Source organism: Aphis gossypii, chromosome 3 (genome assembly GCF_020184175.1).
Source record: "Aphis gossypii isolate Hap1 chromosome 3, ASM2018417v2, whole genome shotgun sequence".
Taxonomy (NCBI): domain Eukaryota; kingdom Metazoa; phylum Arthropoda; class Insecta; order Hemiptera; family Aphididae; genus Aphis; species Aphis gossypii.
Window position 1 is genome coordinate 51,058,616 of NC_065532.1, and position 69,149 is coordinate 51,127,764.

The window sequence follows — 69,149 nt, forward strand, 5'->3', positions numbered from 1 at the left end:
TTATAATATATAAAGTAACTTTTTATACTCGGCTTCTTTGTCTTTATTATCAACATCAAACGTCCTGATATAATAATACAAATAATATAATAGATAGATTTCTTTGCCACGAACAATAGTGTCTGATGGACATGCTGTAGAATTGTTTAACATAATATTATAAATTATAAGTACAATAAATTAATCATAACTTTAAAAAATGTAATTTGATAAATTTTAACAATGATAATGAAATAGATAATAGAATTTAAGAAGTAATAGGATGATCGATTTCAAGTAGACTTCATAAGTCAAGACAAATCACAGTTCGCAGAATATATAATAATAATAATATTGTACTTATATTATGTATATTATATTTCTTATACTAAGAAGATGAAATCGTTTATTTTAAGAAAGAGATTTTTCATAGATGTGAAGACCTGCAGCCTGCGAGTATAAAAAAATCGATCAATGGTGATACTTATAATCGCTTAAACCGATTGGACTGCGAAGTTGGTATTGTAGGCAAATAATTTTATTTGTGTAATATAGATGGATATTTTCATTTCTAAGAATTAAGGTGAGGTTTATAATTTAGACTCGTTTATTTCCACTTCCTATTCCATGTACTATTTTTCGAAAACAGAGATATTATGTTCTTAAATGTACGAGGAAGCCACAGTTGGGTCACAAGCATTAGCTATAGGATCTTTTTCGTCGACAAAGTCACCTTATTAGTGAATAATATATAGTCTTATTGTCTATAATAGTCAGAGTGGTAGTGCACCAGCGAGTGTTGGTTAGGTATAAAATTATTGAAGAAAAGAAAAACAGTAACTGCACCTTGAAGAACTTTTTCGTTTATTAGTTTGTGTGAAAAACTGAATAAATCGTAGTTCGTAAAGTATAATTAAATTTTATATAGTATACTTCATAATTATAGTTCAATTTATTTGTATTTTGTGTTAAGTATAAATAAAAGAAAAAAAGTATAAATCATTGATTAAATATACAAATAAATAATTATATTTAATATATTTAATAGTATATTTAATCAATGTATAAATTTTATAAAGAAACAGTTTTATATTGCAATATCACAAATAACTTATTCTTTAATATTTTTATATAAATATTTCTGGTGCATTGTTTAATGGTTAATTATAAGTATCAATGACTAATAACTTAATATATTAAATTTAATACATACATTTAATATTGAAATTATTGTAGCCTGTGTCCTGTGGAGTACAGTAGTAGAAATAATTCAGGGATAAGCAAATATTTCACGTCCTCGGCTCCTCCATTAAATCTGTCTAAGTTAGAATTGATAACTTTAAACTTAGTCCTAACTGCTAAGTATTAAGTAAATACGTATATTAACCGTATACGCGGTATATACATGTTTATAAGTTTGAAAAATGTATACATGGTTTAATGGTTATGGTATTGATTATCAATTTTTTGTTTGGTTGGTTACTGGTTATAGCAGTATATACTGACATTGGTACTATTTATTTTGCACTTTATTTTGCACAAGTTTATTAACAATTGAAAGTTAAATTCGATGTATTATACTGTTGAAAATTATAATAATATATATCAGCTGTCAGGTAATGTCACTAATTTATTTATTAAAGTCAAATAAGGTAATGACCTATTGCTTATAAAATATTAATATTTGTACGTAATATGAATAAAAAACATTGACTATAACTTATAAGTGCCTAATAGCCCTAATATGTACCCACTATACATCATATTATATTGTTTATATTGGATTTAACTGATTTAAGCTATTATATTATAATCTGATGATAAATGAAAATCAAGTACCTATACCTAATCTATATAATACTATATAATACTATATAGTATTATAATATATAGTGTATATTCTATATGTATACAATACTGGAGTAGGTAGTTGTTTTTTTTTTATATACCTACGTCCTACATATATGATTATAAATTATTCATTGTTTATTACTTCCTATAAATCAATTATATCAAGTAAAAAATTAATGCAGCTAGTATTATAAAAAAGTTCAATTTATAACTAAATGTAATTTTTTGTAATTGTACATGTTTATAGATATTTACATAGGTATTACTGAATGTCCAAATAGTAAATATTTAAAAATATATATTTTATTATGACTATGTCGTATGTATACTGTATAGTATCTATAGCATGTATATTAGTAAACTATATGGTAATATGGTAGTAGTAAATACTAAATACCATATTCGTGTCCTATAGCTATACATAAACCTAATTCGTGTTTGTATAGTCATAGCCGCATAGTCCGCATAACTCATGCATACTATACATTATTGTTGCATAAATTGTCATGTTACCAATGAAGTAGTTAAAATGAAGTAGGTAATAAGTGAAAATTGTATTTTACATATTTACTTACACATATTGTCATATAGTGTTATATTGCAACACAGTGACGTGTCGTTGGGTGGTGCAGAGGAGAGAGGGAGCGTGTTACCGATTAAACGTGTTTATACGTCTTTATATTTTGTGTAATACATTTTATTATTCATAAGTATAATAAATATTAAGTGAACTTAAATTTTTTTCTAAACAGACGTGTTTTTTGATGACCCTATTTAGGTCGCTGTTTCCTATATTGGAATTGGGATTGAAAGGAGGCGGTCGGGAGTTTTACACCAATATTATTGAATCTCAAGTCTGCGAACATCCCTGCAGGGTGCTATAACACTGCTGGTTTAAAGCAAGGCACTCGTACATGGTACGTAATATTGCACCGACCGAGTGGCCTACTAACTGCAGCCAGTTATGTGAATGGGCGATCGGGATTTGAGTTATAAGTAGGATTGTGGTATGTACTCTATCGGAGGTATGCGCTCGGACGTTTCTAAATTTTTCGAATTGGCCCACATCGGACTGGGGACGCAGAGGTAGGATAATATAAATACGCGCGCGCATCATCGATTGCATCCGCGACAAGTACGACGTCGACAACTGAAACATAGATTTATGGTACGGTTTAAGCGTATATCATGTTATATTGTATATACGTTTGAAGTCGGGTCGACCTGCGTGCGCCTCGCACTCCCGACTCGCGAGACCCGCGAAAGCCCACTCGGTGGTGTGGGAGGCTGGGGGCTACACGATCCTCCGTGCTCCTGTGCGCGGACGACGACAATATAATATCATAACCTTGGCCCATTTCGCACGGCCGAGACCGTGTGTGCAGTTGTGTACGACGGACAGAGCTGCAGTCGACCGAGGGGGAAATTCGGTCGTCGGTGAGACTGCGGGTCGTGTACCCGTTCGACGGCTGACCGCTACGCGGCGCTCCGGTCGTGCGTATCGATCTGGGGGGGCCCTCCTCATCCCTACCAAACGGCCGCCGACAACCTGTTCCGCAGCGGCGGCGTCGGGCGTACCGCGTACGGGTAACACGGGGGACACGGTCCGGTGCTATAGTGCAGCCTGCTATAGGCCTTATTGTCGTTCGATTGCTTGACGCTTCCGCCGTCGCCGTACAGTACAGTTGTGCACGGTACGCGATTCGCCGCCGCCGCCGTAGTGCCCCGTACAGCGTGCCACTGTGCCAGCGTACGCCGCCGAGAACGCCATCGGGACGACGGCCGCCGCGCGCCATTGCCGATTGTACCGATCCGATCGTGTCCGAATACGACCGGCAACACGTTATTTTTAAAACACGACGTCTATCGTTTTCCGTCTACGACACGGACGGTTTCTAAGCGATATTTTTGATATCGATACTAGGCGGCGTTGTTTGTTGTTGTTGTTGTTGTTATTGTTCGCGTTGCCGTCGGCGAACGAATACGAAAAATTAAACAAAAATCCGTCTGCTAGAGTCCGCTAGAGTGCGTGTAATATAATTCCTTTGTTTACCTGTTCGCTATCCCCTGCGCCGACCCTTCAGGCCGGAGCACTCACCAGCTGATTTCCCTGGAGTTTGTATCAATATTTTGCTAATACCCAATAATAATATCCAAAAATATAATTTAAGACGTTAAAGCACGCACGGCCGTGGTCTCCTCTCTTCTGACCCCCACGCCGTTCGTTTTACTCCTCGCGGGTCGTAAGCCGACAGAGACAACTCGAACTCGACGTCGGTCCGACATGTGTCCGCGAGTGTGACGACTGACGGGCATACCCGCTAATATATCGTCGTAGCGCGAGTGTCTGTCGTGTGTACTTCGGCCATGTCCACGATGTCCGTTGGCGGCCGGTGGGTGGTGTGCTTGGCCCTGCTGTTGCAGTTGGCCGCGCGGTCCGAGGGCAACTGGCTCAAGAACTTTGCCAAACCAAAGCCGCAGCTCAGGCTCATGGAAGGTGTCCCCGAACACTTGCACAACGTCATGCCTTACGAACAAGTGCAGTTCAGCAGCCCGAACGTGTCCACGGCGTACGTCAGCACCACCAAGTTCCAAGCGGCCGGCATGGGACATTTGTACTTCATCACCAACAAGTTTATCCAGTACATACTCAGCGACCAAGCTTTTCCCGAAGGTACGGTTTTTACTTACTTTTCACATAACAACCGCTTTAATATAAGTCCCGGTTCATCACATTGCGCCACGTCCGTTGTGTTGTGTAAAGTTAAATGATCTATTCGACTTGCAGGAGGGTAACTCGATACCGACATTGTGTTGCTTGCCTATGCATCTGTCTATGTATCTAATAAAACAGAACATGACACAACTCGACTCTTGTATTAACCTGATTCAACCGTTCGTCTGTTCTGTCCTTTGACCGAATTTATTTAACCATATTTAAAACGTTTTCAAAAAGTTAAATGATGCTTATATTGTTTATGAATGTATGCTCACAGTCAATCAATCTGTACAAACTGTGCAGTACCTACACACTTTTTTGTACTACAATCTTTAAACTTTTACAAGTGAGAGAGAGGGGGTACAATTAAGTCTGCCAAAAATAACTATCCAATGGTCAATGAAAACCTACAATATTACCAACGGAATAACAATTTTGGATTTATTATACTAAATGTTATAAATGTAGACAGTAATAATATTAATAATATTTTATTCTATTAGTTTGGATTAGTATTCGAGAGGTCCTATAGTTAAAAGTCATTACTTAAATGGTTTATTTTTATATGTAAGTAGTTGTGAGAACTGTTAAAAGGTCTCTTATTATAAATATTATCAACAAATTAAAAAGTACCAATAATATATTCATTACATTATTTGACAAATGACAGTAGTATTTCATAAGCTACATTAAATATGATTTATTAGATTTTATTTAAGTACCTATCTAGTAATTGAACTTTTGATAATACAATCTTAGAAGGCATAATATTTTATTAAAGTCATTATAATTTACAAATTGATAATTTATCCTAATATGTTAACTACTATACAGACATATCAAGAGAAATATGTAATTAAATACCTAAATTCAAATAATTAAAAATAATACCTATAAAATGTATAATATTATCATTTTCATTAACTCTTCAGAACAGAAATAATAATTGCAATATGATACCATATCAGTTTACATAACATTCATTTTATGGTTGAGAAGTTACTATGGTTGTCTGAACCAGACCTTGGCAATTCTTCTTTTTTTAATAACATCTAGGTACAAATCAAAATCTTCATTATAATTATTACTTATACTTTATATTAAAATATGTAGTAAATATGTCATATTAATAATTCTAATTGTAAAAAAAAATATTCTAATATGTACCTTTTTTTAATATCTACTTCATGATGAATCATAGTAAAAGTAGGTTAGGTAGGTTTAATGTTTATTTATTATATTATTTAGATATGTAGTTGTTTTTTTTTTTTTTACCATCAACTCATAATAAGTATGTTTTAAAATTAAGGATCTTTTAATAAAATAAATTCAAAGTATACCTACTTATTAATAAATGTAGGTAATTAAAAATAATTAGATTAGGTTCTTAAACCTATTTTTTAGATATTTTGATATCTGATTAATAATTTTTTTGTTTTGTATTAGTTAAAAATCTTAAAAATAATAGGTATTATACACAACATTTAGCAGTTACCTACTTATATTTTTATACTTACAAATTCTATGCACCTGAAAGACCAATAATAGAGGTAGGTAAATAATATACTTTCTGAGTTTCCATATCATTATTTGACAATTAAATAAAACACTAGCTTGAACAATATAAGTTATTAAATATAAAGACATAGCTACTTAATAATTAAATATATATTAATTAGATTGATCATATCTAAATTCTTTCCCTCATCAATATAAGTACCTACCAGTTTATTTTGTTTAACAAAAGTATACATTCTTTATTGTGTGGAACTATGTAAAACTCATTCCTTACTTATATACTTACTATAATTAATCATCCAATTTTTATTATTAATTAAGAAAAATGATTAAGTTACTTGTTTTTAAAAACTGTTCCTAGTGTATTATTTGTTGGTTATTATCAGTATTAATATGCTACGGCCAACGTATACTTTGATTGATTCAATCTTTAACAATAGTTAATGTAAATCAGCCAGTTATTTATCCATTTTCAAATAATCAAGCAATTATGGCATAGGTAACTGTTATGTAACTAGTTTAATACTATTTATTAATAGTATATCAAAATTCGTTATATTATTTCAGTGTCTACTGTCCAGTAATTCATTATTAATGTGTCAATATAAATAAATTATTAAACTTATTACTGAAAAGTAGATATTGAAATTAAATAAAGATTATTCAAATAATCAAATGTGATTGTGGTATTTTTATTCTACGGAGAAAAAAAATAAATATTTTTTTTCAATCTTCTAAATAAATTACATATATTATACATTATTTACAATTAACAATTTTTTTTTTTTATCATACATTTTACAAACTAATAGTATTAATTTTTTTTACAATATTACATTGACTTTTTTATTATAAGCCTTTAAATTTAAATAACAACTAATAAATAATAAAAAATAATTTACTTTAATGTAATTTGTGTACTTCCACCTACATTTAACATAAATATTCTTATCTACATTACTTAATTTTCTACGATAGGTTTATACTTTGTTTTTTTTATATACTAAAAAATATCTTAAAACAATTCATAAGCTAAATAAGTACATAATATTAACAAAATTTAATCTATTTTAATCTACTTAAAGTATTCATAAAATTATAATAGTTTTAATACAATAGTTTACATTTAGGTAACTTTATTTGTTTTTATATCAACAATCACATATTATTTCTTTTAAATAAACATTTTAATTCTTATCAGAAAAAACCATCATACCCATCATAGCCATTAAGTATGCCGTGGATAAAAAGTGTGTACTAAAATTATTATTATCAGCAATTGTTTGATTTGGTTGTGGTTTTGTTATTCCAGTACTGCGTCTTATAGCTTTTAACCATTTTGAATACCGATTTTTTTGTTCTTCTTCTGTTGTCATTGGTTTTGAGATTTTAAGTGACCACTCATGACTCCCAAGTTCAATATTTATTACTTTTGCTGCCGCTTTAGCTGAGCCATATATAGCCATGTCGTCAGTCATTTCTGAGCTTATTACATCTATTCCTAAAATATCAGCTTGATAACCTAATATGTTATTGTAAATAGAATATAGACCATCTACAAACAACTGAGATGGAACTATATTTGTATCCTTTTCAAATGCAACACATACATCTTTGGTATGAAAGCAAAATGCTTCTAACGCAGCTCGAAGTATATGTTTTTTGTTAGTAAAATGAGTCATACCACATATTATACCCTTGGCGTCTGGTTTCCAATGTGGTGCTGCTAATCCATTAAAAGCAGGGACAAAATATACATCACTTGCATCTATGTTTAATAATTCTATTTCTTCATCACTGTCTAAAATTTTCATATTATTCTTCAGCCATTCTATTGCTTTTCCACCAACTGATGTCCAACCTTCAAAAGCATAAACTGCTGGTTCTTTATCGATTTTGTATGCTACAGTTGTGATTAATCCATTATTTGATCTTTTAAATTCTGTTCCTATTATACAAGACACTGCACAACTATCACCATAATTACTCATTATTTGACCAGGTTTATCGAAATGTAATCCATACAATGCAGCTTGATGATCAGCAAATATTGATCCAATTGATATACCTTTTAAAAGTGTTTCTTCTATAGTTCCATAATATTCCGAGGAACTTTTAATTGTTGGCAATAATGAAATTGGAACATCAAAAAATTGACAAGCATCTGGAGACCACTCCAAAGTTTTTAAATTCATTAATAAAGTCCGAGAAGCATTGGTAATGTCTGTCACGTATAAATTACCATTAGTAAGCTTCCAAACTATCCAAGTATCTAATGTTCCAAATTTAATACTTTCCATAGAAGCAGGTTGTTTTATAATGTATTTATTATTAATTATCCATTTTAATTTAATTCCACTGAACATTGACGTTACTTTTGAGCCAGTTGCATCTTCGATAGCATCAAGTGCTTTTGGACAATTTAATATACAGTCTCGAATGATGGTATCTGTACGAGTATCATTGTAATGAATTGCATTACAGAGTGGTTTACTTGATTCTGAATCCCATGCTAATACAGTATCTCTTTCATTTATAATACCAATTATCTTAATGTCATCTTTAGATAAATTTTTTAATTCTAGTTTAACTATTACCTCATTAATAGTTGTACATACCGCATTCCAAATATTTTCAGCATCTACTTCAACCCAACCAGGGTATGGTTTTATGAGTTCGATAGTCCTGGATGAATCCACCAAAATATGTCCACTGTGATTGAGTACAGAAAATTTGACTATTTTAGATTCAACATCAATTACTCCAATTAATTGTTCGTTCGTCATTTTGGCTGTATGAGATGAGTTAGATGATGTCTTGATCAAAGCTAAAACGTTGACTGCACTCCACAAATTTTTGTTACAATATTATATAGGTACACTTTTCTACTGATTATACGGATACAGCTGATATCTATTCTAATTAATGGGTTGAATAGGTCGAATTGTGCAATATTATTTATATATTTCTTTTATAGTTATATACTTATATATCTTTATAAAGTTGTTTGGTTAAAATATTTTGTTAATTAACAATACTGTATCTTATTTGTTTGATTCATATGTATTGAAAGTTTTTTATTATTCGTATTTATGAACTTCAGACTTTCATTACCACAGAAATTAAGAATAAAAATTGCTTAAAATAACTCGAATAAAGTTCACAGTACTATGAAATACACTACTACGTTGATACTGTAATTCTGTGATATTAGTAATACTTAAGATTTTATCTGTTCTGAAGTCTGAACTGTATTGGTGATTTATAAAATACAATACAATTATCTACATTTACTGACCTCTTACGGATATTATATTTTATATTATTAAATCAATAAAGGCGCAGGCGGGGTTGAAAAAGTATTGCGAATATTGCGATTTAGTTTATATGTTGATAAGAATTTCACACATAAATTACGTAATAGATACACAAAATTAAAAACAATTTTAATATAAAAACTTATTATCAGACGGCGGATAAATTATATCAGTGATAAATAATGATAATGATCCACTGGAATTATAATTTTTAAAACGTTGCCACGTCGGAACTACCGGAATGAAATAATATTATGAATGACGACCGTACGTCATCAGTTTCATACGAATGTGTGTTTACAATATATTCTTACTGGTAACACTGTGAGGAAAATAATCCACAACGCACCATAGAATATAGATGCCGACCTTTGCAGTTTGATTTTGTCTACAAAGATTTTATAAATATGTTGTATGACCGTTTTGTTGTTCATCCGAAGTTGATAAAGGTCAAAGGATAACCGAATAATGTATAAATTTCGATATTGTTTGAAATTAAAAAATAAACCTTGGAATCAACATCGGCTATTGCCTTTATGATTTATAATTAAAATATTTAAATGACCATCCATATATTTTAAAATGCTGATTTTAATTTGATCGTTATATCATTCTAAATTTAATTTAATATTTCTACGTATATGAGAATAGTACATATTTAAATTTCTTATGGAATACTTGCGTCCTGTATAATATACAATTCTAAAGGAAAAAGCCGGACAGGATAATATAGTGAACGGGTTTTGGGCACTGGTCCCGCTTCGCTCACCTCACCACAGTATTGTGCATTCGTGATGTATTATAATCATTGAAAAAAATGAAATCAATGATGCAAATCACCGAGTTCAGAAAACGGTTCCAAATAGAGCTAGCTAATTCGTTAACATTTTATTCCGCGCTTGTTATTGACATTTAAAACAATATTATACTGAAAATGGTATAATTTCAGGTGTTTTAAATTTGAATTGATTTCTCAATCACGGAAAAAAATCTGAATTATTAAAACTGAATAATCATAATTTAATAATTATTTTTAATTATTTTTAGGTACACTTTACAATATGTAATACAATCAAATATATTTTTAAAACAAAATTTAGTACACAATATATTACTCTTGTTTCAAATAACTACTAATAATAACTTGGGTAAGACTTCCTAACACTTAAAAAATTTTAAAAGAAAAACAGCATAGTAATAATTATAGTTAATTTTATACTAAAAAATATTAATAGAACTCGTAATCAAGTATGTGTTGTCTCAGTGTCATTAATTCATAATAGAGATTTTATGTTAAGATGAATCAATTTTGCTTTGTATTTTTAAATAATATTATATTATTATTTGAATCATAAAATTTTAAGGTAAGAATATTATCCAAGGTTCTGTGTATGTTTTTTGTTATGATATTTTAATTTTAAAACTGTACATTTTTAAAATATAAAAATCTGTGCATTTTTTTTTTCGAAATAATGAGTAATAACAATAACTTGGATTTTCTATTTTAAACATTAAAAAAAAAAATAATAATCTTAAAGATAATATAATATATTTATGTTGAATATAATATGTTTATATTATTATCACTTATTATATAATATATTATACTATTAAGTATAGGTATAGCATTATAATTATTTATTAGTATTAAATCTTACTATGATTATTAATCATTCATAAACTATTAATTGACAGTCTAAATTTTGTATTATTTTTTTGAGTTTAATATTGATATATTTTATAAAATTAATAATTTATGTTTTTAATCTACTATTTTATTTATTTTTATTAACTTATTGTGCGTTTATAAACATATATTGATGAAATTTGTTTACGTCATCTTCATCGTAGATATAATATGACGTCATACACAAGTTATAGATTTCCCTATTTCACGTGTATTTAATTAAATAGATACTCGTGTTTTAAAGAAAACCGTGTTAAGTAAATAAAATAAAAAATGAACTTTAAACTCCTTGTATCCATGTATTTGCATCCATTTGTCTCTCGTGTACCCTAACCCGTGTATCAAATATTAATAATGTTCATATTTATATAATATACATATTACATATACATTTTCGGTTTTAATTCCTGATTATTATTCCTTATTTAGTCTCATTTTTATTTTCTATACATCGATAAATTTATTTAAAAATAGCAATACTATCAATGAACGTCGTCGGCTTGGTTTTACATATTATATATTATGCATAAATAATTGTTTGCTATTTGAATTCGTGCAACTAATGGGTATTTTCATATTATTATTTCCACTATTACAAGTTTACAAAAATTAAATCTATAATGTGATTTAGTTGTATGATTTTGAAACTTCGCCGAAAAATCATTCGTTTTCTTAATTGCTTCAATACATTATAAAAACTTTTTAAACCCACTCCCATTGTTTTGGACTACAGATTGATTGATTTGAGTAGTTATGACTTTCTAATAAATATTTTTCATGACTAGGCTGCCTTATTTTTAAATTGTATCTAAAATAAAAAAAAAATGGAACACTTAATTGGCAGTTGAAAAACGTAACGTTTTAAAATATATGTTTAAAATTTATTAACTATTAGGTGAATTTTAAATATAATTTTTAAAAAATCAAAAATTGTCTGTTCAATATTTTTTTTTATATTCTTTTAAGAACCACAAGCTAAAACGAAATCAAACATTAGTCCCCTTCAACATAATTATAACCAATTTAGACTACACAGTTGAATTCAATTTAATATGTGTGTAGTAAATGTATAGCATGCAATTATACTTAACTATGTCATTACTCAATTGTGATAATAATTACAATACTCAATTATTGTTTTTTTGTTTATTAGGTTTTTGATAATTGCTATATATATGTTTCGTTTAAATCCACAGATATAATGTGTAAATAATTAAAATAATAACAGTAAATTAAAAAAAGAAAAAGTTTTAATATAAATGAATTATTTACCAAACTTATGAAATTAAAGCCGTAAAAAATTAGGCTTTTAAATAAGTAATTGTGCTATTTTATTTCTTAATTTGGTTGTTGAGTCAAGACCCTTTTAGTTTAACCATATAGTATTATCGCTTATAATAGTTCTGATATACCATGTACGCATGTTTTATTATTAAGTAAACGATCGTATTATATTCTTAAGTTTATCACTGCGAAACTCTAACACTAACTTCACTAATTAAAATTGTTTGTTAAATAATAATAAATTAATTAAAATGTTTTATTATAGCTTTATTATATAAGCATACCTTAACAATATAAGTTCCTACGTGTTGACTAAAATATTGTCTTCTATTGTACGACACATCATTTTTTTAGGCTCTTGGGTATTAGGATCCACGTATATTTATTTTGTTGAATTCATTAGATTTTAAAATCAAAAAACTTTGCTTAAACCAGTCAAAATGTTGTCATTCTTATCGAAAGTTGGATAATATGTAATAAAATACAAGTTAATTGTAAATAAGTATATCTATAAAACTAAATAATATATTATATATATTGGGTTAAGAAAATAAGAATTCCAATATACATTTCGTAGTTGTACAAGTTAAACCATTATCTGTGTTAGTACGTTAGCATTTTGCAATATTTCAATTTTTATGAGTTATAAGTTTATTACACATGAGTGGGCATGCACAATGTTACAATTTTAAAATGCACATAATATTTGATATATATCACAACAAAAATTAAATTATTGTACTAAATTCACCATACAAACGCGTATTATGATGTTCTTAACTTAAAGTTTAATATCAAATCAATTTACTCCAATATTAAAAGTAACTTTGTAAAATTGGTAAATTTGGTAATCTGTATGTAAATTTATTAAACGGATGTACACAATAATATGTAGATGTGACATCTTAAACGAGTAGGTATTCTATAGTATTTAAATAATTTAAATTATAATATTTATAGTCATCATACGTTCGAATTCAATAATAAATCTAATTATCTGTTTAGGTATGATTCAGTTTAATAAAATACGATATTACGATATAATATTTCAGTTAAAAACATATATAGTAAAAATCTAAGTTCGTTATTATTGTAAATGTAACAATTTAAATTATAGACCTAAATAATATAAGTGAAATTCTCATTATTGTTTCCTAAAAGTCTTGTCTTTTCACACGCAAAGTGTACAGACAATGCGAATGATGATGACTAATGATTATATCTTGTTCCAATCTGTTAATGATAAGCAACAGGCTGGCATTAAAAATATTGCGTTGTCACAGATTTACACAAAACTATGGTAAATTTTCTGTGTCAAGAATAGGGTTTGGTATCTTTTTTACTTTTACTAGAATTAGCACAGCCCATTTAACTAGGCTTGCTGATAAATTATAATTATAATTTTATGATTACTATGTTCGTCTGTTTTCAACAATATTGTTATACAATTACCTAAGTAAATAGTATATACTCGAAATTATTTCATTTTTAATCTGCTTATCGTTATCAAATCAATAAAAAATTTAATCATACGTGTGCCTTATTTATGTATAAATATTAACATAGATAAATAATTAATTCTCTTGCTATATTATTAATAATATAATATTAACTAAATGTAGTGTTCGACATTAAAATATAATGATATACATTTCCAGATTCGCCAAACTGCAGATTAATTAAATTATTACACATCAAATCCGGTAATCTGACTTCTGTTTTCTGTTCATATACATTGTTTTGGATTTTTTAATAGCTTTTCATGTTTTTTGTGATTTTTTTTATTTTATATATAATACAATAGTACAAGTAGTTTATTTGTCCAGTATCGGTAGCGCGTATGTTTAGAAAACCGGATTTGCCCGACACGTCCAATATATAACAGCAGACAACTATAATAATATTATACACTTGATATGTTATTTTTTTGCCTCGTTTATCAATTGAACTCGCTTAACGAAAGAAAATCACGTACGGTACAGCTACAGCAGCCGTCACTATTCGCTGTGTCAACTACATAGCTATATAATCGCTCGACTTTTCCACGTATGTAACACCACTGAGAATAAAAACTATAATATATATATGCAACAAGCTATTGTCTATTTGTTTTTCATTTTGTCCCACTAAAGTCGTATGTCTATTGTTTCGGTACAATATATTATTACACATATTACTATTACATATTTACACGAGATACATTAGACACTACCTACATTTTACAATTCGGATACTATTTTTGATATCCATTTATTTCGTTCGTGTCTATCGTCATAAAACCGTATCAAAAAAATATCGAAAAGCCTTATGAATTTGTGATGTTCTCTTTGTTCTATCTCTAATATTTTTTCTAGTTATTAAATATAGAAATAGGGATATATTAAATATTCCTTTTTAATTCGCAAACGTTTATTAATGACTGGCTATTTAATAGATTTTAGTTATACATACTTACTATATCTACAGTAGAAATCAGTAGAAATAAAACTATTCATGACATATCGACAATTTGATCCTTTCGTCATGACTCATGACCTACTTATTGGTATAGTGCAATTATTAAGTTATAAAATAAAATCATAATCTTTACACATCAATTTATTTGTATTATTTATAAAAATTGCAGTTAATATCCTAAAAAATATACCTCATGAGATTTCTTTGGACAAACTACATACACTTAACATGTTGTCATTAGTAGTTAATTATACCATACGGATACGGATGAATGTTGCTCATTTACTAGGTTAACCTTTCAAATGTGAACTTTAAAGATGAATGATAAGCATGATATTTTTCTTTAAGCATATTTTACTTGTGCAGTTATGCGATGTTAAATTAGTGTATGTGTGTTTGTGGATTTTGAACGCAGTAAAATAATCTAGCTATTTGGCGGTGACTGTACATAATGTTATAGAATAGAAGCGACTGGCCTGCACTTGTAACGGGTCGTTGGAGTTATAAAATGACTCATCGGGTATAACGAACTCCATTTCTTTGTACCGCACTGGGCAATCCTATACATAGTATACATAGTAATATTATAGTATTACTATTATTAATGCAATCTTTATTTTTATTATATTTGCATATTGCGCCAAATAGTACTACTATTATAGTTGCAATTGTTTCTTAAATATTTTATTTCGATAATATGTACGATATCATTTTTATCATCATCCGCAATCATAATTATTAATAATGATACTATGTGTAATGTACCTACATAGTTGATAGTTGTTTCACCGAAATAATAATAATATTACTAATATTATGAATATGTATTCTGTTATTGTTTATTCAATGAATTATCAAAACAATATTATTCCTATCTATTTATTGCGGATATTATTTTCAAAAAACTGTATTTTGAAAAGTTTACTAAGTACTACAATATTTAATCATTTTAAATGTGTGTATAAGAATATAACTTAACTTTAATACATTTCATTTGAGTAATTACCACTATATTTGGATATAATGTAATACAATAACTAACTAAAACGTTAAGCTAACGACACAAAAAACATTTTTTTATTTTAAAAGTATTATAAAAACGCATACCTAGGTTATTATTTAAATTTTAAAAAATTGATTTGGAATCTATTCGTAACAGATTATAGATAATATTCCCCATGGCCTGTATGAATTTCCAATGTGCTGAGTAATTTTGAAAAAATATTGTTTGTATTTTTGTGTAGGTACATGAATTTATTTCTTTTAATTTAATTTATCCGATCATTAATATGATAATATATAGCATGATGAATATCATTACTATGTTTAATCATTAATTTAAAAGTATTTGTATGATTTTATATTTTGGCTCACTGTGAAGAAAATTCTTGATACAAATTACTTACTCCTTTTCGTCGATATGAAAAAATTTGCTTTAATACTCATAATTCTATTTAATAATTATTTTATAGTATATTACTTATTATACAATCTATCTTTAGTTAAATGTTATTTCTATTTAATTATGCATATTATGTTGAAATATTATTATCTGGACTTATGGTAAACAATATCATCTGCATTCGGGGATTTGGCTTACACGAATTGAGATTTGAGTTTAAACCTGTTACCTATTCGTATTTCAATAAAATTAATACTATGAGTCATTTCAATATTTTCATACTCAGCGCTATGACCCATGACTCAAGTTTGAGAACTATATTTCAAATCATGGTGCAACATAAAATAATACTTATCATACGCCCTAATATAATTCATATTTGTGTATTGTTAAAATAAAGTTAGCCGTTAGATGATCAGTGATCATTATATTGCATAATAAATAAACTGTGTGTAAACTCAGTATAATATGTACAAATTAAAATATGATATTATTTTGTTACTCAAAAATACAAAGAACTACTATCGTCTTATATTTAATATTCTCTGCAATATTGTTTTTCTTTATTTTAGTTTTATAGTATAATATTATTCTATTCTGTGATATTACTGATAATTTAAATTTCTGTACTTTTTTTATTTATCAAAGGGTATTGACTTGTTTACAATATGTTAATAAATAAGATATTTTATATTTAAAGGATTAAAACATTAAATTTATTTATATTAATTAACTAATTTAACATAACTACTAACTAATATTATTAAATTAATATAGTAGTAGCCAGTAGGTAATATACATTTTTCTACTTGACTGAGAATAACTATGTTTCTTTACCATAATCTTAAAATACAAATAATATAACTTAATAGTTTATATTTATGTATAGAGATTCTTTTAAATTAAAACTATGTACCATGTACATTCTGGATTTTGTGTTACATAACTCGAATAACAGTTATTAATTTTTCGATAAAGTTTAAAAATAAACCTTGATCAATAATATGGAAATTAAATATTATTTAACAAACAAGGTCGTTTTCGCATTATATAACGCTATTGGTAAGTACATTCTATGTATTATACTATTATTGATGTTAAAAATATACCAGAGTAGTGTTTTTACTTATTAGGTACTTATTAAAAAAAAAAATATTTCGAAAATTCAAATCTAAATGCTATTAATTGTGATGTACGTGTACTTTATGCACACAGTTGGTAAGAGGAATATATTTTATTGTCTAACACTTCGTACATATTTAATTTTCTAGGTAATTTTTTGTTCTTCTTGCACTGCGTGATTGTTGTTTCTTCTGTTTAGTAATTATGTACTTATATTTTATTTTTATATAAAATAATTTTTAAACCCATTTTGGCGTATTGTTGAGTTCAAATACCTTTCCATGTAGAATAGTTTTCTCACTTGCTGGAGCGGCGGTAGTATTTTTTTTTATCATTGCGTTTATACGTGCGTTGCAAATTTACCCGTGACTGTTATTTGCATGACAAAATAACGTAATTTTCGAATGGATAATTCAGTTAATTGTACCTATGTTGTTGTTTTTTTTTTGTGCACAATCTCTCATATAAACGCACCGACACCGAACCACAGGTAGTATTTGTATTATATATATAGGAGGTTAGGTTGGGCCGTTCGTTTAACTTATATGTCTATCATATTATCATCACAATAAAATTCATAAAGGTAGAGAGTATACCTATAAATCTATATATAATGTAAACATGCGATGAAAAACTATGTATTGACTCAGGTGATTAATCGTAATAACAACGTGTTCAGCGTTTCCCAGGCAAATCAATTTTCTACGTACCTATGGTTAGGTTATGTACGTTTTGTATCAACTTTCACGATTGCGCTTGCGGTAGTAGTGCGCCTTCAACGGGAACAAAATATTTAATCGATCCGATTTTAGTATAATGTGATACACGTGGGACAATCAACGTTAGTTACTTATCCAGGGGATTATTGGAGAGTTTTAAATGTTTCAAATGGTTCAATTATCTCCACATATTCCAAAATGTTATTTTTTATTCAAATTATCAATTTTTGGAACATACAATACAATGTTGTAGTTTCTCTGGAAAATGACGATTATACAGTTATCTTGTACAGTTGTATATTGTGCAGTTACATTATATCTGATTACAAAATAACCATGTGTTATCATTTTTTTATGCAATTTCCACGCTTGTTATAACTATACCGTAGCGAAAAGGATACAATCAAATGGCGGTCATCACTGATTATTTTAACCCTTAAAGGATTGATAATTGCTATATGTCTATAGGTACTCTATATCTATTTAAAATTTGCAGGCACTGATCCAGAATATATTCACGGAGAGAGAGAGGGGATGACCATGTTTATCAAGGGTCAAGACCTAATGTCAACTAAATTTATACTTTTACTAACAAATTATATCATTACACAATAAATATCGTTAATAATAAAATTGGTAGTTACTATAATAGTACAAGTAACTATAGACATTTTATTACGTCAAACAAGTTTAAATGTTCGATTAGACTAGCTTTTTGACGGCGACCGTTAAAAACTGATACGAAACGTAATCGGCCGAAAATAGACATCCTAGAATTTTATGTAGATGAGCCCCCTCCTTCATGGATCTACTCCTAAAAACATAGCAACATTAATTGTTGTCTCCGACATTTAATTTCGTATAACATCGTTAATTTATAACGTTTAGTTTCGTTACCTAGTTTTAATTTTAGAGTGAATTGCCCTATTATTGTTAAATTTATAATAATATGTAACAATATTATCTGTATTCTTTAGTAGAATTATTCTAATATTTTAATTTTTAAGTGAGGTATGGATGTATTGAAAAATGTATTTATAATTCATATATAACGATCTTAAAAATTTAAAATATCGAAAAAATTCTATAATGTTGTTACCATATATTTCATAATAGGTCAAGTTTATCAAAATTATAAATTTACTTTCTAAATACAAGTTATTGATCAAGCACCCAACTGATTAATGTATTTTATGCTCCAGTGTAACAATAATATATGTACGAGTAGTCTCAAAAATATTCTCATGTACCTACTACCTAATAGGTATATTCATTTTGAATATTTAAAAAATTTCACAATAAGGATTGATACAGTTGTCACTTGGTATTATCTCTTTAGAAAATAATTCTTAGTTCGCCCATTGATTGACGTAACTTTTAATTTAATATACATAATATATAAAATATTGAATACTGTGATTTCCATACTGCAGTTCGTATCCTGTACGGATGATAATAGAAATCTTTGTTTGATATGCAAATTGTTAGAATGAGTAAAAAGTAAAATGGTTGTGTCGGAGTACACTTGGTTTACTATGGTATCTACATAAGACAATATTTTCAAATAAATTAAAAGCACTGTGGACTGTGGTGGTACTAACTTTCTTGTTAAAATGAACAACCCCTACGTTGTTTAACTGTAAATTATTTTGGGAAAATATTATTTTGTATCCATATTAAATTTCGAATTAGTTTCTATGTTGTATTAAAGTTTGTGTATTAATATTGTGCTTAATTAACCAATAGGATAACACGATCTATGATTATAGGTAGATTCAAAAGATATTATCCAAACACATTTTTTATACAATTATTATTACTAACTACCTAGTACCTATACCCAAAATAATGGTAAAAGATCAGTATTGAATGTTGTTCAACATTATTTTATGTTTGTACTTTGCTATAATAATAGTTGGTGGCATAAATAATTATTGTTCAATGACGTTATTTAGCGTAGTAGTGAATGAATTAATGAAAAAAAAAACACTCGTAGCAATTAAATACCTATATTGAATATCGACAGGTTTATGCGTCGGAGCATACATCCTGGATTTTTTCGTAAGTCTGTCGTGTGTGTTGTGTATGTGGTGTGACAAAACGAGAGTAAAATAAAATAATGAGTGGTATGCGTTCGTTGCAAGGTTGCTGCATTTGATATTCTGCTCTCTGCTCTGTTGTATAGAATTTGCGCATTAATAGTATTCGTAATAAATCTTTATTATAGCTAAGGTACTTGTGGATTCATAAACAATATATACCATTTACAGAGTAATTGTTTAAACATGCTCACCCTTTTTTCTTTCTCAATAATGCAGTTATTTAAAATTCATAAGATTTTTTTGTATAATACAAGGGCCGTCTCTTGAGGATATCAACTATAATTTTTCAAATGAGAACCACCCTTAACTGTTAATTATTTAGCGAATAATTGTTCTATTAATTTATCATTAAATGAAAAAAATTGGGTAAACATGTTTTGTGAATCATTCTGTATAACCTTCCGCTCTATGTATAATATAATCTACAATCTACATTAGTGTTTCCTAAACTTGTAACTCAATGCTCCCTTTCGATGTTCAAAAATTTTACACTAACTTGAAACTTCCTGATTAACTTTTTTAGTCCGCATGATAACGTTATTTTTGTTACGGTGGTTTCTAAACATTTGTCTAATGAAAGTACACAAATTTTAAATATAAAATGGTAAATAAATTTATAAATGTAATGTTAGTATAGAGTACCTATCGGCTATCGCCCATTTTGGGAAACACCAATTTTATTTTATTGTGTAGTATTAACTACAAAATTCTCGTTAAATTGTTTAAATATATAACCAATGACTATCAGACAAAATAGCATTACAGAATTGGAATATTTGTTAATTTATTATTTAATAAAATTATGTTTGTCTAAACCGTGGTTATTAAGGTGTTAAACCGTGGTCTAAACTCTACTTCTTATAGAATAAACATTTATACCGGACTTTTCAATTCATAGAAATAGAATTGAACAATACTGACGTTTATACGTTTCAAGGTTTACTAAAATAAACAAATACACGTGTAATGTATTATACTCATACACGGCGTTGTTGTTGTAATGATTACAAATTAATGTATTCTACGTTATTTAATTTGAATTGTCATGTCAAATTATTTTAATGAAAATTTAATTATTTAAATGCTTATAAAATAGGTTTTCCGAGTTAAATAAATTGGGCATTTTGGGTAATTATTTAACGACAAAGAATGTGTATTTCCAGTTTGATGCACGATATCAAACAGTGTTATTCGGAGAGTTTTAATTAAAAATTACAGAACAACAAAATATAATTTACTAATTTTACAGAATTTTTAAACTGGCGTTTCAATTATTAGTTGTACAATAGTCTACATGATTACATTAAAAGTATTATACATTTATACTTTATACACCATAAATCATTCATACTTTTAATTTATGTGGCAGTCCCAAGTTTTATAGTCAGTGTCTAAATATTTTTTAAATCGAATTCTTCACAATGAAAAAAAAAAGATTTTAATAATTAAAACACGATTGTAAAATGTGCTTATTTAAAACGAAGAATTTCCAAAACACATTTTGTAGAGAAAATATTTTAATATAAACGATGGACGATAAATGTGAAAATACACATTAAGACACGAACAACCAAATGCTATTAGAGGCATCATGTTTAACAATTATATTTTTTAGGAATGTGTATACTATGTCGATTGTCGGCATTTATAATTTGCGATTTCAGTTTTTTAAACATATATAGAATTTTAGTAATATTATATGTTTTTTTATTTTCAGGATTCATTGACGTGGAAGGTGATAATACAATCCAGATAGATTATTTGTCTCATGAATGGCCGATATTGGTAAGCCATTACTGGGCAAGTGCAACCGTATTAGTTGCTGGACTCGTGTTTGCTGTTTTAATGCCACTGATTGGACTGACGTTATGCTGTTGCCGTTGTACTGGAGGTTGTGGCTCTCGGTCTCAACCTTTTGATGCTAAATACGATTCTTGCAAGAGACAATTTTATGGCATAATATTAGCTGGGCTTACTATACTAATATCGTAAGTCTGTATATTTATTACGAATAACAAGCTATTTACCTACCTATTTATTATCCATCGTCCTGAATTAATTAATAAAAATTTATTTAATTCATAAAAATATTATAACCTAACCAACCAAACAATTTAAGAGTTTAATACAAAATCCCAAGTAGGAGATGAGTTGTATTGTTACAACAATAAATTGTTCATATTTTTATTTTAGCATTGGAGGTTACAATTTATTAACATCACAAAATTTAGCGAATTATTTTGTAATTAAAAATGTTTATACAATTTTCAATTTTAATAACTAAGGCTTGAACATTTATTTCAAGATTTCTTGTTATTTATTTCTACTGAAATCTAAAAATCTAAATAATAAAATTTATATGGTTAAAAAAAAAAAGATTCTTTTTGTGCAAAAAATAGTTCAACCTACTTTAATACTTGTAAAAAAATTAATTACTGAAAGCAATATAAATATACAGTTTGATATCGTTAGAAGTATAGGCTGAATGTCCTGCTGAATCATTTTTCATCTAATACGATCATTGAATTAAAATTTAACACATATATTCATCACAGTGACCTACTTGTGTAGACTCAAGTCATAGTATACAGCTTTGATTTTTTTATTGATGTTTTTTCATTTTTAATTAGCATAAATCAAAATCAATAAATTTTAATAGTTTATAATACTTTTACTAATGATATCATATATTTTCTATGTAATTATATGATTACTTGTCTAATTTAAATGTATATTTTAAATAAATTTATACTTAGTGTCATTAATAAATTTATTTTATTTTAGATTTGGTGTTGTATGTACATTTGTGAGTAATGAATATTTGGAAGACGGTGTTAAGGAGTTACCATTAAATGTTAAGAAATCTTTAAATGATACCAGACTGTTTATAAATAATACAAAAAAAGTAAGAAATACTTATAAATTAAATAATTATACTTAGGTATATAAATATAATATAATATGAAATGTATTATTTATTTGTTTTCTACATTTTTAGGAAGTTGATAATCTATTAGTTGTAAACTTTGATGAGTTGGAAGAAACATTATCAAATATACTGGAAGGTAAAATAATAGTTTTTTTAAAATAATTAAACAATAATTAAAATTTGATTATAAAAATAATTAACATATTATATTACAGCTAGTGGTGAAATTGTTAAAAAGAAACTTGGTGAAGTTTCAAAAGCATCAGTTTTGTCTAACTTAACTGCTGTTGTTAATGGATTGGGACTCATCAAACAAGATCTTTCTAATGTAGATTCATTGACTCGCCAATTACAGGAAACAGCTCTGCAATTAGATGCTGGTATGATTCTTTACTATTTTAATTATTATCACTTGAAAAAAGCCCATTATGAATGATTATTTAATTTTTTAGCTTTAAAGGAATGCCGTTCAATAATAATGAAGAAATTGGAGTCTTGTAGATTTGAACGTACTTGTCGTGATATTTTAAATCGATTCAATATCCAAGATCTTTCTTTAGAAGCAAATTTTAGCCAGGTAACCTTATATTTTGTTATGTAAAAATGATTACTATTGTTATTTTTAACCACTAAACCTTTAAATCTAAAATTTGTTTGCTTACCGTGGATAGATATTAGACAATGATCTTCCAAAGGTAGGTTATAAAATTATTGGTATTTTTAAAATGTCTGTTATTATATGTTTTAAAAAAAATTAATTATGTGTTATTCATATCATAAAAATGTATGTTCTATAATAATACATTTTAATATTTATTGCTGAGATTACATTCAAATGTTTCTTTATAGTTGCCAAATGTAACAGCTACCTTAAAGAATATATCCGATTTTATTACTGCTGATATTGAAGAAGAGGTGATGAAGGGTCAGCAACAATTTGAAAAAGTAAAAACTATAATACAGAATGCTGTTAATGATAATATCCCAGAAATAAAACTGAACATTCGAAAAGTGGGAAATGCTATTAAAGAAAATTGTGTAAAAGTGGATAGAGTTTTAGATCGTGTAGATTCTACTATTGCTAACTCATATACTCCGACAGAACAAGGAGAAGGTCTATTAAAAGAATTTTCACCTTATCGGTAATTATTTTGTACTTAAAATGTTACAAATATATTTATATTTTATTTATTTTTTTTTTGTAGGTATTATCTTTGTTTGGGTGTTGCAATTACACTATTTTTGATTTTGGTTTGCCTAACTCTTGGATTATTCTGTGGATTTTGTGGTAGTCGACCAGAAGGTGGATATCGTGATGATGATTGTTGCAATAAAGGAACAGGCGCTTCATATTTGATGATGTATGTCACCTTAATAATATTATTTTAATGGAATTTAAATGTTACTATAAGTATATTGATTGTTTTAATATTGTTTTATAGGGCTGTATGGTTAATGTTTTTGTCATCAGCATTCTTGATGATCATCGCTTTATTTTATTTTGTTACTGGTGTCACTACAGATCGTATTGTATGTGAACCATTGCAAAACCCTACACCTTCAAGAGTTTTGAACATAGTAAACCGCTTGTATGATGTATCTGCGATCCATAAATTAGATACTCAACAACAACCTTATTCAAGACCAACACCGATCAATACTGATTTTAATATTAGTTCTATAATTCGGTAAATAACATGAATAAGTACTAAATAACTTAAATTTAAGTACAGTAATATTTTACATTTTAATAATAATGTTGTTCATTTGCAGAGATTGCCATCGTAACATGAGTTTATTCCAAGTTTTAAAAATGGAGAGACTTATTGATCTTAACAAAGTTTTAGAATATCCCACTTCTTTTGGTATTGATGAACATATTGATCGATTAGTATCAAAAATAAAACTAGAAGGAGAAATAGTAATCTTAACTCCTGAGGCAGAAAAACAATTGATAAAATTATCTAAATCACCTCTATCCAGTATTAATTTTCCAGCATACACACACGTCGTAAGTTTTCTTAAAGATTTTTTTTGATTCTCTTTAATCTTACCATTTAACAACATTTTTCTGACTATAGCTTGGTGAGAAAATAACATCAATTGATTTGATCCAACTTGCTGATGCATTAAATCAAACAGCATCTCAATTGCCAATGTCCAAATCAGAAGTATATATTTTGATTAAATGATTAAATTCAATAAATATTTACTTAAATAATTATTACCTTTTTGTTTTAGGTTAAATTTTCACTAACAAATCAAGCTATGTACTTAAAGGTACATCAAGCACAACAAGTGGCATTAATGTTAGATATAAGTCAACGGTTAGAATCCACTGCTAATCAACTTCAAGAACATTTACGTTTTAACCATTCTTCACTTCGCCATGCTGTTGAACATCTCTTAATTGAAGTTGAACAAGCTCAAAAGTATTTATATAATGAAGGGCCAACAATAGTGACCAAAGTAAGTAATACTATGTATTTACCTAATATTTATGAACTATAACTTAAATTTTATAAATTTGTGTTTTTATTTTGATAAGACATCCTCAAACTCTAAATTATAAATACATTTATTTGTAGTAATATATTCTGATGTTTTCTAGCTGGCAAAAGAATTTGGAGAAGAATTTAACAAACACATTGATCAATATTTACAAAGAATTGTAAACCAAATTAGAGAAGATGTTGGTAAATGCTGGCCCATGTCACAGGCTTATAATGCTTCCATTGTTGCTGGATGCCAAAAAATACTTAATCCTTATGTAAGTATGAAACTTTCAAAAAAATATATGTAATTGAATTTTTTATTTATAGACAACTAAAATAAAATGTATGGTCTTAAATTATATTTTTTAATAATATTAAATTCCTCAGTTGAATAAATGTGTGTAGAAGATGCAATTGTAAAAAAAACTTTTTTTTTTTAACTTATTAATTTATATTAATATATAATACGATAGTTACTAGAATTTTATACATGTTGTTAGCCATAACTCAATGAGTAAATCAGTTAAACATAATTTATAATAGTCATTAATCATTTATCTATACTTGAAAATTATTTTATCTTAAATTGGAGTCCCCTTAAATTATATAAATCTATAAATTATTATTATTTAAAATTTGTTGATAAATAATATCCAAAATACTTATTTGATTTAATTTTAATATTGAAGTACATTTACCTATTATTAATCTTCTTTGAATGAATACTGCCATTGATAAATAAAATATTTTATTATTGGTAAGTCTTACTGTGTACAATTGTTAAAACCAGATTTAAATATTGATTATAATATTATTTATTTATTTATTTAAATATTATTACAGAATGGTTTTTGGATGAGTGTCGGTATTTGTTCAATACTCTTCATGCCCATTATAATTCTTTGTGTGAAATTGGCTTCTCTCTACCAGAAGTCAGATCCCTATCCAGGTCCATTAGTTGAAGCGTAAGTATTAGTGTTGTTTCTTTAAACTTATTTTAGTTTAATTCATGTTTGTTTTGATATTATAGAGAATACTTGTATGATGCATATACAGACCGTGAGAATATTCCATTAGCAAGGTAAAGTACATTATTTTTTAAATTTGCTTAATCTATTTCATATTAAAAAATATATTATTGTATATTTAGTTCAAACAACAAGAAAAAGAATGCACGGAATAAACCACGTAAAAAAGTGACTACTGCTCCATGTGGAAATCGATCTTCAAGTATACCTATAGGCTATGAAAATATGTCCAACCCAGAAATTGCTGTTAACACATCAGCTAATGAGAGTCGTCATCCTGGACATGGGGGTTCAGTTGATTATAGCGCACATCTTGGACGAGCAAATATTGTAGTGCCTACTACAAGCCCTTCAGGTGGTTTACCTGAAGCACAACCAAAGTATGTTGTATAGTTAAATATTCTGCTAAATTTTTTGAATAACATTTCCATAAAATATTATGATCAAAAAAATGTTATTCTTGTGTTTGTTGTATATTTTACAAACATAAAAAAAAAATAATAATTCAAAGGCAATTGATATAGTTTCATAGTTAATGCTTTTGAAGTAAATTAACCTATTACAAATTACCAAATCAAAGAACAAAATTGACCATGTTATCTAGTTAGTTTTTTTTTAATTTTAGTAAAAACTGATAAATCAACAAATATTTCATTATTCATAACTCATAACAAAATTAAATTATGTGAAATTGTAGTTGAAAATGTTGCTATAGGAATTATGAGGGCTGGTTATGGAGATAGAGATATTAATAATAAGTATGGAAATATTTAATAAAAAATTAACTTAAAGAAGTAATGGTTTTAAAAGTTATAAATGAATTTGGAATAAAAGAAAGAAAGATAATTTATGGACTAATTATTGAATTTAAATTTATAATTGTGATAAAATATTAGAAATAAAGTGCATTTAAGTTTGTTTTTTTTTCTGTGTAAAATTTATTTTTGGGTGATTGATTTTAAGTATTAATGATATTTGATTTAAAAATCCTTCATAGATTACAAAAAAACTAACTTGAAAATTCAATTTTTTAAATTTTTTAATAAATCAAAAAATTACTTAACTAAAAACTGTATTGGTTGTGTGAAACATAAATTGACTATATTATGCATAAACAAGATAGTATAAAATATAATAATTTATTGAGTGTTTCAATATTATTACTTGTATTCAAACCTTGTTTTAAATTGTAATCTTATAGCCACAATACGTTAAATACGTAAAGCTGTTTGGCTATACTATGTATGTAACAACTAATATTTGTTTATGTCTTTTTTAATAATGCTTTTCCAATAATAAGTTGCATTAATTATTTATGTAATTATATTTTAAGGCCTACCTGGGACTTCCCAAATGGTGGACCACCTCATTATCAAAATCCGATCTCATCTGAGTATGAACGCCCTCCGCCATATTACTATCCTGGCCCTTCTGGACCACCAGGGTAAGTAATTTAATTTTGTATGACTTAACTGTCATAATAGGGACAATGATAAAAAAAGATTGTTTCTTTTTTCACAATTTGTATCTTAAACGTTATCTAGACATTGCCAACATTTGTCTAACAACATTAATATAATTGCTCTTTGCACCTCCAAATGTTAGTTAAATTTTGAATACATATTAATTGAAAACCTTTGTTAATGCACAAACTAAAGTACATATTTTTTCAATTATCTTAGTATAGTACGACTGTAAAAATTATAGTTCAAACATTTTTTAATAGTAATCTGCTATTTTGTTAACCAAACATATAAATTAGTCATGTTTATTTAATATCAGAGTTCAGTAGTTGTAATGCTAAAAAATGTATCATTATTGATTTGATGTTTCTTTAAAAACTCTTTGTATCTGCCATAAAAACATCAAACATTTAAATTATTAATACTTTTTAATTTGTATAAAATATATTGTTCAATTTTGAGCAGACAGTAAACAGTATGTGATATAAAAAATTAAGACACTCATTATATCAGTTAAATAATGATTGTCTTGTATTAAATAAAACACCCTTTATATGTATTTTTCAATATTAAAGATAAAAAATTTGTATAAATAATATGTTAAGCAAAAATATGATTTATAAAAGTATAAAATTCTAAATTACTTTAATTTTATTAAAAATAAATTTTATTGTTGGATGAACAAATACAATTTGTACCTTACTTATATTATTATTCTAAGATTTAATTAATAATCTATGTATACGTTTTTCTATTTAATATTATTATAATACACTATACATATTACATATATTTAAATATATATTTTTTTAATTACAGAGCTCCACCTGAATCTCAGTCATCATAAACCCATCAATTATACAAAACTTAATCCATTACAATAATAACCTTATAAATTGAGAACTGACTACAATTGAAGAGTTGTGACCCTATTTTTGTTTAATGTACAATTTAAAATTCAACCTAACTGACTTATGAACATTGATTCCAAATATATTAATCTAGTTTATTGCTCTCTTTATCATTAAACTAAGATTTTTTTGTTTAATATAAATATATATATTAAAATTAGTATTAAAACACATTTACTTTTGCCATCGCGCTCAAAGAAAAAAAAGAACACATCTATATTGTATCATTCCTTCATAATACTGCCTTATTTATTCATTGTGATCAATTATTTTTTTTTATGTTTAATAAATAATTTTTTTATCCCAGTTATACTAAGTTTATAAAGTAGTTAGAAATTGTTATTTAAAGACTAGATAATAGCTCATAGATACATTAATTTGTTCCAATTAGCTTCATAAATTTCCTTGTATATATAAAAATAGAATAACACATTTAGCAATTTCTTATTTTTTTGTAAATATTTTAAATTACTATTTTAATTATTTAACCGATAAAATTAAGAAAAAATTGATTTAATACGATTAGTCTTGAAGAATAATGTTCAGTTTACATCTGAACATCATTTTCGGTTACTAAAATCGTTTATTATATTATATTTTTTTTATTATTTTTGTGGCAATATAATGTTAAACTAGTCATCGTGTGACAGATAAACATCAGATTATGACATAGACTGTATAGATCTTACAAATAAGTACTGCTATTATTTGTCCTCAAATCTTTGTAACTATAAAGAATAAATATTATTATAATAAATTGTACAATATTCAATTATATTCAATAAGTTTTATCATATCTATATGTCTAAACATTTTTAGTGGATGTCATAATATTATATTCGATATATTAGATTAGAAATAAATTCTTCACAACTTACTAAATTAATTAAAATCAATGAAAAAATTTAAGATTATATTGATATTATGTGATCTTTCTCAGCTACTAACATTAAAAAAATCATGTGTGATTTATAATTCCTTTGAAAAGCCTGATTTTTTTTAATTATTTATTTGATTACATAGTAGTATTGTTAAAAAAAATACGTAACATAATATATATATTATTTTTTTTTATTGTATGTTTCGTATCCTCTGTTGATGTATAACTATTGACTTGAATGAGCATTAATTATCATGTAATTAATTAATAAATATGAGTATTTATGTCTGATTATAATTATGTGTTTTATTTTAAGTATTGTGCATACTAGCATACATATTACATTGGCTAAATGTAGGCATTTATTTAATCTCTGACTCCTTTGTGATTAAACTATTCAATAAAATTGATTCTCCAACCCTATAATATTGTTTATTAGTTTTAAAATTCTTCCATGTCAGACCAGAACTTTTGCCTTCTTTACTACTTTCACTGACTTCTTCATTGTTCTACCATCCATCACCAATTGCATTCTAAATGCCCTTAATCAAATGTTGCTTCTTCATTTTCCACTTAAAAACAAAAAATTAAATCATGTATATTAAAATCAACATGCCAGGATCATAGGCGTAGAATGCTGGGGGGTTAGGGGGCTATAGACCCCCCCAAAATTCTGTGTCTGGACTCTTGTCAGATTTTCTTATGAAAGATTTTATATGAACTGATTAATAACCAAGAAAATCTTGGTGATCCATTTTAAATCTGAATTTAACCTATAGAATGTATCCTAAATTCCATTGTTCCTTATGAATTATGTATATTGTAAAAAATACATATGACCATTTAATAATAACTAGTTCAGAAAAGAAATCCTAAGATAATATTTTATATTTAAATTCATTATAACAAGCAACTCAAATCAAAAATAATAATAAGCACTTCATTTGAGTATTTGGAAGATTTTAGTGAGAATGAAAAAACTAAACACCATTTAAGACCAAAAATCTACTAATGGTACACATAAAAAAAGAAGTTGCTCTATTGTGTAACAGATATTAAGTGTATCTTGCTACCGAACAATTGAGTAAGTTACTGTAATGGATTGATTACCTACTATCAAATTCAAATTCAATAATAAATCATTATATTGAACGCAATACGAAATGATTCTGTGCTGAGATTCACTGTCAGTCTATATTTTAAAAGGCATTTTATTATATTTTAATAACTTTTATTGTAATAAGTAATCAGTAAATACTAAATACTAAATAAATTGTAACTTGTTTTTGATACTAATAAAATAGGTTTATCTAATAGTTACAAAACGCAATTAGCATATTGTTTATTATTATTTCATACATTGTTACTATAATTGTTGATGATTTTTAATTACAACACTTAAGATTTGAAAATATAATATAAGATTCCTCGTGATATTTTTGAAAATTAAATTTATTTGAATTTTTATCTACAAAATAATTAGGTAATTATAATGTTTTCAAGCCTTTCACTAAGCAGTATATGATCGCATAGTAGATACGAATCGTAATTATTTTTAACCATGGTCAAATTTTTGTTAATTAAATAATCCATTGATCTCAATACAGTTTCTATTCGTTGTTTTTTAATCAGCCGTACACCTGCAAATGGCTGTAATTTGTATTGAAACTAGCATATGAAGACCAATCAAAAAAGTTAAATGTGGACGTAAGGTTATCATGCTATATCTAGTATTTTTTTTTCGTTAAACTTTGGTGACACTATCCTTCAGCTTTTAAGTAAATAAAATTACAATATTATTATCAAAAGATTACATTAGATATTTAGATGGAAAATTGAACTGAAACTTGTGACACCACAGCAAATTATACTTTGACATCATTGATCATCTGAATCCACTTACCAGTCCATTTTCCTTGTACTTAAAATAATACCTACTCGTCATGAAGGTCTATCCACATTACAACGAATCGGAATCCGTCAGGAACCAGTCCGTGCATGGGAAAAATATGATTTCGGTATTCTTCAATATAAAAATAATGCCAATAAAATATTACGATTCGTAAAGTTACGTATACATTATAATAGGTAGGTACCTATATTGTTATATGTAAAACTATTTAAGTTAAAGAATAAATTGATTTGGTACTTTAAGTGTATCCGTGTTAAGTTAAGTTGCACTCTTCGTATCATTTGCAAACATATTATAATTATTAATTATTATTGTAATTTATTGTTTATTCATTATTGAATGTACTTCCGGGAAAGTATAGGTACAAACCTATACGATCAATGATAGAATAACTAGTATTTACCTACCTATTCCCGACCACCTTTAAGTACATATAGTATATCAAATCATTCAAATCAACATTTTCTTACTATACCTAGTATACCTACATTGATATTTATGTGAATCGATTACGAACTATATAAATCTAGGTCGATATATACATAATAATATGTGTTCATATATTTATAATGGTACCATTAATATCTTCTTTTTTTTCTCGTATTTCAAATCACTTTTTTTTTCCACGCACCCGCATTAACGTATGGCTATAGAAATATGCTTAATCACAGATGCGAAACGTGCAATTTTAAGAAGACATTTTCAGTTATACACTTGTATCCTTGTATCTGGTCATCATGGTGATACTAATTATTACCTCTTACGGTGAAGTCCTAAAAATATAATTAAAATTGATTTTGTTCTTGCATTGCCTCGTTGCAAGAAAAAAACTAAGATAAGTCATTCGAAATTTGAACACACAATAATTCTCATGTACAAACGTACAGTGCTTAAGCCCCCCCTCAAAAAAAAATCCGCCTTTCGCCTATAACACCAACATAACAGAATATGACAAGAAAGGTTTAGAAAAATATTGGATAGAAAGATGATTTGTGAATTTCAAAACTAGTCTTACATGTTTACGAAAACCACGTACATTATATCTATTATATAAAATAAAAATTTCGAAAAAAGTGAATTTTTACTGGGAAAGAACTTGAAAAATATATTTCTGACCAATTCACGTAATTTAGATTTGGCAAGGGTAGGAGTGATTTTCAAATTTCATGTAAGCTAGGTATTCATGGGAATCCCATCCATCAGTGGAGGACGCAAGGGGGGCTTTGGGGGTTCAAACCCCCTCCGAAATGAATGGATGATTAATTTTAATTGCAGTTATTCTCACTTATGAACCTTAAAACAATTCTAATTTTTTCAAACCCCCCCCCCCATAAAAAAAATTGTTTTTCTGCGTCCGCCCCCGCCATTCATTATACCTATTATTCAATAACATTTTAGGATTTTGGAAACCCTAATTTTTACTAATTATACTAACTAATTATAGATAAGAAAGATTAGATAATATTATTATAGTCTCTCTACTAATACCTATTTGTAGGTATATGTTAGTGTGTTACTACTGGTTTATGTTTTATGCATTAAAATATTCTATAAAAAATATTTGATTTGGTATATTTTTTTAACATTTATAATTTATATACCTATCTATATAGTATGTGCATAATTTTTAAAATAAAACAATTTACAATAAGCATAATTGATTAGATAATTCCGCGAAAGACGACACGGAAGACTGGTAAAAGAAGTCACCTAGCGGCTAGCAGTCCAGTAGTGACAACATTGTTTTGGGCAAAATTGTTATTATGTCATTAATTTTAGGTTATGATTTTAAAAATATATTTTCAAGCATACGTTACCTATACAATTCTTCTAACATTTTCAAAAATGTTGATATTTTTCATGACAACGAGAGTACCATTTTAAGTTAAACAAATTGTCTGCTAAACATGATATTTCAATAAAATCATAACCCATAAGACCGTTCGTGTACTTCGTCTTGAAAGTTGTAGGTACCTGTAGTACATATAGGTACATCACATTGTATGTACATCGTAAGAGTACAAAATAATAAATATTTATCCGGCTCGTGCGTGTAATATAATATATATATATAGATATAAAAAAATCTATGGAGTTGGCCGAGGAGGAGATAAAAAAATAAAAAAAATCGGTAATAGATACCTATTATTCGTACCTATATCTACGACGAAACGGGAAAACTGACCACGACGACGACGTTGCCGCGTTGACCTCGTGACCGTGTTGTGCACATTAAACGCACCCGGATATACGCGTGCACCCTCGGCTGTAAATAATATAGGTATATACCGCGATATATACCTAGGTATATATAATGATATATACCAATGTAACCGTGTAACATGTCCGTCTGCAGATCTCATACGAGAGCTGCTGTATAACGTATACATATACGTTTATATGTATATAATTGCATCGAACGAGCGTGTATAATGTGTACAGTATTGTGTGGGTACACGACGATGATTATAATATTATCGTTTATGCGCTGCGCTTTGCTCATAATTATTTATTATTATTATTAGGTGCATACCTATTATGACGATATATTATTACGCGTGCGGTGTTCGTTGTAGAGCGATAAAAAAAAAATGTAAAAAAAGAACCGACAAATGTGCGCATATTATTATTATGGAGACGCTGTAAGCTGTCTGCGCTCGCTCGCATATACCTTTACAAATTTGAATGTGGGTAACGCATATTAAAGCATTATACGGGCATACGGCAGCCGTATATAACTTCTTAGTAAATTATCATAATACATATTATAGGTAAGTACTCTTTTCTTTTAATTATATTATACTCGATATTTTGGTGGTTTTTTTTTTTTGCTTTTACGCGAAGCCACCTCCATCGCCGTGCACTAAAATAGGAACACGATTTAACAGAAATAGATTTTATTAATAATTAATAACGGTATACTATAATATAATATATAGGTATATAATATTAAATTAAATTTCACTGTTGAGTTGTTATATACACACTTTCGTGCACCGATAAATAGTTAACATTCGTTATACTTCATACACAATTATACCTACCTACATCTCTTTTGTCTGTACAATCGGCTATTACCTATATTGTATTATCCTATATTTATGTACTTTTTTTATGTTAAACTATTTGAAAATATTTCCAGAGGTAAAATTATGAGATTACGAACAATTTAAATAAGTTATCTTCAAGACTGATTCAACAAGTTTGATACTATAAGATGCGAAGTATTGTTTTTCGCTGTACAGTGTACACTTATATACGATTTTGAATGAATCCAAAAGAAAGCTATTAATAACAATATGTGTAAGAAAACGAATAAACGACTGTAAAAATGTTAATACTGAATGGGAAGCGCTTTGATCATTACACTCGAATATACATCTATTCTGTGGAAAACAAAGCATACAAGCATGTATATGTTCAACGTCATGTAGTACTATCAATAATTATCAAGCTGTGATCATTGAAATATTCCAATATTTAAACAGGTAAGAAGCAATGGCTAATACGTAGTGATAATATTAACTATTTATATTTCCAATTTTTTTTTTATTAATAATATAAACTATAAATCATAATAAGTACGCCAAGGCGTAAAAAATCGTAAATGTTCTAATCGCACTCCACAGTCTTAAATTAATTATTATGTCTTATACAACCTACAACTATAAGGTATATAGAAATAGAACATACTTTAAGTATGTCTTTAGATAGTCTAGTTACATAGATAATATCACGAGCGCGTGTACAGTATAAGTCATATTATACAGAATAATCATACGCGTGTTAGTCTAGATCTACGCAATGTGTGTTGTACGTACACACACACAAATAATATAAACTATTATGATATATATATATATATGTGTGTTTGTGTGTATGCGGATTCAACAACTAAATACATTTTCGTATAAAAAACTGACCGAATTACCGTGATTTAACGCGATTTCGTTTCGAAGTGGGCATTCGTTGGACATTTTTTTTCTTCTCCAAATTCCGCCCGACAGGTTTTGCCGCCGTGGAACCTCACGACCAGTGGTATATATTTCTATAATATATAAACCGATGAGGTGTTGTAGGTATAATGTATTATGGCGCGCGTAGTAGCCTAGCGGCCTTGACCCACAAACATACTGCCAAAAAATCGTCATCCTTTTCGTGCGGCTTACACACTGCCGATAAACACAATAATAACAAAAATAATAATATTATTATTATTTATAAATACGACGAATGACAAATGACGACAACTCAGTGGCATTTGTCAGCTGTACCTATAATCTATATATATAAATAAATAAATATTTAATTAAAATATTAAATATTTAGGTAAGTAAATGAATTGGTTTATGGATGACTATTGTGTGTCGAACATTTTAGTTCGCTGCCGTTATATACGACGAGTAACTTTGCATGTTTTGTAGAAATCGTCAACGAATGCAGTATGTACATCCATGTGTGTTTGATAATAGATAATAGTATATTGACATTATGATTATGATTAATGGTTTCTCGCGCTATTTGTAATAGGTACATACGGTTAGTTTTTCTTTTTTTTTTATACCACGATGTGCGTAATCGATTTATTATGTATTATTATTTATACGAGCCACTGCAACGGTTATCTAATATCCACCACACGTCCGAGCACAGTGACACAGGAAAAAAATAAGTAATAACAATTTAACAATATTACATGTCTAGGCAATAGACATGTATATAATGTATACATATATATATATATATATGCAAAAGGTATTACGCGTAAGTGTATATGCGCAAATGCGCTTATACGTTGCCTCCACTTCAGATATTATTCGTCACATCAATAATTGCCGATTTGTATAAAAAAAAAAAATGGTTAATTTAATGGTTCACTAACATTTAATATGCACAGAAATCGTTTTTAAGAGGATGTCAGCGCTCTATTTGTTTTTAATTTCAAGCAAAAAAAAAAAAAATCCCAACGTAAAAACACAGATATTAATATATCTGTATATACTCGTATATCTTAATTCTAAGTCTTATAATAGGTCAATATTCTAACATATTCAAACAATATTTCTAAACATTCTCTTAAGGGTCTAATTTCTTCACTATTGCATAGGTATTACATTTTTAGCGATTGTTCTGTTTTCATGTAAGGTGTAACCCGTTATGTTTATATACTGTATGATATAGGTATATGCCAGGGATTGATTTTAAAATGACAATTAATACTTACACGAATTTCATAATTAACCGTATAAATGCTACAGCATTTACTTTTTATTATTAATTATTTTAAATTAAATTAAAATAATGTATTAAAGTAAAATATGTCTGACATAGATAAAATTAGGAAAGAGAATTCAAATTTAACTATCTTAAAAATCAAGCCATAATTCTTAATTTATATTATATTTTAATAGGTACCTACTACCTCTATTGTGTTTTTGGATTGACCAAATTCATTATTTTTTAACATATATGTTTTAGAACATTTTATTTTGGATTAATTGGAAAATGGTTTGATATTTTAACAATTACCACAGTTAATAATATCACATCATTGGCATTTTGCCATTTTGGTTAGGGAATACCATACAAAAAGAGGCTTTTCTAATAATGTGTATAAATTGTTATCGTAATTCTACTAAATTTTGCAACACTCGACCGTAGATTTTCCAAGCATGGATGTTTTCCAAAGACATCTAAATTCATTAAAACTTTAATAATACATTAATATGTATTATTATAATTTGTAAATGGGGAAAATTTTATTTAAAAATGTATAAATACTTGTATGAGTTGTACCTATGTATAAAAATAAATAGTCAAAATAATAATAACAATAGCCACTTAACTTCATATCTAATTTAAAATTGTTTAAAAAGATCCTTAGGACTGTGATGATAATTAATTGGTAGGATGGGTATCTATTAGTCTGCTTCATTTGTAATAGATTCACAACTTTCTTAACCACAAACCCCCTCCCTCCACTCTCTCGAAATAAACCAAAAATGTTGGTCTGCGCGTATAGGGTTGTGCACTTGTGCCTATATGCATGTTCTGTGGTCCACTATAATAATTGCCAACCACTATTGTATAATACAACTATAGCAATAGCCAATAATAATTTTTAAATTATAGTTGCGTCGTTTCTTGTTTTCCATGATAATTTTTTAAACTCATTTGATTTGACACTATATGCTGCGCACTATATGCTGCGGCGGCCGTTGACTTATATAATAATATAACAATAACATATATGCCTAGTGTTTTCGTATTATCCATAACCCATTACATATATATAGGTTACCTAACCTTACCTAACCTAACCTTATACCTATTATTATTTATAATATTGATTATTGACAATACTACGTCATGATTGTCATTGAGTGTGTTATATATTTTTAAGCTCCATTAATATTATTTCCGTTCACGTATTTTTTTTGTTTGTATGTTTTTTAAACATACCAAGCAATACGAATATTTTCACACAAGTATATTTACTGCAGTCATGGCCCATAGCTGTATACTAAATACTTAGTATCTGAATGAGTATTCTATTGTTTAAATAAGCGAATTTGTCGGTTTATAAGTATTGGAGTCGTATATTTTAGTCTTTTTTAGAGTCGGTTCAACAGTTTGCAAGAAGTGTGAAACTAATTATGTAAAATATTTTAAACAATTGATATTCAAGTATTTTATCATTTTAATTGTATTTTCTTTAGCATTATAATATATGCATAAATATTTATTATTTTTTATTAAAATGAAACGTTTTTGGTTAACCAAAAAAGTCCATTGGAGCAAAAATTATATTATTTAACATATCTTAAGCTTAAACTAAAATAAATATATAAAAATAAAAATGTATTAGATTGAAAAAGATAAGGCGGGATTAAGAATTTCTAGTTTTCTAATTTCCTTTTCTAGTCGAAGATTTTTGCTATTTATATTTGTAGTACAAAATAGATTAGTTTAATTTTATCGAAAATTTATAAGCTAAATAAATATATGTTACCGTTAAAAGGAAGGTAAAAACTGTATAGTTACAATTTCAAAACTTCATGTTCAGACAAAACTAAATTAATTATTTTAAATCTTCCTTCCTACGTTATTCTTATCCCCGTTATTTTTTAATGAAATATTATATCCAAAAATAACTGTTTTAATAAATTTAAACGAGCGTCCAAGGATAGTAATTTAAAGGTGTAAATTAATTCAATAATTGTATAATAATAATTATAATTTTTTTATTGATAGTTAATACGTGACTATATTCTTTTTCGTAAAGACAATGTTAGCTGCAGTCCACCGGCATAAAGATTTGTGTTAGAAAAAAAAATCTGATTTACAGATCACTAGGTCATGCTACTAATGCTGTATATTTCGTAGGATTTTAACAGTTTGTGCGTCCAGAAGGCATAAAGCATTATATTCTGTGTTCAGACTTAAAAACGTATCTACAAATTACAATGCCTGAGCGTATATATAATATAATAAGCAATTAATGTATTTTTGTCAGTACACGCCTATAATAATATGTACCTTGGATGCATAATAAGAAATAGTTTCTAGTGAAACTGTATCCATAATGTTATCTTTTTTAGAAAATTGTACATATTTATATATTATATCTGTCGAGGGCGCTGACCTCTTCAAACCGTACACGAGAACAAAACATGTGGCTAGGTCCGGTCAATTAAAGTACACGATTCCAAAAGTAAGAGTTGTCGAGACTAGTTTTTGTACGGAGTCCCGAGGAATGTGAAAATCCAATAAGCCACAACCTTCGAAAAAAAAATAAAAAACCGTAAACACTTAATGATTGAGTTTCAATATAACAACGGCCTGGATATCCGAATTCCGACAAAGGTCAGACGCGTGCCGCGTATTGTACGCATTTACAGCTCATGCACACTAATCTATATTTAGAATCGTTCACATCCCAGCGACGATCGTTATGAACCACAATTTCTTCGTATATTATAATGTTTTTCCGACCCGCTGGCTACGCCACTGGTTTTTCGTGAATATAACCATTTTTAGTCTAAACACGTGTATTATTACTAATACATAATATTATTAGATACAATAGCACACACAACACATTAGTACACTTTACGGGACCATATTATGAAAAAACAAATGACACAGATATAATATTAATATTATGACATACGAATTTTACTTGTATGTATACTGGTTGATATATTATTATATTTATGTACCTATACATATTTATATTTAATTATTCATATTTTATATTTTTTGTGTAAAATACTACAGTTCAAAAAACCGTTGTCAGCTGTTTCTTCTTATGGTCCGCTATTTTTGTGCCGTATTTTATGTACATTATTTAATATTTTTTGTATAACTACGTGTAGGTAGGCAGGTAAGGTATCATATACCGGTCACGCGCTATACGCATACCATACGCACCTCGTGGTCACTTCAATGAGGGCCATTTCAAAAAATTTATCGTATAATAAAGTACAGACGGTGGTAAAAATAAAACCGTCTAGACTTGTGCGAAGTACGCGTGCATGACGACAGTGCTGGTCGAGGTTTAGGGGGCGTGGGCGTGGGGAGGAGGTCGGTTATTGTACCCGAAATGGCCGAAATACTAGGACCGGCAAAATATCCTCGGGCGAAAATACGTACTACAACTGCAGTCGTTGTCTACATATTATAATACTGATACATTTTGTTACGTACACGTTGTTTCAATGTGTGTGTGTGTGTGTGTGTGTGTGTTTGTGTGCAAGTACTTGCAGTAAACTCCATAGTAATATTATAACTTAGTCATTTAGGACATTCGTTGGGTATGTCGTATTATATATTTAATATTTATATACCTATAAGCCAAACATATAGATCATACATGAAATGGTCGTTAAACGTGGTATGCCAACAATTTTAATAATAAATATGTAGGTATTATATTGTATTATAAACGAATGTCCAATATTCATGTAATAAATAATATATTTCGTCTAACTTATACTCAGAATAGTCGGAATCTATTTTATTTCTTTTTTTACTTAAAATATGTCATTGTTATTAATAAGAGCTTTAAAATACATTTTAAAATATAGGGTTCGATGATACGACCAACACAATATTTATTGTACAGTCGTTTAATGTTGAAACTTGAAGTTATATTTATGGAAAAACTAAATCGTTAGGTTTTTTTTTTTTTGATTACCAAAAATGCAAATTTTAATGATAAATCAATAAAGTATAATATTTTAATAAAGTTTTATAAATTGATAAAGTAATAGAGTATATATAAAATAATAGTATCATTAGTATCAAATCACGATGTCATACTCTACTAGTATCTCATTGATTTGTTGTATAATTTGGAAAATTAAAGCAGTGTGCACTATTTGGAGTAAGTATGTTTGGCGAATCACTCTGTATATGCATGTTATGTGTTTAAAACTACAGTGGTGTATACATACGAATGACTTATGTGACTTAACTTATGTTTAAAAAATAAAGGTCAAAAGTGTATGAATTATTAATTTTAGGTTAGACTCAAATTCCCCAAATCCAATGCCTTATTGTGATACCATATTATATATATATAGTACATGTTATATTATCATCGTGCTGTTATACGTTTGTCAGTATTATTGCGTCTTACTATCGTTGTTTAGTCCAGTAAAGAATAATAAAAAAAATCAATTCAATTACGTAAAAATGTTTACATAAACCAAACTAATAAAAAGCATTTAAATGTATATGCTGTGTAATTTTAATATATTACAATTACATCTCTTAGGAGTATTATAAAGCTCGTTATAACGTTATATCAAGGCCGTAGCCAGGGGGGATTTAGGGTTCAACCCCCCCCCCGAATTTTTTTTGAAATAAGACTGAATAGTTAGAATTTCATATTTTATTACAAAATATAACATATTTATACATTAACTCCCCCCCAAAATATTTTTCTGGCTACGGCCTTGCGTTATATATATATTTTAAAAGCACCTGCAAAATCTTTTTTTTAATTTTCTAATAATTGTATATTACCTAGTATAACTAATATTTCAAATAATACATCAAATGAGTGTTTTTAACGTATACAACATTTTACCGCAGAAAATGATCAGTTGTATTAACTATATAAAATTTGTACATTACCGTAATATTTTTGTGCCTACATATTAAAATATGTGAAATATATACAATATACATGTAAATGAGTATATAACTGAATATGAATAATATTAATATATTTTAAAGCTTTTTCTAAAAAACGCTATCTAATTAAATATTTTTTTATTTTTTAAAAGAATTTAACACAAATCTTCCTTTGTATATATTTATCTAATTGATAATTCATTCGAAATGGATTAGTGGTAGGCAAAGCCAATGTTTCTTAAATACGTATATATTATATTAAATGTATTTTGAAATACATTATTACTAAACTCTTACTACACTATTACTCATGAACAGTGTGAAGTGTGTATAATAAATTAATAAATATTGGTCTACTCTGTATATTTATATTATAGTCCATCTATTGTAATATATCTATTGTATATTTTTTACAATAATTTAAACTCGCAAACTAAAAAATGATTTAACTGTAATATCTTTTGTTGCGATTTTTCTGATTTATTAATAAGAAGTTATTATTTGCATATACATTTATAAAAGTTAATAGTCGATGTTTTATTCTATTTTTTTCGTGTCATAAAAAGGAAAGTAATTGATTTTTAATCTTAAAGATACTTGTATTTTACTAAATAGTTTTATTTGTTTTTATTTAAGTTTCTTTCTTTTTATAAATCAATTTTGATTTATTAATATTTGGAACGAACAAACCAAAACATAAATGAGGAATAATCATAGAAAGAAAATTAAAATTAATCGAATTATCATACTTAGAATATACTATAATAATAATAATCTACTTTTATTTTACTGTTTAAATGTAAAAACTAAGGTATAGATTGTGAATAATGGAAAAAATAGAATGTAAGTGAAATAATAATGTAATAAGATGAGTAATTTATGAATTTTATATAATCTGTATTCCTTCATTTCAAGAGTCTTGTATTTTTTTAGATCATTCTTTAGATATTTTAAAACAGTTTCTTATATTATAATAAGTATAATAACGTCGGTTTATAACTGAATTAATTTTATAGATTATTATTCACTTTATTTTGAATAACTGTTCAATGACATTAGTCTAAACCTTAATACTTAATTGTTTAATATCTTTCACCTGTCTACATAAGAAAATAAAGCATACCTACACGGTATAATTGTATACAATATAATATAATAGCCAGTAGGTGTATACTTAAAATTGTATACAGTTTATCGTTTTATTTATAAAACGCTTATACCTACATTATAAATACTACTTACTATCTAATCATTCTAAACATACACGAATACATATAACAATACTAATTTTATTTTATAAATTATTTATGTCAATCGTAACCTGTAAACTGTAATAACCGTGGATTATATTATTATTATAAAATAAATTATTTTATTATACATAAATATATTAAGAAAATTTAAACCTTTTATCAGTTATATCAACATTATACTACAATAGTTCTCATTTAGTCCAAAAATTTTCATATCAATCTATTCACCCCAAAAAGTATATCTTTATGTCAAATTAAAATATTCAAATGCATTCTATTAGAAATTTTCTTATTGAATGTCATACATTAAAAAAAAAATATTCTCAAATTATTTTTTAATTTTTATAAGTAATAATTTTTTATCTTTGTTTTTCAAAAGTATAAAAAATCACCAAATTAAAGCAGGGCAGGTGTTTGTATGTGTTAGAATATTATTTTTATTATACTGAAAAATTAAACGGGGTTAGGTTTGATAAAATGATAAATATATTAAGCTATAATAATATATCGAAAATTATAGAGAAATGTGCATTTGTCATTAATTATACGTTATACGTCATACTTTGCAAACTGCACGTAGAGCACGGAATAGTGTACATATTTTCACACGAAAATCATATTGCGAATATTACATCTAATTTTATTGTTATTTTTATCGTGCAATCGTACAGTGCACAAATGTTGTATACATAGAATAGAGCACAGTGAGTATACACAATAATGCAAAGTTTATTATGCGAGTATGTTACAGTCAGGACTCAGGTGTGAGGAGTGCGTAGCTTATATAAATATTTACCTATAATACCCAAGCCCAGTTCTAAGGGGTGAGCATAAAATTCATAAATTAAAAATATAAATACAATTGTTAATATTGGTATCAAATCTTATCGATAATGTTATATCTTATATTCTTATTTCTATAATCTATTGCGTAGGTACTAAAATTATATTTGTATTTTTTTTAAATTAACCACTCACCCGCCCATTGTTTTAAATTTCAAAATCTGCACATGACAATAGTGACAATATACCTATATACGTATATAACCGTTTAACTGTTGTTTGAGTTTTTCAATAATTCTATAAAAAAAGAAATATATTATTATATTCATCATATATTTTTATATTTACGTAGTATTTTATTATGTACATATCAATAACACACTTGTCGCGTGGTGAAAAGCTTCATTATACATAAAAGGTCTGTTCTTAAAAAGTCGTTTAACCACATACTCCGTATAGGTAATCTCATTTATCTATTGATATATTATTAATTATTATATTCTATTATATGCAAGCGTAAGAGAAATATAGCTGACAATTTTTGAATCAACTATTTACTTGTATAATATTGAATAATATAATAACTTTTGTCCCTATCAATATTATAATTATTATTAAAATATAATAACTATTAGCTAATAATAATCATTTCAAATATTTTTTTAATAACAACATACATTTTTAATTCCCTATTACAAAGCACATTATATTTTAGAATACTTCGATGAATAATAATCAAATTTTGGACAAGCAGTATAGTTTATGAGTTATAACTTATTACAGGTATTTAATGTTACGGTGAACGGTATTATGAGTGGTACACAGGAAATGATAGGTACCCCTCTAAATATTGATTCACTAGGTACTCATTGAAAATTTAAATACTTAAAATTCATAAGTTACTTCTTCTGCAAAATTTGATTTTTATATTATATTATATTTTAGAAACACTCCAATTATAATATTCTTCTTCAAATATTAAATTAAAAATGATCTTTCAAAAAAGTCTATAACAATTGATAAACGATAGCGATATAATAATATTTTTTTCTATAATGACTTAAAATTACATAAAAGAAATATTTTCAAAATTATTGTTATTTTCAGAAATATAATGGGTGTCATACGTTAAATGGATCACCCGATTTAATATGACGATGCCTTCAGCTTAGTTTAAGTGTACCATAATACATTATTATTATTATTATTATTATTATTATAAAAACACTATTCCTGCAATTATATATTTCTGTGGTATAGTACAAATTGCAATATACATACGTAATAATATATATTATTTATTATTTATAATAATATCATGTGTTTTCCTTCGGCATTGGTTTCAAAACCACTATTGCCTACCGCAAACAGAAAACGAACGTACCTGCCGAGCGCCATAATCCATAATATATACGTATATAAAATAATACACTTTTCATTTATATACACACACGTGCGTGTGTGCATTTTTTTCTTCTCCGAAACCCGTTTGCCAAGCGTGCTTGGCCCACTTCCGGCACGACACCCGTTCAAGTTCGCGTCACACCGAAAACGGACAAAACGTACCAAACTATACCAATATGTACCCAAAGGCTATATAATAATACATCGATACATATTTTTAATATTCACTAATTCGAGATTGCTAATTATTATTAACACGAGTGTGATCATGTCTCCAGACATTTTTCTATGTGGAGGAGGGGAGGAATTAATTAAAAAAATAAATGGGGATTTTTTTTTTATACATTTTATTATTATAGTACATTAATACAATAATTTATTAGAGTATTATTATATTATACAGAGCACTCAAATCATACGATAAAATAAAATAATCCAGTTATTATTAAAGAGTTTTATATTATTTATCAAAAATCAAAGTATTCTGTGTCTACTAAATTGGAGCGGAACAAATAATGCTTGGGAAAACAAATTTAAAATTCTAGGGGAGGAAAAGTTCTCTATCAATGCCTTTCCTGCAGGGGACACCCATCAGTGCGATATAGATACTTTAATAACCGATGGAGGTAAATATTACATGCATTGATTTATATGATACACTCCTGGATTCCTTTATTTATAGTATTTATACATATTGTACGATGTACGTATCATATAATATATACTATATAGTATATACTGAGTACATACATATACTGCAAATTACTCATAGTTTTATCACTGTATATAAATGCCGATAGCCAGCGGTAGGTAAGGTACCTACTCGATTGTAACTAAGATCGGACATCTGAATTTTTTCGAAAAATTCCGGTGAATTTTAAACCTTCTAATATTGTTTTACATTTATACCACATTATATATACATATATGATCCGACTAAACGGCAAAGACTAGCGATTTACTAGTATTTTTTTCATAATGAACCACTTTGTAAAAGTATAATATATTATTTTATATTATACATACCAGTAACTAGTATAGCGTTAGTACCTATAGCGTATAATCTCTGCAGTCGGAGGAAAATAAAATACATTCATAACACGAAATGTCGTTATTGCTAAACTAGTACATAATATACTTTTTTTGGTCCACTATCGGAGAATAAAAGTATAATAATATGCGTTTATAATAATATACGTAGCGTTCATAATGGCGTGTAACACAAAATGTCCTGCAAGAAATTATATTTATTCCGCAAGCGTTATTTTCGAAGGGAAACATTTTCCGCGACCGTCTGCCGCAGCCCAATAAATCGTATGCGCGTGAGTTTCATTTTGTTTTTCTCTTTCTCTTACTTCTCTCTCTCAGTCTCTCTCTCTCTCTTTCCCAGTAGTGACCGCGACCTCCCTTCACTATCGGACCCTTTCCCCGCGCACGCCTGTCTCTCAAAGTACATCCACGCGGCCTAACCTTGACTCCTCTCTCTCTCTGTCTCTCTCACCGATCCGATCAGATCCGTCGGAACTGGTTTACTCGCGATATATACAACGGACGCACACACAACTCGTACTTCTTCAAGGCATAATATATTTTTTTTTTTATATTAATGTGTCAACTGTCAAATGTATGTACAATATACATAACACCATAACGTAGGCATAGGTTGGTACCCACAGGCCACAAAGTACAATGTTGTGGTACGCACACTGACTGTTTAAATGTGTATAATATATATATACGGTATTACAGTTGGTTCCTGTACTTATAAAATATAATATTATAATTTATAAATAATGATTCATGAAATAATATTACCTATATACGTGTAATACGTTTTGATGTATAATTTAGATATCGCGAATATAATAATTTAACTGCTCAAAAATGGTTAACTTTCTATACCTTATTAATTTTGTATAACGCCAAAATATTATATAAACAGATGAGAACTCATCATATGCATGAATATTATAATATACATTCATTATTTCTCTGCTCTGTATAATATACACCGCTATGCCGCCAACATTGTTCGGTTTTTTTCTCGTTCTTCTTTGAATTTAATTTCCGGCGTGTTTGTTTTTTTTCTCGACCCGGCCAAAATAATTTGTGAACGTTTCTTTCTTTCTAACTCGTCATCGTACAACATTATACTGTACACATACACACACGGACATTATATTATAATAATATTGTATTCCGGACGAATGGTACCTCGGCAGTGTTATATTCTAATGGACCGCGTCTAGTTTGGCCCACTAGCCCACTGATCCACTTACCTAATGACTCGGACTTGCACTGCACCGGCCCGAACTTATACCATAGGTACAAATAACATCACAATTTATTTGGAACATGATGATTCTTTCTCTCTCGTTCACTCTGTATTTATATATATATATATATATAATATGTATATGAATATTATTCGTGCATACTGATATATGTTTTGTGAGTAACGCTAGACGATTGTATCGAAAACTAATAGTGGACAATAATAATAATAATGATGACTAAAGTAAAAAATAGGTTTTCCGATAGTATTCGAATCACGTCGTGTCCGTTTCGGCGAAACCATATTATATATCATGTTATAGACATTATGTACGCACTGCTATGCTATAGGCTGCAGCAACAGGTCGATATATAGAATATACGTATACACAAATGCACGACAATATTCGAACGTGCTTAAGGATACGGAAAGAAAGAAAAAATACTATAATACTGTCGACGAACAAAAGTGAAAATTCATACATAAATTTTATAATAGCCTGGAACTATGTGTGTGTGTATGTGATGTGTTAGGTATAATAATGACGTATAGGTAGGATTCGTGAGTGTGTGAATGTGAATGGAATCGTGTCATCAACTTCACTTTTACTCTTGAAACTATGAAATGATTGAACATATATAATATTATAGAGACTTTGTGTGCAGTATGCCAGTATACATGTATGGTCATAAAGTATTTGATGCTTTGGAAGTCTATTGTTTACAGCGTATTCACAATAATCGACTGTAAGACATGTAGTATATGTTTGTATAAATATTAAAATACAATAAATAATAATGTATAATATAATTTATTAGGTTATGTAAAAACGGCCAACGGGTGTGTAAAACTACAAATGAATACGAGATAGTTCTGAATAAAGTTCTGCCGGAGTCGTCTAGGTTATTGGGATTGAATGAAAATTATATTTGAATAAAGAAAAATAATTGAATGAAAGCTTTTTTTATGTTGTACCCACGAGTCTATATTTTATTTGAGTGAGAGTCGACCCCGTTAACTTAGCAGTCAAGTGCTCTAACTGTTCGCACTTGAACACATATTATTCGTTAAAAAAATATACTCGTATAAAATTAACAATGTCGTGTGTATACGACATATATTACGCCTTATATAATATTATGTATAGTTGAAGTTTTAATGTCTTAAAAATATCACTTCACAAATAGTACGAGAGAGGTCACACATCTTACAATATTATAATTTTTTTTAAACAAATGAATAATGATTAATTATTCATTAGTCAAAAAAAAAAAAACGCTCACATTATGTATAATAATAATTTTGAGTACAAAATTAGGTCAATATAGGTATACACTATACATGATAAAAACATAATAATGTATAGTGTTTTTAAACATTATAATTTCATTAGATTTATATTTAAATGTGTTTCTTTTAGTCGAACAAGGCTGGTGCATAATTATTACAAGATTCATTCTATATATTAGTTAATTACACGTGTATGTTCATTCATTGCATTTTTGACCGAAGGTCGATTCAAGTACTAATAATAATACAATTTCAATTATTTAACTTAAATCGTGCTAAGTAAAGGAAGTGTTGTAAGAAGTAATTAATGTAATTTATTAAAATTTTAAACGAAAAAAATCATTTCCATAAGAATAATAGCGATTCTATGTTATCAAACAAAACAATAACCAATTATTTCGGGGCTAGGCGGTATAATTTATGAACACGCACATGTTAGATTGCATAGTCTAAATACATTTCTATATATTTTCAGCTTATCTATTATGCAATTTGGAAGACAAAAAAAATCTTCAGCATTTTTAATTAGGTATACCTATTTGTAAATCGTAAATTATATAAAAGTTACAATATTTGTAAGTAAATAGATACAATAATTATAAATTATTACACAATCTTCTGCATTCCTGCATGGTATAATATAGAAACAATTATTTCAATATCATATACATAAATACAATGTCCTATAATAAACGTCATAAACTTGTAAATCATACATTTTTTTGTGGCGAACACAATAAACATGCACAGTATCATGAGCTTCGATACACCAGAAATTTGCCATGGAGAAGCATAATAAAATCATACACAAAAAATTGCATTAAAAAAAATCCATATTTAAGTCAAAATATTGATGAAATATTTATTTAACAATAATAAAGAAAAACAATTTCAAAATGATATTTTAAGCTCTGTGGAGGGATAGTCTTCTACTATCCAAATACCTAGATACTTTCAAATCGCTCGTATATATATTATGTAGATCGAACGTTGTGTAGAGTGCATTTTTCTCATGAGTTTGTACACGCAGGTGATTAATATTATAATTTATTCGGGGATGTGATGTCAGCCAACAACAACGATTCAGAGTTCAAATTCGCCGGTCAATTGTTAAAAACATTTACATTTGTCAATATAGTATATGATATGTATATAAGCGTACAACATTTATCGTTTGTAACATTGTTACTTATTACACTTACTCGGTATAATAGAAAAAAATTGTATAAGTTTAAGTACAAACAAAAACGCAATTTTGGAACATTAAAAATTAATATTACGTATTATTTTTCTAGTGCCAAGTCCTAACTATTTTGGGGTTTCGACATATCAACATACTAAACAAAACCAAATTCAAACAACTTTTGGGAAATCGGGGATCATCGGGAAAAAAAATTAAAACTGTCCATACGTTTTTAATTATTCATATAGAACTTATAATGTGTATAGTTAAACTATGTACTAACTATATATATTTTTCGACCAGCTGCAATAAAATATTTTATCAATACGTAATCTTTTGTATAATAATAATATGTTAGACATATGTATTCCGGCCAAATTACTAATCGCGCCGATCGTCTGGAGAAATATTTCACGAGCTCACGATAATATAATAGTATTTATACATACCGAACTTACACGTATAAGTATACCCGTTTCCGAAACGGCTTGTTGATTGGTATATTTACTGTTTTTTTTGTATATACTACGAACGGTTTCGGCTCCCGACCTAGTAAAAATAGACATGACTATACGACTCCCCAGCCTACATCACGCCACCTGTATTTAATAAGTAATTTGTATGCGGCGCGATGATGCGCTTATCTATACTCATCTAAGCGTACATGTATTAAATGTAAGTAATTTAAGTATATTGTAAGCAATGTAAGCCGCATATAACTATAGTTAATATAATAACAAACATCGCTCGAACTGTCGAGTAGGCGAGGGTGTGAGACTTCGAATATAAAGAAGCATACGTACCTCATGTTAACTAATATAAATTACGTTTAAATCTCATCAGGTCTTAAAACGTTTCGTAAAATTTTCTGATGTCTTCCTTTGACGGGTTTAAAATCATATATTATATGTACACATTAAACCTACATAAACATAGGTATCCATTTTTAAATTTCCTACAACTGGTAACAAGCTCATATAATGGTAGCACTAATAAGTAATGATGTACCATTATATTTCTAATATTATGTGTTATAATATGTGCGAGTATATTGTATAAAATTGTATAATATGTTGTGTACCAAATCGATGACATTTTCAATGTTATATGTGTCTATAATGTCTACATAAGACATAAAAAACGGATTAACACAATGATAGTCGTTCAATCGGCCATTGTCAGCAACAACGATAGAATTTGTTAAAAAGTTACAGTCAATCGACTAACCGTGCTGAGAGAAGGGAAAAGGAAACGTACATACACTTTAAGTTGTATATCTATATAACAGCTCTGTACACACTGAGTGCTTCACCCACCATACTCACATCCATTTTTTCTTTAAGTAATGGTCATATTTACACCATATAGTACCATACTATCGTGTTTTCAATTATTTAGATTTTTTATATAGATACTAAGTACCTCTTTATTTGAGCATTGTCATGTGGCGTACAAACTTCTTTTTTTCAAATGAGAAACAACTTTTGTAACTGTAAATTGTTAGCAAACGATTTTTTTTTTAATGTTGATGAATCTAAGTCAAAATTTGAACAAGTAACTTCCGAGTTATTAAAATGTTTATACTACAAGAATAATATAGATATATATTAATATATTATAGATATAATCCATATCTCATAAACCAAAAATTATCACGGACCATTGCAGATTACTCGTAGTATAGGAACGCAAAGTTAAATAGCTCAAAAATGACTCTCTCAAATCTCGATTTACATCCATCAACATTTTTAAAAAAACGTCATCTGATAAACTGTTTATACAAAGAGAACTGAGTAATTATTTATTACTTGAAAATATAGTCCTTAAGTATACTCAAAAATTCCAGCAATTAGAATTTGAATAAATATACATTGTAAAATGAAAAAAGGTGTTAAACTGTAAATCACACTTGCTCCTTATGAAATTTTTAATATTCGTATTTTGAATTTCGTATACCTAGTATATAAATAGTATAATTATTACTGTGATATTTGAGTATCTACCTATGTAATAAATAATAATGCGTATAGGAAGTTTAATCGTCGCCGAATTATGTGGAACGGCGAGAGGGGCCTGCCAGCAACACGTGTAATATATAGGTACTCACATTATAATAATAATAATAATAATATGACGTGTATATTAAAATATATATTATTATTATTATCGTTCGCGCGTGTCCCGCCGCCGAGGGACAGTGACCCTTGAGCAGCGCCGACTCCCGCTATTATACGTCCTCTATTTTTATAACATCGCGGCCCCGGAAGTGACGGCGGACGGACTTCCGATATCTCGACGCACTATCTATTTCGTTTCGACGATGACCTCCTGGCGCAGTACTCGTGTACACGTTATAATATTATTATAATAGTATTATTATACATTATATACGTGGGTATAACATTATTGTTGTTGTTCTATAGTGAAATCTCTCCGGGCGAGGACTACGGCGCGGTGGTGCCCTGGCGTGAGGTGCCTATCGTCGTGCGGGCGAGGCGGAGGAGTGGGCGTCCTCGTGAGACACGTTTTCGCTGGCTCGCGCCGAGAGACGATTACGATCGCGTGTGTGCACAACGCATTGGATACATTATATAGGTAGGTATAATAACAATACGATACATACGCGACGAACCGCCGTCCGCCGTCCACCGCCATCGCGTCCGTCGTCATCGTCGTCGTGACTGTCGATCGCGCGACGGCGGCGGCGGCGATGTCCTCTCTCTTTCTCATTAGCACACATATCGCGCGCAGTGGCCGCGGGGCAGAGGGCCTCGATACGTTTTCGCGATTTCGGTAGCGGACGGCCCCCGCGCTGGACGCCCGCCCCCACCCGGCGCGTTATGTAGGCGCCTCCGGCCCTCCGCGCGCCGTCCACGATCATATTATATTATTATTATTATTATACGGGTATATATGTGCTATATATATATATATAATAATAATATGCGTTCACTCGCTCTCCTCATCTTCGTCGTCGCCGTCCCACTCTTTATCGCCGCCGCCGCCGCCGCCGTTAACGGAGCCGAGAAGATTTTTTTTTTTTATTATTATTATTTTCGTGGTCCGCGTCCACCGCTCTTACACACATTACACGCGCGTCAGCTAACGCACAAACACGCGCGCGCGCACCGCTCACCAGCCAACCACTATAGATCGCTCGATCGCTCGCCGCCGCCCTCCAGATCGTCGTCGTCGTCGTATAAGACCGCGGTACTCGCGCGCGACATGCCAATACGGCCGACCGCCTGCACTGCTGCCGTCGTCGACCACCATCGCATGTTCCGTTGTCGCTGAGTCGATACAAATATTAAATCATAAATAATATTTAATTTATTATCAAATATATAAGAGGTCTGAGTGTCACCGGATCGAATAAAAATAAAAGACGAAAATTTTCGTTACATATTTATAATTTAAAAAATACGACAAACGAAACGACCGAGGTACACCATCGTTAAACTGTACTGCAGTAATACCGGCCCGGGTCACGCGTGTATACAACTGGGTCACGTTCACGACAAAAAATCGTCTGCACACAATAACATCGTTTTGCATCCGCGCGCGTTTCCCGTCACGTAACGCCCGAAAACGTTAATTGTAATCGTTCGCGGTGGTATATTTTCCGTTTTTAGACGCGAGCGCGCGCGCATCACAACACCGCTGTGTTATATAGAACTATAGAAGCAGCCACCATCATCACGCGATTCGGATCTGGTTCATCACCGATGAAAACGGTTTGACGTCACCCGATCCAATAACTCGTCCATACAACGCTTTCACGGTCGTACAAATGGTGAGTAAAACCGAAAAATGCGAATAGCACGAAATGTATACTTAGGTATTATATTTAATATTTATAATATATTCAAGCAAAGTGTTTGCCGAGTGCGTCTATCTGCAACGTCATTTGAACCGCACAAGGTACGTTAGCGTATTTATAAAATCAAATACCATAATAGGCCCACTTTTTTTAAATTTTTCGGCCTGAAATTGGATAAATCCTATTCAGGGTTTGTGGTCTGCATAAACGTATTCGTATAAAATTCAACAACATTGAAAAGACACCTCCGCTATGACGTCTATACAATGTTCAATAGGTTTATATACGTTATAAGTATTTGGCCTAATTATTATTATTATTTTTTAATATTTTCCAATACGTGACAAAAATTAAATTATATAAATTCAGCTTGAAATTGCCAAATCTTCTGGTTTCGTCCTACAAATAATTTTATAAAATTGTTATCGATTCTGGTATTTTGTTTTCAGCACCTATATGCGTTGCAGTAGTATATCTGCTGTAATTGCTTTAAAACAATTTTAATGTATTAATTTCCATATTATTCTGAGGGTATAATAATAACTATACGTGTATTAATAAAAGCCTTGTCACTTATATGTACACGACTGATGCGGATTACGCGCATTTAACTTTATATTGAACGTAAACGCTTATTATATACGGCCACGCGTTAAAAACTGATGAAAATCATAGGCTGTGCAAGAGGAAGGTAGATAAAGGTAGGTGAGTAGGCACTTTCGTAGTCTCGTTTAAAATCCTTGGCCCGATTCGTGCTGTAGCTCTGACGATATAAACGAATAACTTGTTGCGCCTTTATATATTTATTTATCAAAACCGTCATAATATTTAATAAAATATTATAATATTGTGTAGAAACAAGGAATGAAAATATGGTTTAGAAATGATATATACCACAACCGTCAACCACATAATAATAGTAAGCATTGTAGCATAATAATTAAAAACATCGTATGTGTTCAAAACGTTTGACGATGACCTTATTTGTCGAACGTGTTACCTACATTATATATTATAATATATGCTCTAAACGATTTGCGTCGGGTGATTTTCGTTTGTGGTATCATATTATATACATGACGTTATATTAGAACTAGATATGTTTACAGTACGATTAAGCATGCTCACCCTCATTTTTTTCTTTTAATAACAGATTTATTCAAATTTTGACTAGGAAATGTTAAATTTAAATTATAATTAAGATGCAGGGATCATATTATATTTATTAATTGTTTATAATTTGTATGTACCCATTTAATAAGAAGTACCTCATAGCGATACAAATTTCGTTTTTTCAAATGAGAACCAACCTCTTAATATTAATATTAACCATTATATTATAGTTTACAAATCATTATCATAATATCCTGAAAACACAAAAATTTAACTTAAGAAAATACTCGTTTGAATTTCGATTCATATATATTAAAATTTCAAAAAATTCATCTGCTTAACAATTTATATCAAAAATGTTAATTCTTATTAGAAAAAAGAAGTTTATATCGTCATAGGATTCTCTTGAAATGGTATAAAAATCTAATAGTTTAAAAAATTGTTCCTTATAAGTAGATAGATATACTTAACAATCTTCAAACATCAAAATTTAAATAAATGCATGGTTAAAAGTAAAAATAGGGTTGAACATGCTAAGTGCATACTTTTATTTATTTAATCAATGCCCCAAGGAAATATAACTTATAATATATTATAGTACAACGCACTCATTATCGACTGTCTGTAAAGCGGTTTCTACTGTCAATCGTAGAGGATGACGTTTTTTTTTTTAATTTATTGTTTAAATCCTGTTTGGACTACAGTTTGGATCACGGTATTATTACCAAAATATCCGTAGTTGGAGTCGTGTTCAGTTGATTATTGACAAATCGAAAATTATATTATTACTTATATAGTTCGTGAACGTGTGCCTCGGTCACAGTGCGGCGATAAATACTCGGTAAAGTATAATAATAATATACTAATAATATACCTTTCCGGTCGTCCCCGCGCGTCGGTCGAGAGCTGTACAAATAGACGCACACGCACACACTTATACTCACACATACTTTTATACCTAAACGTGTGCAGGAGGACGAGATTTATAAACGCCCCAGGGGCGTTTGATCGTGCTGTATATATATATATATACTGAATTTATACGATGTGTACGATGACGGCTTTCTCCGTCGCGCGGGGTCAAAAACACTGTTTTGTATTTGAGCAAAAACAAACGGGTCGGCTTTCGTTTGTGGCACATTTGCGCCCATTGGTTCGTGATAAATGATTATAATATTACTATATGTCGATTTTCCGAAATGTGCGCCCTAAAAAACTACAATTTTTTTCAACGGTGCGCAGAGATTATATTATCATATTCGAATTATTTTTGTATTTCGTCTATAGATGATTTAATGTTTTCAGGTTTTCAGCGCGATATTCACGCACACGCGTATATTTCGATCGTTAACCACAATTATTATTGATTCATTTTGTTATGGTTTGTTTACGAATATAGATATCCAAAGGTTCCCCCAAAACCAGGGTGCCGGACGGTTCCCCGACCCGGTCGACGGGCGGCGACGTGAACAACAACGGTCCCACCAAGTGCCTGAACGGCGCGTGCGGTGGTTACGGTCCGTCGTCGGCCGGCGGCGGGGGCGGTGGTGCCGGCGACGGTCCGGCAGCACAGCCACGACGCGTCCAGGTCACCGCCAAAATACTGTTCGGCTCGGTGAACGCCATTTCGACGATGAAGCAGAACGACAAGCTGCACAGGAAAAAATCGCAATGACCGTCGTGCACGCCGCTGCGGCAGCAACAGCGACGACAACGACGACGACAAACCTGCAATAGCGCACCACCACCGTCCGCCGCCACAGCCGCCGATTTGGGTCCGACGATGGAGGCAGCACCGCGGCGACCCGCGACGCGGTTTCCGGCGGCGGGGCGAGCATGAGGTTTGATATTTTCGTTTATTTATACATTATAATATAATATATATTATAAGTACATACCATTATCCGAGACCTATATATGCATATAAACATATTTTACACAATTTTTAAATAATTTTGCATGTGAATAATAAATTTCGCATACCTTTCAAACGCTGCAGTATGCGTAAATAAATGTTCTACTTCATTGTTTGCATAATAAACTCATGTCTTAACTCGTGTCACACCAAACTGGAATGAAAATATTGAAATAATAAAATGGAAAAATCTCCAGCCAATAATATTACTACCGTTAATGTATTATTATTTCGTAACTCTGACCAACCAGTCCGAGTCGACTGCGTTTTTGTGTACTTGCGGGTACCTACCTTCGTGTTTTATGCCGCCGCTAAAAATATATTAAGACGGCGTTTTGTATAGGCATTTTATGTGCATCCGTGAGTTCCATTGACTTAGTACTAAAGAATGATGATAAAATTATACTTGTGAGTAGTTGTGCTCTGAGAAAACGAATTGATTTTTATTTTGAAATTGATTCCAAAATATTAAATTATTTAGCATTCCAGAGCCGTTATTCGGGGGATCCATCGATATCAAATATATTTTTTTTCTTAATTTATAAATTTGTTTTTTAAAAATAAATAGATTTTGTTAATGCACAATTGTACAGATTTTTTCATTGTCAAAAATTCGTTGAAACTAAAAAAATCTCATGTCAAATGAAAACAAAAATAAACACAATGGTAAAAAATAAACATTTCTTTTATTAACCGATTAAATATACATTTATTTTTTTGGTTAACTTGCAACAATTGTTATAAAACATTTACCATAGTTTTGAAAGTGTTCACATTTCTATATACGCTTTTTGGTTTCCACGCATTAAATGAACACCTATCGTTAAGATGTATATTATTGTTAATTGTGGAAAATCAACGACCAGTACCCACGCCTAATGGCGTTATGTATAATGCACACTCACATACACAAATACATACAAAATACAAATACCTATATACCTATATATTATACATAATATGCGTTTATAGATGATGTATTGAATAACGGCGGTCGTTAAGAGAAAAAAAAATTTTCTACGGGTTATAATGTTATGAGTGAAAGGCAATTACGAACGTCTTTTTTATATTGGCGTGAAAATCCAACACGGAAAACCAACAGAAAATTCGTTGTCGTCTACAAAAGCAGTAGCACGTTTACATATATATGTATATATATAATATTATCCCGAACAACCGGATGATGGTGGCCGTCTATATAAATAACACGCATGCACGCGTATATAATAGAAAGTTACGATATAATAATGTCACCGTTAAATGATTTTTAGATCATTTATATTTCGTGCGTGCGTCCGCCACCCGTCGTCATCAAAACGATTTGAACGCGCGCTGGTTAACGATTTCAACTTTCACGGCTCATTTGAATATCAATTAAAAATCTCGCGAATGTCACGCCTCGAGAGCGCATATCGCGCGCGGCGCCGGTCCGTTTGCTGTTCGGCTGCTGCAGTGTCTATATATAATAATGTGTATACATATATATATAAAACGTATACACGGTTATTATTTATTCGTCAACTGGAGCGTATATCAAATAGACACATGCTTACCTGCCTACCTGCCTAACTATACACAAACACAGTTGCGATGAGAGAAAGTCCGCTATCGTTACCGGGCAAGTTTAAAAAATAAATAAAATTCCCACAGTAATAATATGCAGGTAAATATATACATGACATAATCCGTCGAAGATGCAATGCTGCTTGACCGTTTTTCTTTTCTTTTTTTTTATTTGTAATCGTTTCTCTTTCGTCTCTAACGCGAAGATAGAATATATATATATAGATGCGTATATTAGGTATATGTATTATGTAGGTACCTATTTACTATTTGTTAGATTCTTTGATATAAGCTCACACTCACGCCCTAATCCTAGCACTGTTTATATACATGTGACTATATAAACCATATATACACGTGATGAGAAAGAAATATTCACATTATAAAAATGTGTATTAAAATAATATAATTGCAGTTACATGTTTTATGCATATCAAATATTGAAATATCACAAATCGGAATATTATTTGAATAAGAGTATATAAGTATATTATGTTTTTATAAACATCACATTATTATGTGGAGACGTTGTAAATTATTGTGATCACAACTCCTCGGCCATAGGGCCATAGTATACATTTACAGATTTTCGTTAAATCAAACCATGTTTAACATTTAAGAAATTATACTAACATCAGCGACCAAATTACAAGTATGTTTCAATCATAAATATTTAGTGTGATGTATTATTATAATAACTTTTCTTATACAAGCTTAGCTTTCATTTTGTTTTACAAGTACACTACAGTCTACAATGTTGCATTAATATTGAGTTCCGAGTGACATAGACAATAACTGATCATTTAATGAATGAATAGTAAACCTAAAATAGTCCATTATAGATATTTTAAACATGATTTAATGGCCCATGATTGGTCCATTAAGTTTTAGTGAACCGTTTTAAGTTAACCAATTTTGTATGCTACTGTTTAACATTATTCATATAATATACAAGTACATCGTACATGTGAAACCGTTTCAAATCGTCAAAATCTATAGTTTTCATAGAATTCTATCTCTATATTTACATAGTGTCATTGTTATAATACTGCAGTATTATACTCGATATAAAACCATAGTTCTAAAAAAACGCATAAAAGGTATTAGGTTTTCATCTGGGCCGCGTTCTATTGACTTTCTCTACCAACTATATTTCTGCCTTCACAATATTATATTTAAGACACTACGTCAACATACTACGTATTTTGCGTGATCTATTCCGTGGGTAGGCAGTACGCGCGTGTGTATGTGTGTGTGTGTGTTGTATTTGTTTAAAGTTTTTTGGATTCGCACATACCATATATATATATATATATCATATTATCAGAGTGAAATCAGAAGCGCGCACTTTTTTCAATGTTTACGCATTGGTGTGCACTATGTGATATAATATATCCATTAATTTTCTTTCTTCTATCTCCCTCTCTCTCTCCTCTCTTCTTTTGGTGTCTTGACGGGTGTGAAATTTGACGTTTCACGATTTCTCTGCTTTCTTCCGTCATCGCTCGTTAAAACGAAAGACGACAAATAAGAAAATAATGAGGAAAAAAATGCGTATACAAAATTAGCATGTATATAAAACACCAGCGGGTGGGTTTGCCTTCGCATTCAGTCGTCACCATTCATCGACGCTGCGGCGGTCACGGCAGCTGCTCAGTCGAGATTAGTATATTGTCCTAATTATCAGTTATAAATTACAATAATAACAATAAATGGTTATTGGACGAAAATACTAATTAAACTAAATAATAATTATATATTGTTTACTGCAGATACTGGTCGCGAACTCACGGTGTGAATTTTTTATAGTCATTATAACAAAAGTGCTTTGAGTTTTATATGTGTTGTTAAATGTTGATTTTGTTTTACAGTTTTGAAACGCCCTGGAAATCGCAACAGTCTCGCTAAGTCCTTTAGCTGCACACTATACTATTTGGACCAAATGGGATTTTCATATATTCTCAAAAACAAACATTACTCATTTTATTTTTTAATAAATTGTTCGAATAATAATATATATATATATGATGTATATAATATGGACATCATATTATGAAGGTATGTAATATTTCGCTCTTATATTGATCATCGATTTATACATGACGAGGTACTTCAGTTTAATATTGCTTCGTACAAAAGAAAAAATAGTCAACAACTACGATCTTTTCGATAGCTAATTCTACTATATTGTAAATAACTTATTTATTCGATTAATATTTTTAGTTAATCAATTAATTACGGATTTAAAATTATAAAACTAAATTATTTTAAATTATGTAATGAAATTTTACTATATTTAAACATAATATATAATTTATATCAAAAACGCGTAGCTATAGTGTATCTTAAAGTCACTTGCTAAGGTGCACATGTAGATAAATTATTGTTTTTTTTTTAAACATGGCTGTGATAAAATAATTTTTTGCGATCCTTATATTTTTTTCCCGACGGTTTTTATCTAAAATGCTGTTTAACAAAAACGACACCGTGGGACTTTTAAAACTTCAAGGCCAGCAATTAACTTTTTATTGAAAAAATTACATAGTTGAAATATCAATTTATTATTTTTCATAAACTATTTATAATACATACTATACTGTTATAACCAATATACTTAAATTATTTCCCATTTATACTTCTACAGCATAAGTAAACATACAACTTAACTACTATACTAACAACAATGATTTTTCTTTGGAACTGTATACTATAATATAGTGTATTATAAATATACAATATTTAACTTTTACGTTTACTTAATACGTTTGTACATGAAAATTACTAATCAATATATGAAACATACGGATTTTTGTTTTAGAAGAAAATAATGTCTACCTACTAACGTAACTGCACATAGCAGATATATTAATTACTTTACACGTACCTACTTGCTGTATAAATAAATAAATATTTTTTTAAACATGTTGTGTTGATGACTTTTATACCTATACTGAAATTTGTTTGTATAGATTAATGTATACAAATAAACACAAGTTTTTATATACTTATGCAGCTTATACGATTATACGTAACTTAATGACTATTATATGTACTATTACCTACTTTAATTAGATTTTACTTCTATACGACTATATACATACTGTTATGACATGAATAGTTTAACATGATTATAGTATTTAAAACCATATTGTACCTATAAATTTAACTTTAAATACAACAATTTAAATGTAAGTCTCAATTTAAACACACTTATATAATATGGTATAACCATACACTTAAGCACTTGACATATACGCACGAATTAAATAGAAATATATAAAACTTCACAGTTTTGCATATTAAATACATAAAATAACCAAAATAATTAATAACATTAATTATTTTATGGATATTTATACTATATTTATGTTCAACATTTTACCTAAATACACGAAATCAACGACTGCGCCCAGAACTATTTTAAACTCATTTATAATGAACACTATCACTATACTAGATTATACTAACGATTAAATGTACAATTTACTGCATACTTTACATACACTTTTATGTATAACTTTAGAAACATGAATGACCGGTACGGCTATTATAGGTAGGTATGTTATAATTAGTATAAGACGATCACAATGAATTATAATAGCATTATTGACTATTGTACGCTTTTACAACTTATTCAATGTTCACAGTCTGTCCCAAAAGGGTGATTCATCAAGAAATAAGCATGATCACCTCCATTAAACTTTTTTCTTTAGTAATTCAATTATTTAAATATCTTTGAATATCCTAATTTTAAAGTAATAATATTCTCTAATATTCTTAATATATATTAAGTTTACTTACCTAAATACCATATTCGCAATTATTTAAATTTGTTGTGCTATCTAATAAGCAGTGTTGCTGTACAAGCTTCTTTTTTCTAAATGATGAGAATCACCATTCAACTATAAAATGTTAAGAGACTATGTAATTAATAATATAACAATTTAAAAATTATATTAACTAATATTAATTTATTAGTATTTTTTAGTTAATACAATTTGTGTATAATTAATACTGGACTAATTATTATGTATAGGTATATTTTATATTTTTTGTAAGATCATTATTACGAGCAATTACCTATTTATCTTTATCTAGTACAGTAATAGATACATTTTAATAATTCAAAAACTTAACTTGTTTGAATATTGATTTAAATAATACATCATTATTTGTAAAAAAAAAGTACCCATCTACTGAACAATTAATAGTAAAAAATGGAGGTTTTAATTTGAAAAAAAAAATATTATTAAAATTTAAAAAAAGTATATTAAATGCGTTTTATTAAAGCAAAACAGGGATGTGATCCTGCTCTGTTTATAAATTATAAATTTATACAGAGTAATAACATTTTAACACAACTATAGTTATAAATGTTATGACATTACGCCTATACATAAAAATATAGAATTCGGTAGTTCATCTACACACACGTCAATGTTAATTTACTGACTTTGAAATTTCACTTTGGGCTTTCACTTAGATCCCAGTTCCTCTTTCCAACCGGGTATACAACGCAAAAATGAAAACTTAGATAGAAAGTGGGTCGCAAGGTCATTAACATGTGCAAGTAGATTTCCACATGAGCCATTTTTATCAATTTAAAATATACCTATATGGTATAATACATACGTATTACATATAAAAATTAATATACATTTCGCGTATCCAACCTATTATAATATTTCAATGAATCGATTTTTCAACTCATTGTACCATTGTCTGCTCGGACTTTCCCGTTAGTAAGTATCATATGCAGCGGGTTTCATTCATTAACTCACCCAAAAAATGTACTTAACACATTGATTACAGTTGTCCATAATGTAAATCTCAATTAAAAGATTTATAATTTTGGGAATTTCGTACAAATGAAAACCACCTTAATAATATGCGCACATATTATTAATATCGATTATTTAAGTACTATATTTTAACAATTTGCTATAGCATAATTATTGATAAAACAATATTTTTTGTTCGATATTAATAAGAACATTGTCAAATCAATAATGTTTACTGATTGATTTAACGAGTGGTTATTTTTCAGTGTAGCCTATTTTTTTACGTTCATCACGCAGACATCGAGCTAAAGAATACAAACATTACAAACGTGTATATCAGATACTGAGATACACTATACTTATACGACTCTATAACTACGAAAGTTCTTTGACTAATGCACAGCGACATAAACTGAACGAAATAAACACACATATCATAACCAATTATTCTAAGTTTAAACTTTTACGGCTAATGATGATGAAATTACATTCAAAATGTACAGAAACTTTTTAATATTTTAAATATTAAACACCCATTTGCAGTGTCAAAACAATATTAATGGTAATAATTTTTCACATAATTTTTCACATAAGTTGAGGTAATTTCAATACCGTTGATATTTTTCAAGCTAATGAATGTTTGTTTTTAAAATAATTAATAAATCACCCTGTAAATTATTATATTTATACGAAATATACACAGCTACCAACGTATATAACCTACCTACATTTTACAACACAAACACAAACATTATTAACTATTTACTATAATAAATAATAATATATTATGACATTATGATATAATATTTATGAATCTGAATATTTACTATCTGATAGTGAGATGTTAATATAAAACTGCCACTGTTACTAAATTAAATCGAAAACAATCTACCTTCATATTGTGTTTATAATATTGAAAAAAATGTATCAATTAATGTTTCAATTATTGTTATTGGTACACAGGTACCACATTATTAAGATTTCTATAAATTATTTTTACTATATAGTATATAATTATTATTATTTAACTCAATTTGACATACAAATAAAAAACATACTAAACTCAAATATAGGTATTTAAATATTCTATGCTTAACAACAAACTCTGTACCTACCTACTTTACAGAAATATAGGTAACAATTTATGATTATTATTTATTACTTTACAAAATGTTAAGAACTCTATAAATTAACAGTCTAATAAAATAAACACAACGAAACACCTATTTTTAATATAATATAGGTATACATTATTATATACCCAAAGACTAGATATACCTAACAATTTAACTTTAACTGACAGACAAAGACAAACTGTTCAACACACTATATTACCCTAGTCTACATATATTGTAAAAAAAAAAATAAGAAAAATAAACAGAATAATGTTTTTCTAAAAGCAATTTTTAAACTAATTATTTTTCCACTTTGTATTTTAAAATCAATATTCCTAATGCATAATATGTACTTAAACTATCTATGTATCTAAAATATAAGTAGGTACTTTGAATTTTATTGTGCTCAAATTCTGCAAAAAGTGATTTAGTAACTAGGTAGGTTAAACTATTAACTATTAAACTATTTGAACTACATGATGCCTACTTAATTGTTCCAGACCAGTGAAACGGCTGTATACTGTGACAATTAGTCAAGTAGCCAGTAGGTACATACTAACAAGTAACAAAAAACAAACATCATATTTTATTATTTATATATTAATATACAATTATAAATTATGAAGTTGACACCTATAAGTTTCTACTTACTACTTACCTAACAACAAACATAATACTACCTACACAATTGACTTAACCTAACCAAGCTATAACAGTAACTATCTACGTTTTATTTATAGTACCTACCTATATACTTATGCAAATGGGCAGTATTGAATTATTCAGATACAATTACAAATCAAATCAAATACAAAAATTATAACATACCTACCTATTTTAAAATAATAAAAATAAATGAAGTATGACAGAAATTTAGTCCATATAGGTACTTACATAGCCACATAGATACAAGTTATAGCCTATAATATTCATGCTTCAGAGTAGAATTAAACGGTTTTTTAATGGCAACTCAAGTTTTATTAATATTACAATACAATCAATTCAAAGTAAAACATAAAACATACCTACCTAACAACTAAACTTACAGCTTTAACTCAGAAACATAACCTTAAAAAAATAGTTGCTTATTTTAATGGTCATAATTTACCTTATTACCTAGGTACCTATTTTGTTATAAAATATATGTTGCTAGATTATAATTTAAAATGGCTATAAAATAAGTAGTGTTAACCTAAGACAATACAAACATCAATTACACAACAGATGCTTTATTTTTTACTATTATAGAATATAGTAAAATAATATAGTACCTAGACATGAGACATACCTACCTAATATAACTTTACCTAGATACTACACTTATGCTATGCTGTTACCTATAATTAGGTTTTACATGTAAAACAAATATTTTGACGAAATTGTACAATTATTACATTTTAAGTGCCTATTTGAAATTCAAATTTTGAATTAACAAATAAAAACATTATAAGAATTGTGTGTGTAGGTATCTACAGTACCTAGTAGATGTAGGTTATTACTATTAAAGAACTTACCTATATCAGACATTTTTATTTTAACTAAAAATTAAATAAAATGTAGGTATAGCTGTATAGGTACAAATAACAATAATAACTTTTTAATGACCAATTTACTGAATATATTTATTGAATTAACATTAGTACAAACTAGTATTGACTATTCCTTCAAGGAAATTACTAATAAAAGAAGTTAGCTCTAATAAAACAACACATACACATAAATAACTCGACTATTAAATGTATTCAAAATTATCAATTAACAGATACTCAACTCAATCAATTCAACTGAAAAACTGACGAATAAACATTTTTCCACATACCTCCTACCTATCAAGACAATTAATAGGAAACAGGTGCCCAGGTTAATAGAGTACCTACCATAAACTATGTACCTACTTTAGTCTACAAATTAAACTTAACATTTAACAATAACTATAAACAATATAAATTAGGTAAAACGACAAACATTTTACTATCAAGTATTAAATTGACTAAAACTATTGATTTTTGTCATGGATAACTAAATAATACAAATCACAAATATACCTAACACCTACCTAACAAGTATACCATAAGAACCAAATAATTAATATTATTTATTACATTTTTATTTAAATAGATAATAATACTTAAAAGAAGAATAATAATGAATTAACTATGACTAGGTATACCTACCTAAGTATAATAACATATGTTGATATAAACAAACATAAACATACATAGACAAACAAAATACAAACAAAGGCACCTTAATTTGATGCATTTATACATACAACATACATACAACCATATACATATACAATATACATACAAACATAACATATAAGTAAGTACACACATTAATTCATATATACCTACATATAACAATAATACTGCATAAATATGTGCATTTATATACATACATACAACATACCTGTATAGTATATACCTACTAGCTACTTACATACCATTACCTATTTACATACATACATACTTACATACATACATACATACATACATACATACATACATACATACATACATACATACATAAATACATACATACATATATACATACATACATACAGTTGTGAAGCCCGGGGAGAGCTAAAGGGGCTATAGGCCCCCCATTGGTCGTATTTATCATATTGTTTTGAAATATTCAAATTTAAATATAAAAATTGTCTTACACATTTTAATTATTTAACTAATATAGGCATTTTTTGTTATTAGTTGTATAATAGAATATTTCAGTTGAAAAAAAAAATTATTAAAAGTGTTTATTAATTTTTTTCTTGTTTTTGATTTTCAATAACTCAAGTTAAAAGTGTTTAGCACTCCCCATAAAAAAATTTTGGCTACGCCTCTGTGATACATACATACAAACATACAAATATAATATATACCTACTACCTAGGTAAATACATGGGTACATTGATGCATTTTTACCTACATACAACTGACATACACACAATACACAAAAAATATATATGTAAGTATATACATTGATTAATTTATACCTACATAGAACTATACATACAAACATACATACCTTATACATGCATTGGTGTACCAATGTATACATTCATACGTCATACATACATATATACATACATACATACTTATTTACTTACATAAACATTATATACATACATTGATTTATAGACAGAAACTAACATGCATACCTACTAGTACAGTAGTACATGCAAATTATACATATAGTTTGTTATATGATACAAGTAGGTACTCATAACCTAACTTAACTTGATTACTTAATATGAATAATGGGATAATAATATTTACAACAAAACTACTTAATTACTTAGTTTTAACAATATACAACTAGTCTCTACTGATTCAAATAATATTTGCTTTTTGATCTATATGACTATTTGTAGATCATAGACATATTAAGAAGTCTATGCTATAACTTTAGTCTGAAAATAGAAAATAACAAAAATAGCAATAAAAATAATACATTTTTAAGAATTTGTAGTATTTTAACAATCATTGACTATAATGAAAAAAACATTTACATATTAATATACATGTTTATATTTTTGGATAAAACATTACAACTATAACAAACAAATGTTATCTCTATGACTCTATCAAACAATATTACTTGCTTAAACAATGTCTACTGACTAAGCTACCTTTATGATATTATATTTTTAAGTTTTCAAATGTTTTTAAACATAATAGGTAACTTAGACAGGCATTCAAGGTTTGCGATACAACATGTATATCTGTTTATTTTTTTTTTCATTTTACACTGGCAGCAAGGACTACTTTTAACCCCTATAATGCCATCTCAACAACCTAACTTCATAAAACAACTAACAGTGCTATTTTTGCTTATATTTTATTGCAAAACTGTGTACAACATTACTCATTAGATACATTGGTGTATCTTTATAATAAACTTTGACTTTATACAACTGTTGAACTGTGCAAATTGTTTAAAAGACATTACATCAAGTTAGATACTTGAATAACGAAAACATTACATTGGAAAAAATAAAAAACATCATGATTGTATGACATATTTTAATATCAAAAGCAAATTGCACTGTTTTATTTAACAATTATATATTATTTAAAACATCTTAAATAATAAAACAAAATATTAAAACTTAGTTATGTTATTATTTACCAAATTAATATTGTGACCACTGACCACTTAAACTTAACAAAAACTGTCTAGTAAGTTGTGACTATAATACCTACCTATTGATATTCAAATACAAATAGTGTGTACATTATTAAAATTAACAATATTATTTCATATTTAATATTTTAGTTTTAATTACCCATCACAACACATAATTTTAGATTTTATTTGTTCAATGGAGTTTTGGTTCTAACAGTCATGTACCTAACACAACTGTATTGATTGACAATTTATTTCACATAATTATATAAAAAAATCCAAGGCTGTAAGTATCCAATAGTTAAGTACTTACATAAGTACTTTGTTTTATATTCAGTATTAAAATAATATACTATATTATAGTTTATTATAAATGTATTGCTAAAACAAATACAATTTATATTTAAGTTGTTATCATTAGACATGGGCTACTTCACTGAATCATAATTCACATTTAATTGAATAATATAACTAATAAATTTACATAATGCTAACAAAAATAATAAACTAAATATTCTGACAACAAACAAGACACTACAATAACCAGAACACTGCATTACACAATGTTACTAACTGATTTAACTCAACTTGATAGATACACTTTT

General features: G+C 28.5%; 2 protein-coding genes and 2 long non-coding RNA genes across 6 annotated transcripts; 3 read left to right on the forward strand and 1 right to left on the reverse strand.

The window, feature by feature from the left end:
* Positions 1–3,403: 3,403 nt before the first annotated feature.
* On the forward strand, positions 3,404–30,160 carry LOC114132217 (prominin-like protein). Of its 3 annotated transcripts, XM_027997617.2 has the most exons (19): positions 3,407–4,504; positions 21,875–22,145; positions 22,942–23,062; positions 23,156–23,222; positions 23,302–23,466; positions 23,539–23,663; positions 23,758–23,781; positions 23,936–24,228; positions 24,292–24,447; positions 24,529–24,774; positions 24,860–25,097; positions 25,168–25,257; positions 25,328–25,555; positions 25,698–25,856; positions 26,425–26,546; positions 26,612–26,662; positions 26,732–26,989; positions 27,943–28,053; positions 28,892–30,160. In XM_027997617.2, the coding sequence occupies exons 1-19, from the start codon at positions 4,198–4,200 to the stop codon at positions 28,917–28,919; spliced, it is 3,060 nt and encodes a 1,019-aa protein (XP_027853418.2). In that variant the 5' UTR covers positions 3,407–4,197; the 3' UTR covers positions 28,920–30,160. The 3 variants fall into 3 exon arrangements, with proteins under 3 accessions (XP_027853420.2, XP_027853418.2, XP_027853419.2); XM_027997619.2 differs by lacking the exon at positions 27,943–28,053 and having other exon boundaries at positions 3,404–4,504; XM_027997618.2 differs by lacking the exon at positions 23,758–23,781 and having other exon boundaries at positions 3,408–4,504.
* LOC114132219 (glycerol kinase-like) lies at positions 6,809–9,503 on the reverse strand. The gene has a single exon (XM_027997620.2). The coding sequence runs from the start codon at positions 8,851–8,853 to the stop codon at positions 7,255–7,257; it is 1,599 nt and encodes a 532-aa protein (XP_027853421.1). The 5' UTR covers positions 8,854–9,503; the 3' UTR covers positions 6,809–7,254.
* Positions 30,161–33,354: 3,194 nt separating the features above from the next.
* Positions 33,355–53,898, forward strand: LOC126550827 (uncharacterized). The gene is made up of 3 exons (XR_007604859.1): positions 33,355–34,546; positions 34,918–35,263; positions 52,530–53,898. It is a non-coding gene; the product is annotated as an uncharacterized LOC126550827 (long non-coding RNA).
* Positions 53,899–56,893: 2,995 nt separating this feature from the next.
* Positions 56,894–61,439, forward strand: LOC126550826 (uncharacterized). The gene is made up of 2 exons (XR_007604858.1): positions 56,894–60,309; positions 60,389–61,439. It is a non-coding gene; the product is annotated as an uncharacterized LOC126550826 (long non-coding RNA).
* Positions 61,440–69,149: the final 7,710 nt, after the last annotated feature.

Coding starts and splice junctions, on each gene's coding strand:
- LOC114132217 (XM_027997617.2), top strand. CDS start 4,198: ATGTCCACGATGTCCGTTGGCGGCCGGTGGGTGGTGTGCTTGGCCCTG. Junction 26,547..26,611: donor CCAGGTCCATTAGTTGAAGC/GTAAGTATTAGT, acceptor TTGATATTATAG/AGAATACTTGTATGATGCAT. Junction 26,663..26,731: donor GAGAATATTCCATTAGCAAG/GTAAAGTACATT, acceptor TTGTATATTTAG/TTCAAACAACAAGAAAAAGA.
- LOC114132219 (XM_027997620.2), bottom strand. CDS start 8,853: ATGACGAACGAACAATTAATTGGAGTAATTGATGTTGAATCTAAAATA.